The sequence below is a fragment of the Lactuca sativa genome, chromosome 1 (assembly GCF_002870075.4).
Source record: "Lactuca sativa cultivar Salinas chromosome 1, Lsat_Salinas_v11, whole genome shotgun sequence".
In the NCBI taxonomy this organism is placed as follows: domain Eukaryota; kingdom Viridiplantae; phylum Streptophyta; class Magnoliopsida; order Asterales; family Asteraceae; genus Lactuca; species Lactuca sativa.
The window spans coordinates 70,179,841-70,239,538 of record NC_056623.2 but is presented as its reverse complement, the minus strand read 5'-3'; the positions used below and the strand labels follow the sequence as shown (position 1 = coordinate 70,239,538).

The 59,698-nt window shown below is 36.6% G+C and overlaps 3 protein-coding genes and 1 pseudogene across 3 annotated transcripts; 3 read left to right on the top strand and 1 right to left on the bottom strand.

Annotated features, from left to right (window-relative positions):
- Window positions 1–12,853: 12,853 nt before the first annotated feature.
- LOC111916562 (uncharacterized) lies at window positions 12,854–14,409 on the top strand (annotated as a pseudogene).
- Window positions 14,410–19,576: 5,167 nt separating this feature from the next.
- Window positions 19,577–20,714, top strand: LOC111916609 (uncharacterized). Its single transcript, XM_023912277.3, has 4 exons — window positions 19,577–19,923; window positions 20,027–20,130; window positions 20,213–20,331; window positions 20,431–20,714. The coding sequence occupies exons 1-4, from the start codon at window positions 19,617–19,619 to the stop codon at window positions 20,510–20,512; spliced, it is 612 nt and encodes a 203-aa protein (XP_023768045.1). The 5' UTR covers window positions 19,577–19,616; the 3' UTR covers window positions 20,513–20,714.
- A 30,834-nt stretch (window positions 20,715–51,548) lies between these two features.
- LOC111916607 (uncharacterized) lies at window positions 51,549–52,776 on the top strand. Its single transcript, XM_023912276.3, has 4 exons — window positions 51,549–51,873; window positions 51,967–52,070; window positions 52,167–52,285; window positions 52,396–52,776. The coding sequence occupies exons 1-4, from the start codon at window positions 51,600–51,602 to the stop codon at window positions 52,490–52,492; spliced, it is 594 nt and encodes a 197-aa protein (XP_023768044.1). The 5' UTR covers window positions 51,549–51,599; the 3' UTR covers window positions 52,493–52,776.
- Window positions 52,777–52,956: 180 nt separating this feature from the next.
- Window positions 52,957–55,965, bottom strand: LOC111916606 (rhomboid-like protein 15). Its single transcript, XM_023912275.3, has 12 exons — window positions 55,806–55,965; window positions 55,094–55,259; window positions 54,701–55,004; window positions 54,589–54,621; window positions 54,414–54,505; window positions 54,251–54,324; window positions 54,069–54,163; window positions 53,914–53,983; window positions 53,645–53,820; window positions 53,372–53,462; window positions 53,184–53,258; window positions 52,957–53,100 (listed from the first exon to the last, which is right to left on the bottom strand). Exons 1-12 carry the CDS (start codon window positions 55,827–55,829, stop codon window positions 53,095–53,097), a joined length of 1,206 nt encoding a protein of 401 aa, XP_023768043.1. The 5' UTR covers window positions 55,830–55,965; the 3' UTR covers window positions 52,957–53,094.
- Between the last annotated feature and the right edge of the window lie 3,733 nt (window positions 55,966–59,698).

Below are 59,698 nucleotides of genomic sequence, written 5' to 3'. Positions count from 1 at the left end.
GTTAGACTCGCCTACTGTCTTCTGAAGGAAAGAGCGAGGGATTGGTTGGAAGAGATTGGCCATGCTCTTGGAGATGATGTCGCGTTGAACGCGATGACTTGGAGCGATTTCTCGGCCAGGTTCAGGGTGGAGTTTTCGCCGATTATTGAGGTGCAGCAGCTGGCACGAGAGTTTCAGGACTTGACGCAGACTACTGAGACTGTGGCGGAGATCACCGCTAAGTTCAGGGAGAGGGCTCTTCTTGTACCGCAGTATGTCGCGGATGAGGAGATGAAGAAGGCTCGGTACCATGAGATGTTGAGGGGTGACATCAGGGAGTTCGTGAGCAGATCCAACTGTAAGAGGCTGGAAGATATGATTTCTCGGGCTAGAAAGAGGGAAATTGATTTGGAGCAGATCCGGAAGAGGAAGCCGGATGAGGTTCAGGTAGCTACGAGTTCGGGCAAAAGGCCCAAGGGATCGGATTCGAGATCGAGGGATCATCAGGACCGCAGTCGGTGCGGAAAGTGTGGTAGGGCGCACGGGGGCGCGTGCAGGAGTGGTAGCGGTGGTGAGTCTGGTTGCTTCAAGTGCGGTCGGACTGGTCATTTTAGTAGGGATTGTACTGTTACCGCCGCGCAGGGATCAGACTTGATATGCTTTCATTGCAATCAGTGGGGCCACAAGAAGCCTCAGTGCCCCAGTTAGTCTTCGGCAGGACGGGTGATGGCACCCGCCCCTGCGACCTTGAGGATCACGGATGGCCGTCAGGGCCGGGTAGAGACACCTGCGGCAGGGAGCAGGGCTTTTCAGATGACGACCTTGGAGACGCGAGCAACGCCGGACGTTGCAGGTATGCAATTTCCCATTTTCAGTTCTTTTATTTGTGCATGATTTCATTGTTATGGTTCTGCATCATTAGCGGTAAAAGTATTTTATTTTGATTGGTTGATTGTGATCGAGTTATATGCCATCTGCATACCTTGGATATTCGTATGGTAGTTAGGGGATGTGCCCTATTGAAGAAGGTTTCGAAGGATGCAGTATCTGTAGCATGCTTAAGAGGGATTTGGTACGTTTCGCCAGTTCGGAGTGGTGCAATGATTGAGATGGATTGGCTACATCCCTAGCTATGGCGGGCTTGGGTTCCTCAGTAGATGGGTTATGGAATGATAGCCAAGATCGGGATCTCTTTGAGTATTGAGCAGCAAGGGGTAAGCAGGATCGAAGTGGGGGAGGATCCTCCGGGTGTGCCCTGAGGGGAGCACGCAGACCCAGAATGAGTATGTGACCCCCGAAAGGGAAGAGAGGTAGTTCAACGTTTGTTGGAGTGAGGATTTCAGGGATGGGAGTTTGAGAAACTCCACATCAGCTAGTGCGTGTGATGGTAATGGTTAGTTATGGTTGAGAATTCAGGTTGTGGATCGCCCGAAGGACTCGCGGGAGTCGGAATAAGGATCTTGAGAAGCTGATGGCACGTGGGTGCCTTCGTATTAGCAGTCAGTGGTGGAAGTGTTGTAAGACTACAGGGCAGCTGTAGCATTTACTAGAGGTCAGCAATGGATGGTGATGTAAGCCTATGGGTAAGCCGTAGCATTCCTTAGTAGCTCCGTTAGTGGAGTTAGGGCGAGGCCCTTATCTCCTAGTGATCAGGTAGGGATCTTGATTGGGTAAGTGGATGAGAATGATAGGGAGTTGCCTGTATAGCTCTAGGGAGGTGAGACCTTGGGAGAGGCCGCTCCAGGATATAGTTGGGTGAGACCCGTGGGCGAGGCCCGTATGAGATTAACAGTGCAGGTGAGACCTGGGAGCAGGGTTGCTCAGTAGTATGGTTGGGTGAGACCCGTGGGCTAGGCCCGAGCGAGAGTGACTAGACTAGTGAGACTAGAAGGATAGAGGCGGGTGGGACCCGTGGGCGAGGCCTGTGAGTTTTAGCGGCGCAGGTGGGACCTGGTAGGGACCTTAGTGTCTAGTTAGGGGATCGGGATCCCAGGTTTGTAGTGCCTGGATGGCAGGATTGATTGAACAGTTATAGGTGGTCGAGGTTTCTTTGGAAGTCGCTGAGAGCGACCAGTGATGGTGTTGGGACAAGCTACCGGTGGGAGCCGGTAATCCAGTCATTGATAGGTTGGTAGGGACCAGGGTGGTCTCAGTTCATCAGGGAGTCAGGCGAGGAATAGCAGAATTGCCAGTCGGTGGCAGTGCAAGTATGCAGCACATGGTGGAATTCAGTTAGTTGAGTCGAGGGGTGCTCGACACCAAGTGTTGGCAGAAAGGAGTGTCAGTGAGTACTGACGGTGATGACCCGTTCTGGGAATAGCGGGGGGGGGGGGGGTGATGGAGTTAGTGAAGGATAGGACCTTCACAGTGTCAGAGGAAAAGTCGGTTATGAGGCTTTGCCTTGGGAAGGCAAGGAAATTGCACAAGGAAAGTAGTGGAGAACCTCTGCGGGTTCAGTGCAGTACTCGGTGAGTACCAGAAGGATTATCGGTTGAGTAAGTTCTGTTTCTAAGTTGTTCAGGGTCAGGTTTGACCCGAGATTTACCCGCGAGGTTGATGTTAGTCAGAATGATCAGGTGGAAGACCAGCGCAGGTAGGCGGCTGGTGTTGGGTATTGGAGGCAGATCGCAGGTGGTGGGCCATGGTAAACTTCACGGACGAAGTTCAGTTTAAGTGGGGGAGAGTTGTAACACCCAAGATTTTGAAAGCCAAGAAAGTAAAGGAAACCCTAAATTTAGGAGGGACTCGTCGAGTCCAAGGAAGGACTCGGCGAGTCGGAGCGGGATCCGGGTCAGGGAGTAAGTGACCAACTCGGCGAGTCGGCCAAGTGGACTCGGCGAGTCTGGTATGTGCGAGGAAAACCCTAAATCCGGGGCTTGGAGCCTATTTAAACGTCTCAATCTTCTTCCTAGGGCTCCTTTACTGCCTCTCACACCCATAACGCCGCACCCTAAGCCCCCATTGTGTTCATTCAAGCTTTTAGCCATTTTTGAGTGATTTAGAAGAGGAAGAAGAAGTGGGAATCTTTGAAGCATCAAGGAGTGGCTTTGGATCTGAAGTTTGGGGAGCATTTCAGAGCATTGGAAGGTATCAATTCGTTTCCCTCCTTTAGATATTCCTTGGTTATGAGTTTTGGGGCTTTTAAGCCATGGTTAAGATCAATCTCGAGTTTGAAGTCCAAATCTGAGGTTGCTACCTCAGATCCATGCTTGTTTTGGTTTGGAATTCCGCAAAGTATCAGCCATTGGGTGGATTTTGGAGTCTCTTGGTCTTAAACCCTAGCTATGGGTGTATTTTGCCTAGATCTCCCTCTCTACACGTAAAGTTTGCAACTTTACGTGGGGAATAGGCTTGGGAAGGGTAGATCTACAGTTTGGAGTTCATGCATGACTCGGAAGTCCTCTGCATGTAAGTGGATCTTATTGAACTCGGCGAGTCCTTCGAGTGGACTCGACGAGTAGCTTGAAGATGAGGAGGAACTCGACGAGTGGGATGAACAGCTCGTCGAGTCGAATGAAGATAGGCATGAACTCGGCGAGTTGGATGAACAACTCGGCGAGTTGGATGAAGATTGCCGTGTGCTCGGCGAGTCTGTTCTTAGACTCGACGAGTTAGGTCGCGTGGTCCCAAACCCTTCGAGTTAAGTCTCGAGTCAGTGAGTCAAGCCAGGACTCAGTGAGTTGGACATGATAGGAATCGGGAATCAGTAGACTCGGCGAGTCAGTAGGATGACTCGACGAGTAGGGTTGACCTGGAAGGTTGACTTTGACCAGGACGTTGACTTTGACCAGAGTTGACTTGGTTGACTTTTGAGGGTCAGTTAGACTAAGTGTTATGTTGATATTGGTAGCTCGGGGAGCTAGCGGAGCAGCAGTTCGGAGCCAGTGGTCAGGTAGCGGTCAAAGGGGTTAGCAGCAGCAGTTCAGCAGTATCAGGTGAGTTTCCCTTTGTATGAATGGGTCTACGGCCACAATGCCGCCCCATGTAGTTATGAGTAGAAGACCCGGGGGTAAGCCCTAGGCACAGTATGCTAGTATGATATTCGGACGAGGTCCAATGATAGAGGGCGGGTGCCCAAGGAGCGGTTTATGTGATAGTTTATACTTGTTGTCTGTGTGATACTTGTATGTGCCTGGTAGGGAGGTGAGTGTGGGCGAGGTCCCGTATCCCACCAATAGCAGAGTGTGGATGGTGTTCCACATCTCAGTAGCAGAAGAGCAGGGGCGAGGCCCAAGTTAGGAAAGGAGTGAGGGTGGGCTGGGCCCGTATCTCACTATCAGCAGGAGTATGGACGAGGTTCCATGACTCATCAGTAGCAGGACACGGGCGGGGCCCAGAGATATGCGAGGCCTTAGAGCAAGAGTTGTTAGTATATGTTTAGCTTACGTGATGTTATGTGATATGTTTATGTGATATTATATGTTAGTGGGCGAGGCCCTGTGACAGGCGAGGCCTAAGTGAAACAGATCTGTATCCGAGCGGGGCTCGAAGCCAGGCGAGGCCTGGAGCGGCGGGGCCGTTGTAGCGGGCGAGGCCCCGGATAGCGGGCGTGGCCCAGTATGTGCAGTATGTGGTTATGCATGGTATGTGGTAAGGTGGGGAACTCACTAAGCTTCGTGCTTATGGTTTTCAGTTTTGTTTTCAGGTACTTCCGGTAGCGGAGGGAGGAGCTCGGGGTGATCGCATGGCACACACCATAGATTAGTCAGCCTGGGAATGTTTACTCTGATAATAAACATGTGTTTTGAAAACTTACACTCAGATTATGTTTTGGAATGATGCTTTTGTTTAAAGTAATGTTTTATTAAAAAGAAATTTTTGGCCTTAAATTTTGGGATGTTACACACTCTCTCTCTCTCTATACTCGCATGAAGAAATCCATGACATCTTCATCTAATTTTTGGAGTTCCCTCAATTCCAAAACCCTTTTCACTTCCCACCTATCTTTTATTCTATGTCTCATCCTCTCCCGAATTTCATCGATATGTCCTCATCGGTGTGGAATTAGGTCGTCATTCATCTCTAACAACCAAATACGTACAAATGATGTCTACCGGTGCAGAAGAATCTGACGAACCACCATTAGGCAGCGCTTTCAAATATAGCGCACACTAATATCCTCTTTCTCTTCCTGTTCTTTCACATTCCCTGCTTCTTCATCTCTTTCTTCTCCTTCAAACTCATGGTTGCAGTAATTAAGGTGATTTCACTAGCCAACGTACTTTATCGCTTTAATCCAGGTATCCCATCTACATATAATTGTTCGAAAATATACCACAACTTGGAGACTCGATAATTGATGGATGAAATTAGAAGCTTAGACGGGAATTTATGTTTCTTCGATTTAGGTCATCCTTTTCTCAATCATATAGTCGACAACTTTGTCAAGGCCACCGTAGAAGACATATTTCACCCCTACATAAGGTGAGTATCTTAAATTTGTAACATCCCGTGATTCCAGGTATTTTCAAATCCTTCCCTCGGTAATTAATATGTCATGTTGGTCTTTGAATTTGGTGGAATTTAGCCCTAAGAGGCCCTAGGGGCAAATTTGTAGTTTTGGTCAGAGGGGGGAGTACGTTAGGCGTACTAGGGCGTGCCCTAGTCTGTAGGTTGTACGCATATGTATGCAGGGCGTACGTATGTCCAGGTGCAACCCTAACTTTTAAGGTTTGTAGGGTATTTAAACCCCGTTAAGGATCGTTTACCCCCATCCTTTCAGCCTCTAAGTCATGAGATCGTTTTTGGCAAACCTTAGCGTCTCTTTTGTGTGTGCGTGTGTGTGAGCTAAGAGTGTGTTCTTGTGTGGTTGAAGAAGAAGAATTTGCATCAAGGTGTTAGGAGAGTGAAGCAAACTTGTAGATTTGGGATCATCTTGTCATTTAGAAGCTCCAGAATGTAAAAAGCTTCCGCCTTTGTGCTTGTATTGTGTGGATCTTGTTTTGTTAGCTTTTTGGTACTCTTCTTATCCCAAAAGTCCCAATATTGTGCATGCTATGTTTTGGATGTTTTAAGTTGTCCTTTCAGACCCTAGGAAAGATCCTAAGTGATAAAAATGAAGTCTCAATGGCTAGAAGTGTCTCATGCATTTGGTAGAAAGGTCTTAATGGATTAAGACCGTGTATTAAGGACTTTTTTGATGTCCAAAGTCTCTAAGTTTGATACTTTATGGTTCTGATACATTTGGTCGATGGATCTGGAATTTGTGCTTAAGCCATTAAGCACTTATTAGAGTTTTCAACTCTATAAGAGTACGCCCCGCGTATGCAATCAACACCCCCGTTTCCAGTCAATGCGAGGCTCGCATACGCCCTGCATAGTTTAGGAGTAGGCCCAACGTACGTCTTCTGATGGGCCTTTGCGAGTTGAGCTGCAGTTTTGGGCTAGCTCGTCTTGGGCCCTTGTTGGAGTTTTTAAGTATGAGTGTTGGGCCAGTTAGAAAGTTGGGCTAATTATGGGCCTTGTATATTTTGGACTTTTTGGATCAAGGTTGGACTTGGGATTTGGCCCAGTTAAAGAAGAGTTAATGGACAATTATGAGTTAAGAGATTTGAAGTGATAATCCAATTATTAATTGGAGGTTTATTTATTATGATATTTCGAGGTTTTCATGAGCTAGCGGCCAGAGGTTCTGTTTGATACGTTAGTGTGAGGTGAGTTTTCCTCACTGTACTTGTGGGTTGAAGGCACCAATGTTGGCTTAGGGGATTGATATTTTGTTATGCATGTTGCTATGTTGTTATGATCTGTTAGATCGGTATCCTGATAGATAGGATGATGATATGCTTAATGGTCTGTTAGATCTGTTTGACTGCATGTAGACCATTATATGATTATCTGTTATATGTGTACATATTTGATTGGAGGCTGAGGCTTTTCAGCTTTGTGCGTAAGCCAACAAATCGGGGCATTCCAACCCGATGGTTGAAGGTCGACGATATTCCATCCCGAGGATGATTGGACCCATAGTATGTTGGCATTCCAACCCAATGGTTGGGGGCCGGGGGTATTACAACCCGAAGGTTGACTGGACCCATAATATGTTGGCATTTCAACCCGATGGTTGAGGGCCTGGGGTATTCCAACCCGATGGTTGATTGGGCCCATAGTATGCTGTTATTATATTTATATTATTGTTTTCATTGGTTTTTTTGGGGAAGAACCGCTAAGCTTTGGGATTACAGTTTTGGTTATGTTTTAAGTACTTCAAATGATCGCAGGAATGCGAAGGATTGATCGTGCACCTCCTATTGTTTTGTGTTATGATTTCTGGGAAAACTCTGATGTGAAACTTGTTTTGAAAATAAATTGTAATGAAGAATGGTTTTGTGTTTATTTTAAAAGTTTAAAATTTTCAAAATTTTTATGAGTGTTATAAAATTCTTATGACACTTATATGAATTTTGTAACATCCCAAAATTTAAAACTAAAAATTTAGTTTTCATAATGACAAAACTAACAACCAAATATGTTTATAAAAACCACAAAGGAAAATCAGAGTATGTCAATCAATCATCCAAAATACATCAGAGTCAAATAAGGCGGGAAACACGGTGTGTGCGATACGATCATCCCGATCTCTTCCTTTTCGATCTGGAAGCACCTGAAACATAGACTGAAAACCGTGAGCACAAATCTTAGTGAGTTCCCTAAACTACCACATATCATACAAACAATGGGCCTTTCCCTACAATTATCGGGCCGTACTCGGTATCAAGCCCCGCCCGGAACAAATCTGTCAGTAACATGAAATGGTCCCCGCCCAATCATACTCGTCTGTAACACCCCGAATCATGGATGGGAAATTAAGAGTTATAATGCACTTTGGAGGAACTACTCGACGAGTTGGTTGGTCCCGACTCGTTGTGTAGGGGTTGAGCTAGCCATGAGGGTTATGAAGCCTACTCGTCAAGTCGAAGGGCTGGACTTGACGAGTTGAGTCTGTATTGAGAAAACCCTAATTTTAGGGCTTGCACCCTATTTAAAGGCTCTTAAGCCATCATTTCCGCCTCCCTGACCATTTAAACACACTGAGAGAAACCCTAGACGAGCTTTATTCGTTGTGAGGGAGAGAAAGCCTAAAGATCTATTGTTCAAGTGCATTTTTAGAAAAAAGGCTGAAGAGCAAGAAGGTTTAGAACGAGAAGAAGCTTTGGATCCAATGTTATTTCGGTGCTAGCTTTCAATTGGAGGTAAAAAGCTATCTCCTTGGTCATTCCTTTTGTTAGATCTCTTTCTAGAGAGTTTTAGGGCTTTATCCCATCCATCTTTTGGATGGATTTGTTGAGCTGGTCATGGAAGTTAAGACTACATATTTGAGCTATATGAGTCCCTATGAGCCCACAGATTCGAGCTTTATCAAGCTTTGGGAAAGTCTTCAAGCACAAAGGCCTTTATGGAGCTTGTTTTGGCATCTTGAACCCTATATGCCATGAATGAACGTAAATGTTGCAACATTACATGATGATTCAGCCTTAGGAGGCCAGATCCAGAGTATGAGACGTTATCCCTGTCCAAAATCATCTGAATGAGGAAATGGAGTGAATAGACTCGAAGAGTTGGTGAGCCGACTCGACAAGTCGGTTAGGGTTTACCCGATGGTTTGGACACACGACAGATTCGATGAGTTAATGAGACAACTCGATGAGTTACAAGGGTTTTACCCGTCGTTGGATTCAGAGTGGACTCGACGAGTTGATGAGACAACTCGACAAGTAGGTAGGGTTTTCCTGATCTTTTGGATGTTGCATGGACTCAACGAGTTGGCTAGCAACTCGGTGAGTAGAGCCAGGTTTTCGCAATTTACTAAGTTTTGAGGGACTCGACGAGTTCATGAGTTGTACTCGGCAAGTTGGGTCAACATGGACTGTTGACTTAGGTGTAGACTTCCGTTGACTTTTAGAGTTGGATTAGTTTTGACTGTTGACACCCGTTGACTTTAGGGTTTTGGTCAACTGGTGATGTTGGAGGCCATGGAAGGGCGGAGATTTGACAAGCAACTCGAGTGCGGGATACTTTGCTTTACTCTGTGAGGTGAGTCTTCCCACTATACTTACCTTGAGTGTTAATTTGTGTGACCGGAGGGTCTTGTGTGTTTATATTGAGTATTGTGATATTATGCATTATGTCTTTGTGAATTATGCAGTATAATATTATGTGCCTTATTGAGTTAGGACCGGAGGGTCCAAACCGAGTTGTGAGACCGGAGGGTCTTCACTGAGATACCGGACTGGAGGGTCTGACCCGAGCTGTGAGACCGGAGGGTCCTTATTGAGATATATCCATGAGAGGCTAATTATTTGTGTGCGGTATTTTGGGGAACTCACTAAGCTTCGTGCTTACCGTGTTGTATGATATGTGTTTCAGGTACTTATCAGGATCGCGGGAAGGCACCGACTTGATTGCACACACGAGAGGGAGTTATGTTTTGAGGATCCTAGATTTTTATTTAACGACTATGGATATATGTTTTGATAATTTGATACTTTAGGGTTTTTGTGAAATGTGTTAATGAGAATTATGAGATTTTAAAATGAAAATTTTGTTTGAGAATTTACGGTGTTACAAGTTGGTATCAGAGCCTTGGTTTAAGGGGAATCGGATATATTCTCGGTTATGTACGGACTCAAACTGAGGATTTGAGAATTTTTTTTGGAAAATAAATGATTTTTATAAAGCGAGTAAGAGTTTAAAGAGAAACGAGACGGAGCAGTGTGTACAATCAGCCAGAGCCCGAGCGGTGATTTCCCAAAATACCATTATTTGTTTGCATTATGAGATATTAGAGTTGCATGCTAGAGAATAGGCTAGGTATTTCATAAATTAAGGCTAGGGTTGTCTGATTTATGACGCCTTAGCCTAGGGAATACTACTGATTGATATTATATGCTATTTGCTTTGTGTATGTGTTGAGTAAGAGTATCTAGCAAAAATCTTTTAGAGAGAGCTTTGAGTAAAGGAGTGATCTAGGGGAGATACTTAGATGTGCATTTGAGGGATATACTAAGAGAGTATTAAGGTACCCACGAGAGGTAGGGTTGCCTGAGTTCGGTAATGCCTTTTAGAGTTGCGGATAGAGCGAGTGGAGTTGTGTGCTAGAGGGGTTTTATGTGTTGGCCGGCAGAGGTGATTCGATGCCCGAATGTTGTTTGCTTTGTGCTTTGTGGAACTCTTGATGATGGGAAACAACTACTAAGTGAATATGATGATATTCAGGAGGTAGATGGTTGACATCATGAGGAGTTCTTCAGCAGTTGATGGCAGAGAAGTGTGAGATCCTAGGAAGAGCCTAGGGAGATACCTTAGTCAGATGAGTACGCTTATGTAGGAGAGTATTCGCTAGAGAGCGACCATGTGTAATGGTCCTTCAATTATTCTAGTGTCTCATATTTTGGCCTGGTTGTTGTTTCTTTGTCTTTTGGGCAGTATATGATTTTTTCTACAAACTTTCTATACACGTGTTTGTCGACTGTTATATATATATATATATATATATATATATATATATATATATATATATATATATATATATATATTATCCACCGCCTCAATTTTCTACGTGTTATAATTTTGGTCTCCTCCACCTTATCTTTTCCGTTTCGTCTCCATCTATCACCGCTCCCTCAGCGAATGCTTTTATTCCATTTTGGATTTGTCCTCATCATCTTCAGCCTATACCGCCACTAGCAACCCACTCCAGGCGCATCGTCTGCGACACACCCCAACCTACTAAAAGCATCGACTTTCTCCCCCACTTGTCTCAGCGAATCAGATCCGTTATTCACATCATAAGTGAACCCAAAATCGCCCGTCTGGAATCACACCTCATCGGTTGTGCCGCCACCTATTGAGGACGCTTTTGCTTCCAATCAAACACTTACAGAGGGCTGTTACCTGCTCCTTCATTTTACGCATCTGGAATTTCATTTACATCCATCACTGAAGATCAAAGGGTTTCAATTGGATGGAGAGGAACAACGGTGGGAGGCTAAGTGAAAGTCTATTTTGGATGAAATTCATCCAATCCATTAACTGATTTTTTACCCTAATTATATATTTGAGATAATTGTTGGACTTTCAGTTATTTGTGTATTATAGCAACCTACATTCATTTCATGAATTTGAGCTTTCGTATTCACAAGGTATTTTCATAGTAATTACGTACTTTTCATTGTTAAAATTTAAAATTTTTTGTAATGATCTTATTCACCTAAAGTACTGTAGCCAGAAGAGGTAAAATCTACAGTGCCTTTGTTCGAGATGGATGTATACAAAATGGTTATGAGATCCAAAGCAATTAAGCAATTATTTTCTCTGTTTCTATATTATTAATGAACCTAAGAGTGCATGGTTTTGTGCTTTCTTGAGTTTGAAGATGCCAAATGTCCCTTAATTGCTTTGGAAGCCTTCAAGGTTTGCTCTTCTTAGTTTTGATGGAATCAAGAAAGGAATGGAATTGATAATACCATTAGAATGAAAAAAGAAAACATTGACTGTTTGAAGATACGAAATGTCCCTTAAGTTTTGCTTCAATTCTACATTGTTCTTCTCTAAAGGAAAGAATCTTCAAAGTAATGGTGTTTAGTCGACATACAACTTCTCAAAATGCTCTAAATCTCCTGTTGAAAGCTCCCCATGGTAAATCTAATGTCTGAACTTTTTGATTCAGGTTTTACTTTAAAAAATTTAATCATCTGTTCATCTCTCTTGAATGCAAAGCTTTCCACAACCATTCAACAAGCTATTTTTACCAAAAATAGACAATAATAATATCGTTGAAGATGAAAAGGGGAAGATATATTATCTCAAATATATTGTGCTTGAAGGTGATATCTTTCTCTTTTTATTTATGTGGTTTAATTTTTGTTCTTGATAAACACGCAATCTTCAAATTCATGAAATTAATGTAGGCTGCTAACAGAAAGTATGTTGCTATTTCTTGCATTTAGCATTTTAGCTTGTTATTAACAAACCTTGCACACTGACTGTTATGTTCACTTTATGGTTTTATTGTTCAATTTATGAGAAAGTTGCCACATCATTTCTTTGAGACTGCATTTACTAAGTCTGCTGCTAAATCCATAGATTTATTTACTTTTTTTTGCTATTTTATTGGGTTAAAATCCTTCATTTTTTATTTTCTTTTTTAAAATTTATAGACCATGAACCCCAGGTGTTATACAGAATGTATCTAATAATGTTACATAGCTACCTGTTCTACATAAAATACCCCTTGTTGCCCCTATATCTGCCAAAGTCTAATCTCATTCTATAATTGATTTTGGTCGAATGTATTTGTTGTAGTAAACTGAAGGGTATTTGCAACTATAAGTATATCACTAATAGGGACATCCTTTTGAAATAGTTTTGCAGTGCTTTATTGTATTTATATTATCTGTCAGAAGTTATGGAAGATCTTAATTTGTAAATTATTAACTATTTTAACAGGGCTGCAATATAATTGTGCAGGGGGAGAATAAAAGATTGATATTCTTTAACATGCTTATGTTGGATTGTTCAGGTCAGAATATCACTTAAAATTTCGTTTTATGCATGCTAATATTGTGATTGCAGTTCAAAATTTGGACTAGGTTTCACATAATTCGAATAAAAAGATTGATGTGTCAAATTTCTTCATAATTTAAGCTCACGTGTAACATTTTTCTTAACTGTATTTCTAATTTGAATGGAGATTACTATTTTGAAAATATTACTATAACATTTTTCTTAACTATATTTCTAATTTGAATGAAGATTACTATTTTGAAAATACTGTAATAGGGTAGATTTTTGTTATTAAAGAAATAATCATAAGTAGGTTTCTATAATAAGCTATCATATCTAGGTAGATTTTAAAACATATAATATCTAATAAGGATATTTTTTTATAAAGTATAATGCTATGATTAGGTAGATTTTCTATCTAAAAGAGCCTCTAATCTCTGCATGCATGTATTATTGTGCCTGAAAAATAGAGGCATTTGTCTAGCATCCAAGTCCTGATACCATACAATCCTTCATTGATTCCATTAGATGGATTACTATCTAAAATTTAAAATCTTTATTCATAAGAGTCATAAATTATATATATTTTTACTGGAATTTGTTTAGTTTGTAGGAAAAGGTAAAATAAATATATAAAACAGAAGAACAAAAACGCCGATTGGAATACAAATCCATTATTTTTTGTTATGATAATATGATTTAGACAAAACTTCAAAAATGGTCCCTATGGTTTCCGAAAATATCAAGTTTAATCCCTAAGTTCAAAAAACCTCACAAATGGTCCCTGTGGTTTCAAAACTTTTAACAAATGGTCCTTCTGGCTCACTCCGTTAGTTTTTGGCCGTTAAGTGGAGGGTATTTATGTCATTTCACTGCCACATGGACCATTTATGAAGATTTGTCTTATTAAAAAAACTAATTATTTAATATTAAAGGGTCCCACCTCTCCTCTCTCTCTCTCTCTCACACACACACATACAAATATGGGTATGGGTGTAATAATCATCGACGGGTCCACTGTATGAGCCTTCGTGAATGACGAAACTCAGTTCAAAACCAGCGTCGACGCCCAGTTCGATTCCCTCGATGTCAACAACAACGGCGTTCTATCCAGATCCGAGATGCGTAAGGCTTTTGAGTCCATGAGGTTGTTGGAAGCTCACTTCGGAGTTGACACCGCCTTGGCCCCAGAGGAGCTTACCCGTCTCTATAATTCTGTGTTTCTGAGCTTCGATGAAGACCAGAACGACACCATTGATCTGGAGGAGTTTAGGTCGGAAATGAAGAAGACCATGCTCGCCATTGCCGTTGGGTTGGGGTCTTCGTCGATTCAGATGGCGGTGGAAGATGATGATCAGAGTTTTTTGAAAAAAGCAGCCGATTTAGAAGCGGCCAAGATATCTGAGAGTTCTTAGATCTGACGGTGCACTATTAGCTGTGATTTTGTTGTTCGTACTCTTTTATTTTATATAATGGCATGTTAGTTGTGATCATTGACATGAAGAACAAGGCTTTCTCCTTTAATAAAACCTTGAACTTCTTCAAAACCTTGGCCACAATTCTTCTCTCATATCTCTGATCTCTCACTTTTTTTCTCATTCACCGAATCTCGAAAATCGCAGCAATATCACACCCATTTAGTTTCAATCACACCCCGTGAAGGGAATTAGGAATTTACCTGCACATGACTGGAATTGAGAAGTCGAGACTGGTTGAACAATTCCAATGGTTTCTTCCAACCTAGACTAGTGAATAAGGGTCTTCTGATTTTGTTGCTCTCTTCTTTGAAAGAAACCATGGATTGTGATTGATGGTGGTGACAGGGTAGAAGTAAGGTGAAGGTAACAAAACGGAGGTAGGAGATACTTATTTTACTATTGAACAATCGAAATAAAGGGGTTGATGAAGGGAAGGGATAATGATGGATTTGTGTGTTTTGATCAGAGTAAAGTCATGAAATCACTTACCTTGGCCGATGTCACCTGGTGGTGATGATGGTAGAAGGAGCAGATAACAGCTTCAATTCTAATGGAGAAGGTGGTTGGATGTTTTTGAGAGAGAGAGAGAGAGAAAGAGAGAGAGAGAGACCCTTTAATATTAAATAATTAGTTTTTTTAATAAGACAAATCTTCATAAATGGTCACTGTGGCAGTGAAATGACATAAATACCCTCCATTTAACGGCCAAAAACTAAAGGAGTGAGCCGGAAGGACCATTTGTTAAAATTTTTGAAACCACAGGGACCATCTGTGAGGTTTTTTGAACTTAGGGACTAAACTTGATATTTTCGGAAACCACGGGGACCATTTTTGAAGTTTTGTCTATGATTTATTTATCTCTTCTAGTTAATACATGGGTATTAAAGCCAATATGTTGTTTTTTTGTATGTTTCACAAAAAGCACCCCAATTGTTCTAAATTAATATCCGATTTATTTGTAAAGTGTATCACAATAAACCAAGAGCCATTTTAACCAATTTTTAATGTATTTAATCTATTGGTTTACCTAACAGGTGATTGAAACCACAAGTGATAAAAAAATCACAAAAGGTTTTTGTTGTATGTAATTTTAAATGTTTGAAACATCTAGAAAATTTGAATACTTCCTTTTGTATCTATGAAAATTGATGAAGAATTGCTTTTGTAGTCCTTTATCCTAATAATTTTCTTTATTCTACTCCATAGATGTTGAGTGCCTCTCCTCATCAGCTTTTTTGGAATTCGGTTTGTAACGTCCCAAAATTCGAGTCAAAAAATTTCATTTTTAATTATATAACTTAGAAAATCATTTAACAAAACATAATCGAGAATATAACAATCCATAACACCATAGTAATCATGTCTCCAAAAAAATGTATCATAAAGTAGTAGTAAAATCAAAGTACAATCCCATGAATCACAAAATGCGTAAAAATTGATGTGTGTGTGATATACTTCTACCGTGCCGACTCCTTTCCCTTCACTGAAGAGGTACCTGAAACAAAACTAAAAATTGCAAGCACAAAGCTTAGTGAGTTCCCCCATCATACCACATACTATACAAATCACATACCGCCAGACATATCTAGGTGCCCGGCCTACCCTGTTGAGCATACCGGGGTGCTCAACCTACCCCACTGCTAGGCATATCTGGGTGCCCGACCTACCTTCCGGTGCGTCTCAACCGGTTATGAGGACTATTTTACCCCTACCACTACCACATAATAACATAACATATTGTCTAGCATAGTTGGGTACTGAACTGCCCTTTTGGCCCTATCGACCGGTAACCGGGAACTATTCCCCCTACTACCACTATCATATAACGTCATATCATGCTAGCACATAAAACATAATAGATAATAGCAAACATAGATAATTATCACAAAGACAATCATTTATCAAGCAAATCCTAATGACGGGCCGACATTGTGGCCTTAGACCCATTTCTAATGGAAGGTAACTCACCTCGATGTCGTGTAGTATCTACACCGTCCTTGGCATGGGAATCAACTCGTCTCTACTCCTCAATCCCTACACAACAACCTTTCTCGATTACTAATACATACTCATAACCTTTTTACAAGGGTCAACCCAATCCAAGTCAAAGTCAAGGTTAAACCCTAGTCAAAGTCAACGTCTGATTGACTCGACTCACCGAGTTAGTCCGCCAACTCGTCAAGTCCCCATGTCCACCTTCTGCCATAATCTCGTCCTTACTCGTCGAGTCTAGCAAGAGCTCAACGAGTTCTTGTTCAACAGCACCTCTAACTATCTTCAACCGACTCGTCGAGTTCGTTCTTGAACTCACCGAGTTCATCTTCATCCGAATGAATGAGTCTAGTCTCTGACTCGCCAAGTTCTACTTGAACTCGTCGAGTCCATCTTCATGAGGTTGGGACATTGCCTTGAACTCGCCGAGTCCTATGATTTCCAGGTCCAAAACAAACCCCTAGCAGGCCGAGTGTTCCTTCCACACAACCAAAACTATTTCCAGAAGACGTTTTGGGGGAAAATGCGACCCGACTCGCCAAGTCACCCAAGTGACTCACCGAGTCCCTCTTTGTATAAAACCATACAGTCGATTATAATAGGTTTTAATGCATCAAAACCATAGATTTGACATCCTAGGGTCCATTTCATACGTAAAGCTACGAACTTGATGTCAATGCATGAGGTTTTTGGCCCCAAAATCCATAAAAAGGGGTTTATAAGATGCATGGGATTCCCATGGCCATAAAGTTGGCACCTTTATTCCATAGGAACCCTCAATGGTTCAAGATCTGAAGTGTAACTCCATGATACACACTAAATCCGAAAATGGCCTTAGAAATGCCCCAAAATGATACGATCTAAGCCCTAGAGGAGATCTATCAAATGAGAAGTCAAGGTTGAAGCTTTTTACCTTGAATAGGATGGAAATAAGTCAAAACTCTACTAGTCTTCTCTTGATCTTCCAAGCTTCCTTCTCTTCTTCAAACTTCAAACCACCACAAAACATACCAAAATTGCTCAAGATCACTTAAACAAGGTTAGGGTTTCAATCTAGGGCATCTATGAGTAGGGAAGGGCGATGGAGGATCGGTTGGGACAAGATAAAGTGTTTAAATAGGGTACAAACCCTAAATATTAGGGTTTTGTCCAGATAGCTCCTACTCGTCGAGTCGGTCTCCTGACTCGTCAAGTAGGTCACTAAACCTCCGGGTCCAAAGTCGATTCTACTCAACGAGTTGGGCCTCCAACTCGTCGAGTCCCAGGTCAAAACATGATAATTACTTGAATTAAAATACAAACCAGGAACTGGGTGCTACACGGTTGAAAGATTAGTGATGTTTGGTGGGTGTTTTTCACTACCTGATTATAGGAGGTAAAAACCTGTCAACATGGAGAATTTCATGCGGTGAATGGAAGTTATGCAATTTATCAGAATTTTAGGCATGGAAAAAAATCCCCTTAATTTACTTTGATGGGTAACTCACTTCCCCCCCCCCCCTCTCTCTCTCTCTCTCTCTCTCTCTCTCTCTCTTTCTCTTTATAATGTTTGGTGGGTGTTTTTCACTACCTGATTATAGGAGGTAAAAACGTATCAACATGGAGAATTTCATGCGGTGAATGGAAGTTATGCAATTTATCATAATTTTAGGCATGGAAAAAAATCCCCTTAATTTACTTTGATGGGTAACTCACTTCCCCCCCCCCCCCCCCCCCCCCCCATCTCTCTCTTAATTGCAATAAAACACTTAAATATTGTCAATTGAAAAGAATAATGTCGACAAAATAATACATATCTGACATCATTCTGTTTAATTGCATTTACAACAAAAAAATTATTTAAATACAAATATAACTTCAAAAATTAGTCCATTCCATTTTGTTATAATGTTTGTAGATTTGATATTGATATGAATCGAGTATTTTTGGGCCCAAATACTATTAAAGTAAAAGTCTTATAGTGTTTGTCTAGAAGGCCCAATAATGAGTAAAACAGGAAATTCACTTGGATCGGCTAGGATTATAATAAATATAGAGAAAGGTCACAATAAGGGATGTGTAGAAAATTGATAGTGTAATACTTTTTATTGGCTCTTAAGCTTTCGGCTTAGAGAGAGAGAGAGATTTCCTAGGCAATCTTTTTAGATTGTGTTAATCGTTTAATTAGTTATTCTATTTCATCATCTTCTTTCTTTTCAATCATTCTCTGTTTGATCCTATTTCATCAAACCCTAATTTTTGTTCTTCATCAAATATTATGAAATAAGCTCATGTTATACAATCTTGAAACCCACACACTTGGATAGATCGAATATAATTGATCTTGAAAACCACACACTTGGATGGACCAAATATAATTATTAGTTTTGATTTTCTTTTTGGCAGATTGCATACAATAACAACATACTTACATCTTTATAATGAATTACATATTGCTATTATGGGTAAAGGAAATCATAAACCACTTACTCTCTAAAAAAATGAACGTCACCTTTGGTAGCCCTTTTAACCGGTTCATTGGCAACATAGACGTGCTAAAGGGTAAAACTGGTAATTGATGGTAATTTTTTTTGACACAGGGACCTTTCATGCATACTCGTGCTGTTTTTATTTCCACGTAAAAGGGGCTGTAGCATAAACACGAGATTCGGAATCATAGTCAAATAGCGGATAGAAATTTGGACCAAAATACCCCTATTGTAGGATTAAATGCAAGAAACTTTCATTTCTTATTTTAAGCTTTGTACTTTCAATTTTTTTTTTCTAATTAACGAATTGTGCTTTGAAAAATCATTTCAATTATATATATATATATATATATATATATATATATATATATATATAGAGAGAGAGAGAGAGAGAGAGAGAGAGAGACTGTTTTCATCCTTAACTTTCTTCTTCTGTCATTTTCTTTTTTTTTATATTGGTCCTCATATATATATATATATATATATATATATATATATATATATTTTTTTTTTTTTTTTTTTTTTTGTTTTTTATTATCCTAACCAAACGACACTCAAATCAGAGACATACGACCCATGCGAAGCATGGACAACGTATCTAGTTTTTATTATAAAAGTTTAATTAATTTTATAATCGTGATTTCCACGGGTTTTAAACTAATTGTATCTATATATATACATCAAGAATTTACCGTAAACTAACTTTACGGTATATAACAAAACTACCCTTGTACTGTAAAATTACTAAACTGCGCTTCTCGTTGTCTAATACGTTCTCACAATCAAATCTGATTATGAAATATCAAATTGATTGTCCCGATTTGGTAAACAAATAATAAATATTGAATTTGTTAATTGCCACTGATCAACATATACCTGGTCAGTATTATTTATGAGTTTGTTTGTTTTGGCTTTCTTTTGATATTACTTCTCCGATTATTTGTAGATAAAACCTGAAATACAACCAACCTTTGCCCCTTCTTACAACCTGCCAAATATTACAAATTGACAAGATAAAATATCTTCATGTACGTCAGGCCATTATGCATGTGATATGTGAGAACTGCCCACGTAGACTAGAACGATGGCACGTGTACAGTTGTTTACCACGTACGCAATACATATCGTATATGATAAAACTCCCCCGGCCCTTTTAATTTGTAGCATAATCATATGCGATCAAAGCGAACGTAAAATGAAGGCGGAGAGAACAGGCGAGACAAGTGAGGACGGACAACGGCGGAATACAGCAGAGCAACCACCACCGTTAGTGGCTGAGGAGAGAAGGAAGAAGAGTCTAAGAGTCCTGGTAGCAGTTGACGAGAGCGATGTCAGTTTATACGCTCTAAAATGGACTCTCGAACACCTCTTCAAGACTCCGGTCGCCGCTGCAGCTGTAACTCCTGACACCCTTGAAACAATCCCGGATCCCGAACAGGGGATGGTCACCGTGGCTCATGTCATGGAACCTTTCGAGCGCTACACGTTCCCTGCTGAGCCATGTCCGTACTTTTCGTTATTTACGTTCTACCACTTCATCTTTATCTCTTAATCAGAATACACCCTTCAAAAATAAAAATACGTTTGATGTTTCTATACATACAGCAATGTATACATCCGTCGCTATGGTAGAATCTGTGAGAGCAGCACAACGGGAAACGGCTGCGGAACTCCTCTCTCGTGCATTTCAAATTTGCAAAGAATCGAAGGTAATTTAGCAACTAGTATATTGATGTATATTAATTTCGATCATTAGATGGATTGCAATAAACTAATTATATGTTTAATTAGATCAAAGCAGAAACCTTAATTTTGGAAGGGAATCCGAAAGAGATGATTTGTGAAGCTGTGGAAGAAATGCATTTTGATATTCTTGTTGTTGGTAGCCGTGGACTCGGCGCTATCAAAAGGTAACTCGATCAAAATTAATTACTTGATTCAGTTAATTAATATACATATTTTGGGTAATGACTAATGCATGGTTGATTAATTTATATATATATATGTAGAGCTTTGTTAGGGAGTCTAAGCGACTTCTGTGCACACCATGCAAATTGTCCGATATTGATAGTGAAGCCTCCCCGTAAGTAGCTACGAATACGATCGATTGTTTTAAGAGCTTGTTTTTTCTCCGCAACAGTATCAGTATATTGTATAGAAGCTTAATTTTGAGATGGTAGTTGTATTATAAGAAGTTTGAAGATATTCCTTGCACTAGTTTGTGTAATTCGTGTTCAATTATAATATTCATCGATGAGTATTAGCATTTTAATAATATCGTTAATATAATATTTATTAGCTGTGAAATAACCTGTATTCATATTAATATATCTCATATATAAAAATTTGTTGGGGGTTAATGAAGGTGTACATACTTTAAAAAATATAAAATATAATAAAAGAATCCTATTTATGTCGCATGACATCTTTTTAAAACACACTTATGCCACATGACATTTTTCTAGACCTAACCACACTTATGCCACATGATATTTTTCTAGACCTCTTCAATTTTGTTTCCCGCCAAAGTATCTATCTATAACCTAAATAAAAATCAAATTTGAAATCCAATTTATTATCTTAAATAATAATTTAGTTTTCTAATCAGTAACTTGGTCCCTGAATTTTTGGGATACATATCAATTGTTTGGGATTTATTTATGCAACAACTCATTCAATTCTCGTATTATTCTCGTATTCTACGAGAAATCAACAAGTCTTCTCCAAATTTGAAATCGATTACTACATATATTCCTCTAAAAACTCCAAATTTGAAATCGATTACTACATATATTCCTCTAAAAACTCCCTGTCTATTTCATATGCACCTCAACGATGTAATTCTTATAATTTTTAGTAGAATTCATGTTTGTTTTATGCACGTTATCGATTTGAAAACAATTTCAGTCGGTATGTTCTTTTATCTTTTTTATATTTTGATCTGATTTCACGATTACCGGTTTTTATTTATCCTATGCAAGGCAATTTCTCTCACTCACAAAATTATGCTATGAATTTAGAAGCGAAATAACAAGTTTCAAGGTTACAATCGGTAAACCTCAAACTAATTTGCGATTTTCTTACTATGCAATTGTCAAAAGAAAGGTCACATGGATTTATTTGCATAAAAATATTAATCAGATATATTTAAACATCAATCAACTTTATTGCTGATAAATATTGAAATCCTAATGATCTTCATGGATTTCCAGAGTGTTAATCATGGATCTGTTTTGCAAAAAAAATGGAACTCTCACTGTAAGTGTACATCATTAACAGATTCCTTTCTTTTTAATTTCCACGATCCCATATAACGCACCATATATTAGATTACTGTGAAATATGGATGAGAATGAGAAAGAGATTTTTATTTGCTTGGTTACCTATGAGCATGGAAAAGATTCAAGGCGTGCGTAAATCAATTACATGAAGGTATTCTTCAAAGAGGACATGTAAACTTTAGTTTTTTGCTATGGTTTATGCAATATCTTATGTTGATTTCGTATGTAGTTTTTAATATTAACATTTCGTGAATTTTAAGACCCCTTACTTGTCACGATTGAACTCTTGATGATTGATGTTTAATATCCATGAAATCATTGAAGAATCTAAAAGTAGGCATATCAGGTGTTGGAGGAAATGTCTCAAAGAAAGTTTGATGTAACTTGTGTATCTTCATCTCTTGGTTTCTTCAATAAATGGCTTTATTGATACATTTAAATGCTTTCATGAAAATGCCTCTTGAATTGTGTGAAAGTATAATCCCTAAAATCATTTACAAGCATAAGCTCGAGAGATTAAAGGCAGAATATTTAACTGTTCTTTAAAACCAAAAGCAATCAAAAACATCAAATATATATAAAGTCATGGACCATTTTATAATCTTGAGACAGTGCATGCCTTATTGGAATCAATGATCCTTATGAACTCCCTTTGAACTATGAGGTATATTCCTGTTTTATTTTGAAGCCTAATTTGGTCATTGTTGTATGTTTGTATGTGGATCACATAAAATTGAATGACACCTATGTTTTTTTTACTAATGAAGATTGGACAGAAGGATGGAATTTGTCCCACATCCATGGGGCTAAATCTGTCTCCACTAATTGACTTCCAATCTTAAATTAGAAGGGCTAAATTTTTGTCTCTGTTAATCATTATGAACTTCTTTTGTTTTATGCACAGATGAACACATTTCTTATCTTATAGTACTATTATCTTATCTTTTTTCATTTTGTTTTTTAAATTACTTTTGTGCATCTGCTACATATTAACGAATAGGGGGGATGAAGTGACTCATGTGTTGGTCATAAGTGGGGCAAGGACAATGGAGGGCAAGGAGGATGCGCTACAACTGTGTTAAGTCTGGCCTGATGTTAATTGTGTTTCAAAATAAGTAGCTAGACTACTTAATTTTTTGGGAAAGTGTTGCATTAACAAGTGTTGTTTTTTTACACATAATGGACCATCTGAATAAAGTAAATGATATTTTACCCTTTGTGTGAGATCCAAATGTCTAAATTACCCTATTTGAAAATCTTAGAAAGTCATTTTGTATTGATGTAACATTATAAACTGCTGGAAGTAATAATGTTCCAAATTACTATATTTCAAAATTATGGAAAATCATCTGTTTTGACTTTCAGTTTTTTTTCTTTATAAGTATTGCACTTTGAATAATCTACCCAGATATAACAACATACTTTTAATTGAACTTTTTTTGAACAATGTACTTTCGATCTAATTATATATGTGAAGTCCTTTTATAAACCTATGTACATATTTCCTTTCATTTTCAATTTATATAAATCACAATTTCAATCTTTTTTACATAAAAATCGATCAAAATGAGTTTTTCCTTTCACAGTAAGCTATGAGATATGTTAACTAAAGAACAAAATGAACTTGCTAAACTTAATTTCTTATCATATTATGGAGAATGTGATTTAGCCGTGTACAGATGAATTCATGATTGATCCTAAATACCCATTTGGTATTTCTTTGAGATATATTGCAGCGTAAATAAAATTATTAGATGAAATTCCATGTAAAAATGAACATTATAAAAACACAACCACCACCCAAACAAAAGATGATAAATATGATTTTAACTTTTACAATATATAAGATATGTTATAATAAGTACTAATAAAAAGTAGTCGGGTTCATTTCTCATTCCTCGTATCCATCACATTTATATTTGAACTTTCTCATTTCTTTGTTATAACATTTTTTTATTATTATGCTCATAAATTATAGGTTAAATGTTACTGTAATCATGGATCCCTCATGTTTCTTACATCTTAGGCCCCGTTTGTTTACCTCTTAATTGCAAAATTAAGAGGTAATGTCTTAAAATTTCAGATTCAGAGTGTTTGTTTGAGTATTAATTTTTACCTCTTAAACTAAAAGATGCCTCTTATTTTTTCAGATATCAAAAGAAGTCTGAAAAATAAAAAAAACGGGACGCTTCCTAATTTGCCCTAGATTAATCGACCGCCTCCTCTTCTGTCTTCACTTCGCTTCGCTGCTTGTCCGTGTATTCTTCTTATCGACGAAAACCCAATCGTCGACCAATCCTACCTCCGGCGCCATCATCGACAGGATCTCCATCTCTTGCGTCGCTGCCATCATCGATATATCTCCATCTCCTCCGACTGCAACAGGTATGCTTCCGCCTCATCTTCTTTCTGTTTCATTCTTCTTTCCCTCTCAATAATAATGGCAGCGAACTATGGTCATCGGATTAGAGATACTAATTACCAAAATTACTTGCAGCGATTGTAATAATAATAATGGAAGCAGCTATCTTGGAGTTTATTTCTACCGATTAATTCCTAACGTATAAAGTATAGCCGATTCTTCTACAGAATTTGTTTGCCGCCTTCAATCAAGGTATTTTTTTTGTCAAATATTTTTACTTTTCGTTCTATATTTCAATTTCGCTTGGTTGATTAATTTTAATATCTAGGGTTTAATGGCCCATATCTACGAAATTCCAGTACTTGTTCATAGGTTTAATTGAAATAATGATTTAAATAGTTTTGTTCAATCAAAAGCTATTTTTGACGTTAGGCTTGATTTTGATGTTCAATTTTGATGTCATATGATCCAATGTTGATGAAATTTTGAAGTTATATGTTCAATTTTGATGGTAGGCTTGATTGTGTTTAAGGAATATGATGAAATTTTGATGTAATATGTTCAATTTTAATGTCATATGATCGAATGTTGATGTTGGATTTTTAATATGCATTATTTTTGTTGTTGTTATCATGAAATATCCATATTTGTGTTTGATGTTATAGTGAAATCATATATATTCTTGCTTATATCATGAAATATCCATTAGTTTTATTGAATTTTACACTTGTTTTGTTGAAATAGTTGTTGACAATGTGCATTAGTTATGTTGTTGTTATCATGAAATATCCATATTTGTGTTTGATATTACAGTGAAATCATATATATTCTTGCTTATATCATGAAATTGTACACTTGTGTTGTTGAAATAGTTGTTGACAAGGTGCTTTTATGTTGCTTAAATTGTTGTTGAAAAAGTGTTTTTGCAATGTTTAACTTGTTGTTAAAACATGCATTTTTTTTTGTTGAATTGATCAAAGAAATGGGAGAAAAGAAGGATAGGATTAGCTGGAAGGTTGAAGGTGTAGAAAAAACGTTTATAGAAGCTTGTTTACGTGAAGTTACGGTCAATGGGCGGGAAGGGAGTAGTTTGAAAGCATTATCTTGGAGGAATGTAGCTGAAACATTAAAAATTGAATACAACTTTATTGCAGACCAAAAACAAATGAAGAACCGCTATGACTATCTAAAGTCAAAGTTTGGTGCTTTTTTGAAGTTAAAAAACAAAACCGGCAACGTGTACAATTCAACAACCAATACCTTCAACATTTCCAAAGAAGAATGGGAACTAGAATCGAAGGTATTTTTATAGTTATAAAAAACATATTATCATATTTAAGTAATAAAATATTTTTTCCAAACAGTCAAACAAACATGTGGATTCTTTGAGACGCACGCCACTATCCTACCCCGACCTTTGCACACAGTTGTTTGAAGGCGCAACTGCGACATGCATAAATAGTTGGGGGCCAACTTCTACCCTTCCTCGTCCTACTCAAGAGTCAAGCCACTATAGTTTGCATGACTTTGATGACATCGATTGCACTCAACAAGAAACTGTAGGTCTCAGTGACGAGTCATCCGCTCAATCAAAAAAACAAAAGACTACAGATACGGCAAAGAGTCAAAATAAGGGTAAAGATGCATCCAATTCAAGATTGCTTGAAATCGGTGAAGATATTGCCACAGTTGCTAAAATATTTGTGGAAAAGCATTCTTCTTCAAATTTGGATGCGTGTATGGAAAATTGGAGAAGTTAGGATGGGGAATATTTGATCCAAGATACACTACTGCTGTTGCTCTTTTTGGTGAAGGTGCGGATAAGAGGCAAGTGTGGTTAACCATTGATCCAGCTATTTGTGAGAATTGGGTCAAGACTGTTGGAGCACATTATGAAATGTTTCGCTAACTACTATAGCACATAATAAACGGCTCAGGATTATCAAACGAAGGTTTCAACACTCCACAGAAACAGTTCATAGATGCTTTCATGAGGTGCTAAATGCAATGATGATTTTTGCAAAAGAAGTTATAGTGCCAACGAATTCTAATGCAACTGTGAATTCCTCAGAGAGGCATCGTAAGCTAAAAGAAATCTTTCCTGGAGCAATAGGTGCGCTAGATGGAACTCTTGTACATGCAGTCGTGCTTGCTGATCAACAAACTCGCTATAGGGGAAGAGGAAAAGGTGAATGTTTTCAAAATGTTTTAGGAATTTGTGATTTTGATATGATGTTCACATTCGTATGGGCCGGTTGGGAGGGTATAACACATGATTCGCGAGTATTGAAAGAAGTTGCATGTAACCCGACTTCAGGCTTTTCGTTCCCTCCTCCAGGTTTTTAATTCTTTTTAAGATTATTCTAAAATACGATATTAAATTTCTATATATAATACTTCCTTTACTCATGTGTACAGATAAATATTACCTTTGCGATGCTGCATACACCAACACTCGTGGATTTATGACTCCTTATCGCAACACGAGGTATTGATTAGCCGACTATCGACGGCGACGTCCGTTAACTAAGGAAGAAAAATTCAATCATGCACATGCGCAACTCATAAATGTTATTGAACGTGCTTACAGTGTTTTGAAGGCGAGATTCTCAATCCTAAAGCGAATGGCTCCTTTTCCTTTTTCAGTGCAAAGAGATATAGTCGTTGCTTGTTTTGCAGTCCACAACTTCATAAGGAAATGCGATATTCATGATGAGTTATTTATGGCGTTCGAGGAGAACAATGCTCAACCACAAGGGGGACAAAATGATGGCGAAAACGTACACGATATGGAATGGGGTTCACAAGGAAATGAATACATGGATAATTTACGTGACCAGATTGCGAATCAATTGGGGTGAAATTAAATTTGTAGGATTTTATTTGGATTTTAGTATGATATTGTGGATTTAAAAATATTTATGTTTGATTTGGATTTGTGTTTAATTTTGATTTATGCTAAATTTGGATTTTATATGGTGTTTATATATTTTTTGATACATAATTAAGTACTTTTATTAGATTATTTTCTAAATAAACAGTTGAATTTAATAAAAAATAAAACAGAAGGGTAAAATGGTCATTTTAATAATTCAGCAGAACAATTCAGAGGTCCCAACCAAACAACATGTTAAACATTCAACTCTTAAAATTTCAGACCCTCTTAGAAATTCAGACCTCTTAAAAATTCAGATCTTAAAAATTCAGATCCTGCCAAACAGCCCCTTAGCCCTATTATATGTTATCTTCATTGATGATCTTAAAATTTATAAAAAAAAAAAAAAAAATCAAACCCTCGCCTAAATCCAAGCCTGTAATCTTCCCACCCCGATTAATCTCTAAGAGACGTCCAAGATAAGTAGATAACATGCAACAAAACAAAATTACAAATATTTTAAGGAAGTTTGCCAAAAACATTTAATCATGACAAAGTCTAAATATCAACATGGTTTATTAGAAAATTTATGTCATGGGTAAACAATATTTCTTATATTTTTAAATCAAAACAAGATAGTATTGTCATATTTGTTAGGGTTAAATAAAAAACAGATCATTTTTTTTAAAAGAGTCTTTATTGGCATGGGTCAATCAAAAATTTGTCCAACCTCTCAAGAGTCTGACTTTAGTTTTCACTAAGTTGTTATCAAATTATCATTTGATCAATATTTTATTACAAACAACATTCATTTGATGAAATCAAAGAGGCATAACATAGTCAGTGCATGTTTGATCTCATATTATCATTGACTCTGATATGCTCGCAACCAACCACCCTCTCCCTCATCGTTAATATGCTCCTACAATTGACCACCATCATTTTGAGTTGTAATTTATTTTTTCATTTTGTATTCATGTATATTTCTTAAATTACCTTAATTTTCGATTTTAAATAAAACAAATGTATTACCATGTAAGATTGTCTTTGTTTTTTTTTTCAGTCTAATAAATTTTATATTACATTTTATAACAGGATGATTTTATTATTAATCTTGAGTTAAAGAATATTAATGAAATTTTGAAACCATTTTACATATTAATTAAAAATAATGATTATAGACTTATGAACAAAACACCAAATGTTGTATAAAAATAACTATTTACAAATTTTTTGTTATGTATTAGGATTTTTATAATCTTTATGTTATTTTACGTTGTCAACCGTGTAATACACGGGTTATAACCTAGTATTTTAAATAAAATATGTATGCCGTAATTTATGCATTTTAGGCCCAAAAAAATATCATTTAAAGTTGAAACTTATAATTTAGACATTTTAGGCCCAAAAAAATGACTGAAACTTATAATTTAGATATTTTAGGTCTGAAAAAAAAGTCAGACGAAACTTAATAAAAGCCTTTTAGATATAAAATTATTAATTATATATTTGAAGACGAAACTTAATAAGTCATTTCTAATTCTAAACTTTTAGATATAAAATTATAATTATATATCTATACTTTTAGATATAAAATTATAAATTATATATCAAGGGCATTGAAAAAATAGAATAAAATAAAATGCGTCAAATGAAATCAAATAAATTTTGTATTAAATGTCAATTTTAGTGTAATTGTGTTCTTTTGACCCTAAGTAAGAAAATTAGTTGCAAAGTTGGACCTTACGCCAAACGTAATTGGGGCGTACACTTAACGTAGCTCATTAAAAAGGGTCGTGTGTGCATGTGAGTAGGTTGGGCTTAGCGTAACTCATTAAAAAGGGCCGTGTGTGCATGCGAGTATGTTGGGCGTACTCATGATTACGTAGGGCGTACTTGGCAGGTGAGCAAATGTAACACCCGTTGTCATTTTATTCTCAACCCTTGAAGTTAATATAATTTTGCATTTTGGCCACTTACTCTGGGCGTACTAGCCTTGTACGTCGGGCGTAGTAAGTCTTCGAGGAAGTCAAGGAGGAGGAGAGAGTACGTTGGGCGTACTCGTGCAGATGCCAAACCCTAAAATTTAAGGTGTGACCCCGATTTAATCATCTTATTCCTCCCTTGGACATCATCTTATCCAGCCTCCATTCCTCCCTTGGACATCATCTGGCTACGCCCCTCGTAGCCAGATGCGATCCCGATTTTCCTGATTTGCACTCTACGCCCAACGTAGAGTTCAGTATGCCGAGCGTACTGACCAGGGTTGACTTTCGTTGACTTTTATGGAATCTGACCATTTTGAGTATTAAGTGGATGGTGAGGGGTTTGTGAGGGGTAAAATGGTCTTTTACTCTAAGTGTGTGGACTAGACTTGTCTTGGGCCGTAGTAGTGTATGTGAATACCTTAATTAGGTGGAGTCTAGTTCCAACAGTTCGGGTGTGAGTTCTATCCGTAATCAGTATCTGGTGAATGTCCTCACTTACTCTTACATGTGTGGTAGAATAGTTGTATATGTAAGTGAAGACCAGTTGGGACTAAATGTTATTACTGTGGTTGCGTTGCTTATATGTGTTGAGAGTTTGGGTAGTCTCTAGGGTCGCTGATAATCCACAGGGAGTGTCGTTTTCCCATTGAGACTTCAGGTAGTCTCCAGGATTGCTGATAACTCATAGTTGTTTTATATGGTTTGATCTATGTGATATTTTAGGGAACTCACTAAGCTTTGTGCTTACAGTTGTTGATTAAATGTGTTCCAGGTACTTCTGCGGACTGCGGGAAGGCGAAGGCTTAGTTGTACACATTTGTCGGGAGATTTTGTTTGTACATTTTGCGACACTCTAATATTTTAATGTGGAATTTTTTATGAAAACTGCATTTCTATAGTTTTAAAAATGAAAATTTTGGTTTGAAAACTTGGATGTTACAATTTTGTATCAGAGCTCTGGTTGAGGGATTTAGATGAAACCTAGGGGAATTCCAAACTCAAACTGAGGGTCTGAGGATTTTAATAAAAACAATTCATAAAGAAACGAAGAATTCCAAAGGAGAAAAACCCGGTGAAGCAGTGTGTACAATCAACCAGAGCTCGAGCAGTAGTTTCCCAAAATATCTCTATTGTTTTATGAGTAGTGTATAGCTGATGTATTATAAACTGATAAAACTGCATGCTAGTGATATGCTAAGGACCCTATAGGAAAGTGTGATAGGGATTGCCTGAATTGTGATGCCTTTAGCCTAGGAGATTGCTTTCATAAGATTGCATCTATCATTGCTAATTGCTTAGTGTATGTCGCATAATTGTACATAGTTAGGGTTTTATAGCCTTAGAATGTATGATTTAGCCTTTCTTATTGTTCCTTGTTTGGTTGTGAACTTGAGGTGGAATCATTTATTCGATTGTCTATCAAATCTTGAACTGTGTACGATTGGCATGCGCGAAGCAAATGGCGAGGATAACGGAGGTCTTGTGAGGCGAAACACTGCTGAGGAACAGTCTGGAATGAGTACCTTGATATTTAGTAGTGATTCAGAGGAACTAGCAGGGCGGGTGTATAGATGCTCTTAAGGAATAGATTCCTTGTGACTTAGGGTCATGAGAGGATGACTTGAGACAAATACGATGTAACGACCAAAATTCCAACCAATTTAAAATTTTCAAAAACAACCCGGTTCCATTAAAATTATTACAAAAAGGTTTTCAATACAATTTATTTAAAGTATTCCCAGAATCTCATCACAACATAAACACGAGGAGCGGTACGATCACGCCTTCGCCTTGCCACCGTCTCCTGAAGAACCTGAAAAACATTAAACCACAACTGTAAGCCCGAAAGCTTAATGAGATATCCCCAAAATACCAACCACATATACCATACACGCATAACATGCCATAACATATCCGATCACAGAACAGCCATGCACTTCGGGTCTACTGTGTGACTGGTCCGCCGCACCGACCAACAGTCCACCTGGTCCACCCTCCGAATCTAACCACATACATCGAGTCTGCAGTGTGATTGGTCCGCCCGTACCGCGCCTTCAATCCACCTAGTCCACTCTCTGAGTTTACAGTATGACTGGTTCGCCCGCACCGGGCCTTCAGTCGGCCTGGTCCACTCTCCGAGTCTCGGCATGTCTGGTCTGCCCTCTTGGGGCCTACAGCCTATCCGAACCGCTCGTTGGGCCTTCGGGACAACCGGTCCGCCCTGGGTATCTTGGCCTATAGCACAAAGCAGGACTCGCCTCAACCCAACTCCAGTCCAACAACCATGTGCACATAAACATACAATCATATAATAATTCACAGTCAACAAACCGATCAAACAGATCACATAGCATATCATCATCCTAACCAGGATACCGACCTAACCGGTCACTAGCATAACATCACCCTACATCTCAGGATACCGATCTCAATCAAGTCTCTAACGTATACCATCCTAGCTACCAGGATGCAACATATCAAAGCAATAACATACAACAAATACCCGGATCTCAATCCGATAAAGGGTCGGCCTTGGTGCGTTAGACCCTGTTGATATAGTGAGGATATCTCACCTCCAAACTGCCGACTGAACAGATAACTCAAGCTGCTCCGATCACTGATACGATCTCCACCACTGGACAACCACCAAGGCACTGAACTCAAAACAATATCCAACAATTACCAAAATGCCCCTGGAAATCACTGGTCAACCCTTGGTCAAAGTCAAAGTCAAAGTCAACCCCTGACTGACTCTACTCGCCGAGTCAACCTGATGACTCGCTGAGTCTCCATGCTCAGAATTCCCCAATCCGCGACTCAACTCGCCGAGTCACCCCGAGACTCACCGAGTCCAACAACTCTGAGTCCACTCACACACAACTCACTGAGTCATCCCTTGACTCACCGATTCTCGACTCAACCAGAAAGGATTGGGACTCTTCGACAAGACTCGACGAGTCCAAGAACAGACTCGTCGAGTCTAAGTCTATCTTCAACCTACTCGTCGAGTTGTTCTTCCAACTCGTCGAGTTCCAGGCCATCTTCATCCAACTCGCCGAGTTGTTCTTCCAACTCGTCGAGTTCCAGCCCATCTTCAAGCAACTCGCCGAGTCCACCCATGTGACTCGCCGAGTACCACCGGGTCTGAATCCATACAGAGGCTTTCCAAGCCATGCAGATGATCCAAACCATAGATCTACCCTCCCTAAGGCCATCCATCACGTAAAGTGGCAAACTTTACGTGAATCCAAGGAGATCTAGGCATTTTCACTCTAGGGTTTGGGCTTGGGACAAGATAGCTCCATCAATCACTCACAAACAGGGACTTTTATGCATTCTAACCCTTCTCCATTCCAGATCTGAGGTAGCAACCTCATATCCAACCTCTAAACTCCAATACACCAAAGGATATGATCTCTAACACCCCCAAAATGATGAATCTAGATAATAGCAGCTCAAACAATGAAATAATACCTCAAAAGGAAGCCCCAAGAGAAGGTTAATCCGAATCTTTACAAAGCCCTTTGACCCAAGTCTCTTCCCCTTCAATATTTCTTTAACAATCACTTCTCCAAGCTCCAAATGCACTCTAATCCCTCACAATCACGTCTTAGAGCTTTCTGGACTTCTACAGAGGGTAAAGAGGCTGGGGAGAGGGTATAATGTCCTTTAAATAGGGCTCATCCCCCAGATTTAGGGTTTTCTCCACTCAGCGCCTACTTGCCGAGTCCATCCGCTGACTCGCCGAGTCGGCCACTTAACACGGGACCAAGTCGCTGTTGGGTTTTGAGCATTCTAACACTTCCTAAGTGTACATGCAACCCTAAATACCTTGGATCTATGTTTTCTCTATTATACATGCAAATAAGAACTTCCAAGGTATTATCCTAATCTAGCATATAAAACAATGGATATAGTAGGATAGAATACATACCTTTTTGGTGTAGTAAGTCTTCATGAAGCTTGAGTGCTTAGTGCCCCAAGTGTGACACCTCAAATGGAATCACAATCATCAAAACACTTGGAATGACTTGAGAGAATTCTACACTCATCAAAATCGGCTAGCCCTTTCTTCACTATCTCTAGTGGCCGATTTTTCCTCAATAATAAGATGCTTATATAGTTACACAATTAGGGTAAACTCTTAATTGTCATGGCTTTCCATTTCCTTGGATCCATGGGTACAAATACACCATGGAGCATCCATGGACCATCCTATGGGTTTTAGCCCAACTTGATTATCCATGGAGCATTAGCCCACTATACAAGTATGGATGATTTACACAATCAACCCATATATTTAATTAGTCTTCTTTTGATCACTTAATTAATCCTAGATTAATTCTTGATCAATACTAATTAAATAATCTTATTATTCTTATTATTAATATACTAGAACTTATAATATACTAATAACCATAAGTGTCTTATTTCTCTCATTCAAGTGCATGATGGTATGCAACCCAAATGGACCATGCCGGGTCGGGTCAAGTCTTACCAAATATAGTTATGGACTTAGACATTAATCCAACAGTCTCCCACTTGGATAAGTCTAAAACTATTATTGCGTATGACTTCAGGAACCAACCGGCAATCGTAGCTCTCAAAAGCTTCTGTCGAACTCTGACCTTGTCGATGAACTCTGACCTTTGTCAGTGACTTGTCCATTAGATAAGGGATCATATATTCCTCCATTCTAGATATCATATGGACTGAGACATGGATTATAATCATTCTCTCTGTCCATTTGTTGTTTCCCGATTTCCGATTTATGACAACTGACTAATTGAACAAATCAAATCAGTCCTGGCCCGGCCGAGCACTTCCATTTGTCATCATCAAATCATCGAGGGGCCCACAGATATCGCTTTTATCCCGAAGGTAAAAGGAACGGATAAACTTCGACTCATATGGCTTGTTCTACTACTTGTTGAATCATACACAAAAGCACGTTTTATAGCACAGAGTTACCAAATGCGGTTTCGTGCAATCAATGTACTATCAACTCATAGTAACAACTCATATCTCTAGGTTTGAAGAATATAAGATATTATCGTCTCATGATCACTCGTGATAAAATCCATGAAGTGATTCCAATGAGCGCGGGTTGAATCCAATACTCAGAACTTATGAGCACTCATGATTGTTGTAGCCTTGTCCAACACCTTAGACCTCTACAACCCATTATGACAGTCTTAATTCATATCTACTTCCAACATATGACCGACTGTGGATGGTTTGAATAACTTAGTCATTCCGGAAGAATAACCCAGTTTATTCGGGAAGTCAAAACATGCAAAGTGAAACACAATAATAATAGAATCCAATATGGTATCAACCCTTTGAACATAAATAAAACACCTTTTATTTATCACCATATGATTACACATTATTCATTGTACACTGTTTCAGCTATCAACTTTATTCTTGAATTTAAAACAATAGTTGTCCCATGCTCCAAGCATGTACACTATGTTTTCTTAAACACTAGTCATGCCACACACCAAGTATGCATACTATGTTTGTCTATGATCTTTACTTTGTGAACTAGATCAATTGAACATAACTTCAATGATTCTCTTTTCACACTCCCAAATCCTTACTGCAAATGCGAGAATTCCAAATTCATGCCATTTACAGAAATCTGTTAGATTCTAAACTTATATGCATTGATCCTCTTGTAACGATTATGCACAAAGTCAGAAAGACTTGACAACAATCATTACAGAGTATTCCAAAGGAGATCAGCTCCTTGGAAACATCCTTCTTGCATTAAGTTTCCTAATCTTAAACAGATTGAAAATTCTAACTTTGAAACATTTCCAGATTCCATTTTGACTATCACTTCTGAACAAGAGTTGCCTCCTTACAGATTATGTCAATATGGTCCTTCCAGAATTATCACTATACTTCCAACTGTCCTTGAGCAACCAATCTTTGGTAAACCTTAGATTGTCCTCGACAATTGTTTAATCCTTTTAGTCATATCCAGTTCTAAACCTTTTCCCTTCTTAATGCCCCAGGCATTTGGAAAATTTTAGAACGGATGATTATAGCACATGTAATCGATCCTATATCCGAAGCATATGGGACACGATTCATGATGTCTCACATAAAGACTAAACCAGTCTTTTGCTATAACATTTCCATTTCAATTTGCCAAGTTCTCATAATTCAGATTATGAAAAGGGATGCCGTAATCATAATCGAATTTTAGAACGCAAATAATGGACCCATATACAGAATTTCCTTATGTTGAGCCATTCCAACATGAAATTCATATATTTCCTTGACTAAATGATTAAAACCTCAAATCTAAACCTTATAGATTTGATATGAAGTATAATTTCCTCTCCCTTAATTATAGCAAAACAACTCTTTCCCAATTGAAACTTTTGTTTTCTATAATTAACATTGCTAACTTGCAATACTTATCATAATTATCATGCTCCCACTAACATGATGATTAATAGCATAACACTTATGCTCCCACTAGCTTTGACATGTACTCAGAAATCAGCTGGACTTCTAGAAATCAATACTTCATTGACTTTCTTACCAAAGTTCAGATTTCTGATGCTAGATTGTTTTGATAAAGCTGTATCAAAATCATACACCTTCCCTTAGATAGCACACTTGTGTATCTAAACAATTATGAAGAGGGATGCCGTAATCATAATGTTTAGACCTTTTTGCCACTTCTCACAAGTCCATGTTAGTGTGCCGGTTAACCACACGCGCTCCACTAACGACTTTGAGAATGCAAATATCACAATTGCTATCTAGCTAAAATCTACTTAGTGAAAGTGTTTCCTCACCATCATTTTCATGAATCAGAGAGAAACCTTATGACACTTAGATTTACTGGTGTATGTGTTCTTATCCATGTGAATTGTCAAAAACCATAGTCACAAGACAAGGATAATGACAAATCCAAACTCATATGGATTGAACTCAATCTTAACTTCTTGCCACCTGGCAGCTCAAGGGCCTGCCATTGCTTCCAAGTTGTTGTGCAACAAATTGAGAACTCTAAGAACTCATATGCAAAACCAACTTTAACTGGAATGGGCACAGACTATGTCAACACGATAGGTTATAAACCTCAAGTCGTGTGCTAGTGAAGAACTTCAGGTTTTACTCTTGATTAGTTCTTGAGACTTTCAAGACCTTTAAGACTCCCACTGTCCTCTTGACCTATAAGACTCCCTTGTCAAATATCCAAGAGATAGTGCGGATTCTAATCAAGACAAACACTTCACACAATTGGCCTAAGTTGGTCTTTGTTTTATCCAAAACATCACAACTTACCAATTTCAAATGTACAAGAGTAGAAAACTTTTACTCTTACATTTGACAAGTGTTTTAAACCTTCTTTAAGACATGTCACTCAAGTTACAATCTTGGAGTATGACTCTAAGACTTGTATTGGAACGAAGTATGACTCATCTTCTTGATTTAACCACTTCAACAATTCAAGATCCCTCTTCTTAGTCATAAGAATGCACTAAGATTTCCTTAGAGAACTAATTGTGCTATGGTTTCTTAATCATTAAGATGATCACAAAAGCTGATACTAAAGTACTCTCCCATCTTTTCAGATTTGAGAAACTTTTATCCTTCTGCCTAAATTGATTCTTCTTATCGATCTTTTGTGGTGGACTTAATTAGTGCACAAGAATGTGTACTCGATCCCTAAGTCCTTTACTTGACTCACACATCCATGTGAACAAGTAATTAGTCTTAATTTTCCAAAACTTGAAAATTCTCATTCATCATGCTATACAACTTGCATGATTCCAAGTTCCGGTCCAATTGAAACTTGGGTGATGAGAATCTTTCCTTATTTGGTAAATCTAGACATTACCACAAATGAAAGACTCAATTTCATATTTCCACTCTTGCTCTTAATGGAATTATATAAGCAACAATTTTTTCCTCAAATGCCATTGTAAGGATATTTTAAAATAAATAAAATCAAAAATTTTCCTTTTATTTTAAAACTTTGCGGAAAAACTTATCCTTACAATCCATATGAAAAACTTGTTGTTATCTATTCCTTAAGCAATATCTCATAACTCCTAAGAAGTAGCTCAAGAATCCGATCTTCAAACTATGCGATAGAAATCCATCTACGCCATCAGATTCAGCATATTCTTTCTTTAAGTTTCTTCACTTTTTCTTTGATTCTTAAAACATCACCATGTGACCCAGTCACATCATGTATCAAGAATCTCAGAATAGAAACTTAACAGAGTTAGATAGTGGAATTTACCTGAAGTAGAGTCAAACTTATTGACTTTAACATCCTTAGGTAAATTTGGCAGCTTCGCAACCAATGCCCTTTCTTTGGCAATACAAACATATGGACCCTTTGATAATGGTACACAGGACTATCACAGACTTAGCTTTTCTCTTTACCATTTGGTCAACCGAGTTGACTATAGCCGATCCCTTTCCATTGGGAAGAGAATGCTTTACTGGATATCCAATGTCATCATTGTCAATGTCCATAAAGTTTTAGGAAGTTGATCTTAGCAAATAGATAAGATCATTAAGGGTCTTGTCATAGTCTGTTTCATAAGTGTCCCAAAGGAACTCACTATGTGACTTAGAAAGTGATTGAGCCACCAACTTTCTCAAGACTTTGACACCCAACTCTCCCGGCTTGTCAATATGTGACTACATCTCCAAGATGTGATCACACCTAGACCTTGCCTTGCCAATAGGGCTTGAGTGACCTTAAACTTTTCAAGAACTTGTGGGTTAGGGAGAATAGTTGGAGGAGGAGAAAGAAGTATGATATCCATGGGACATCATCTTCATTAGGAAACCTTGTTTCAAGAGATTTGGGAAGATCATAGGTGTCTAAACCAGACATCTTTTGGGAGATATTCAAGATAGTTGATTTAAAGTCCTTAATATAACACCCAATATGAAATATTAAGGCTAGAACCCAACAAACTATTTTATAACTTAGAAGAGGTATGCCGTAATCCAAGCTATAGAATATTTGAAGGTAGGTGAATGACGATTCACCAATTTCCACCAAGATAAACGAAATGTATAATTAGGTTTTAATTGGTTTTGAAACTCCTAGATCTTTGAGATTCATTGAACTTTTCAAAGGCATGTTTCAATCTCGAGTGTGCCCTTCAGGTTTTGTGACTGGGATGCCGAGGATCACAAAACAAGGTGTGAAGTAACCATGCAAATCACTTGGTACCCTTAATAAATTACCCCTCAATCGATGTGCCGGTTAACCACACACGCTCCATCGATACTATGATAAATATTAAGTCACCCTTTACCTACCTTGTTAAGTCCAAGTTAGTGTGTCGGTTAACCACACACGCTCCACTAACGACTTAAACAAAATGCAAAGTGTAATTTCATGGATTAGCACCTTATTCACATTTTTCCTAAGTAACTAAGATTGGGTATTATTAAGAGTTTAGTTACTTAGTATTATCATTAATACTTTTAATGAAGGGAGAATTCTAGTCCTGTCAAACCCGTTCGGCTAACGACCCTCCACCAGTCAAGCAAGCGGTGGGTGAGAGTGGACACCCATTAAGTTGCCATTTTATAGGCAACAACCTTATACCCACCTTATAGACCGGCTTCGTGAATGAGGCGTACTAGCGGTAAGACTGACTTTACTCTTATACATATATATATTATTAACTTATAATATTATAAAGTATAAGGGTTGAATTTTAACTTTTAAAATTCTAAGGGCTAACTTGGAATTAAAGTATTCATAAGTGAAAACTTTACAAATTCCAAAACTTGAGGGCAAGTTTTGAAACTATTCAAAACTAATTAATTCCATAACTTATGTGTTTAAAGTAGTTTTAATCCAAAAACTCTTCAAGTTCCATAACTTGAGGACAAGTTATGGAAGACTTTAAACTAATAAAAGAATTAACTTTTCTTTATTTTATAACTTATGGAATTAATTAAGGTTACACCTTTTTTTATTTTATTTTTATTTTATTAAATGAAGAGACTCTTGGTCCTCCATAACTTGAGGACAAGTTATGGAGTCATAAAACCATTTAATTAGAACTAGACTCTTCATTTTGTAACCTTTGCCAATTTTTATGAGTTTTATGATTCTTAAATGTGACTTTTCATATAACTTGAGGACAAGTTACAAAAACACATTTTAGAATCAATTCTTAGATTAATTTGGATTAAAACCAACTATCACATAATTTTCATCATTAATCCAAATTCACTCATAAAACAAGATAACACAAAAAACTTTTGGTGATCCATAACTTATTCTTAAGTTATGTAATCCTTTAAAACATTAACACCAAATTTTGTAACTCCAAAAAAACTTTGAATCATTTTTTTTTTAAAACCTTTTCAAATCCATAACTTATGGAGGTTTCAAAAAAAAAAAAAAAAAACTTTTTAGATCAAACTTTTAAAACTAATAAAATAATCATATTATTTTATCTTTTATTAAATTTGACCTAATTCAACTCATAAAGCAAATTATTCAAATTTTACAAATAATTAGTTTTTCACAAGAACAAGTAATTATTTTAAAATTTGACAAACTTCATGTTTTTTTTTTCCAACTTTGAAAATAAAATATTTGCATCAATATAACAGAAAACAACCCGTGGCTCTGATACCACTGTTGGGTTTTGAGCATTCTAACACTTCCTAAGTGTACATGCAACCCTAAATACCTTGGATCTATGTTTTCTCTATTATACATGCAAATAAGAACTTCCAAGGTATTATCCTAATCTAGCATATAAAACAATGGATATAGTAGGATAGAATACATACCTTTTTGGTGTAGTAAGTCTTCATGAAGCTTGAGTGCTTAGTGCCCCAAGTGTGACACCTCAAATGGAATCACAATCATCAAAACACTTGGAATGACTTGAGAGAATTCTACACTCATCAAAATCGGCTAGCCCTTTCTTCACTATCTCTAGTGGCCGATTTTTCCTCAATAATAAGATGCTTATATAGTTACACAATTAGGGTAAACTCTTAATTGTCATGGCTTTCCATTTCCTTGGATCCATGGGTACAAATACACCATGGAGCATCCATGGACCATCCTATGGGTTTTAGCCCAACTTGATTATCCATGGAGCATTAGCCCACTATACAAGTATGGATGATTTACACAATCAACCCATATATTTAATTAGTCTTCTTTTGATCACTTAATTAATCCTAGATTAATTCTTGATCAATACTAATTAAATAATCTTATTATTCTTATTATTAATATACTAGAACTTATAATATACTAATAACCATAAGTGTCTTATTTCTCTCATTCAAGTGCATGATGGTATGCAACCCAAATGGACCATGTCGGGTCGGGTCAAGTCTTACCAAATATAGTTATGGACTTAGACATTAATCCAACAGTCGCGACCCTACTCGCCGAGTCCACTCGTGGACTCGCCGAGTCGCTCTTTCCCAATTTACTCTTTTAGCCCTTCAACTTTACTCTTGATATTCCGGGATGTTACATACAAGTTGGTGTAGAAGGTAGTATTGGGCCCATACTTCTAAAAGCACTGGATTCGTACACGGCTCAAGGAGAAACCTTAGGAAATAAGGAACTTGCAGGAGTGTATAAGTGTTTGTTTTTTTAGCTTTAGCATAATTGCTGATGATTTTATTGTGTGTTTCAATATGGTGGTTACCGGAGGTTCAGGCTCCAGCGACCCCGATAGGCCGAGTGCCAATGATGATGCGATTCGTAGGATTGTTGTTGCCAAGGTGGCCACAACAATTAGAGAAGCTATACTAGAGATGTTTGGGTCTATTATGACCACACTAATTGAGACTTTCAATGAGCGCTATGTCGCCGTCACTGAGACTGCTGTTGTCGCAGCCACTAGAGTTTGATGGGACCCAAGACCCGATTGTTGCAATGAGATGGATTTTTGATGTTGAGGGTTGTTTTTACACTTGATCATATCTGGAGAATCTGAGGGTTCGATTCACACTGAACCTGCTTCGCTTGGGTGCAAAGGATTGGTGGAAATTTGTGACAGTTGATTATACTCTTGCAAAGCGTTCTGCAGTGACCCGAGAGAGATTTACTGAGATGTTCAGAGATGAGTTTGTACCAGTGGTTGAGAGAGAGAGAGAGAGAGGTTGGCCTAGGAGTTCCTGTCTCTCAAACAAAAACAGATACATTGACTGAGATCACCAGGATGCTTCATGAGAGGGCTCGGTTTTTCCCCGAGCATGTATCGACTGAGCATGCACGTGTGAGTCAGTGACAAAAAATAGGTTTTCGGACGATTGAAAATCAACATTACTGTCACAAAGAATAGAAGAGTCAGAAAATTCAAACCGTAATTCAGCAATTGAAGAAATCCCCATTTGTGATCTTTCCTTTTCCTTTCCCGCAAAGTACACATGCTCTCCATTGAAATTTTGAATGTCATACAGAAGAGAGATGTCCCCTATTATGTGCCTGGAACAACCACTATCAACATACCGAAGTCAGATGATATTCCTCCATAGCTGCTCCGACACAGAGTACAGGATTAATTGGTTTTAGGAACCCAGCTCATTTTGAAATTGGGTTGACCTTTTCCATCAACGCATGATACACGTTCCCAAGTCATATCCTGTTTATCAAACACAGAAAATGAAGAGATGTTAGAATTTTTAGGTGATTTGGAAGTGGAAACTTTTGGTACCCATCTGTAGTCAGGTTTAACCATTTTCTTGTTTAATCGGATAGATGCTTCAACACTTGTTTTGGAGCTTGAGACCGATCGCCGAGATGAATTTGACCTTACCGATCTTGGTTTGACTAAACTATTACTCAAATCAGATCTCTTGTCAGACATGACCTTTTTGTTCTTGAGAGTCTGATTTCTGGTCTTGGCAGTATTCCAGTCACCATCATGTGATATCTGTGAGTTTCTCTTGAAAAATATTCCTTGTGATACGTTCCTCTTACCTTGGGCATAATATGGGATATATGCACGATTTGAACAATTTCTGGTAACATGACTAGGAATTCCACCGTTAAAACAAGTTTGTCTTTTAAGAGGAATACATTCAGAACTTGGTCCCCATCCAACTGAATTTCTACAAGAACAAGCACATTGTTTCACAACTTTATGTGGCCTAAGATTATTATTAGTGTTATCACAAGCCTTTGATGCAACAAAAGATAAAGAGTTAGTTTTTGAAGATTTTTCATTAAAACTAGCATTATCTTTGTTTTTCTCGCACCCGCCTTGCACTGTTACTTTATCTGCACATGAAGTAGAAGCAGCAGTATCGTTTGTCTCAATAGTCTCAATTTTATCAGATTGTTCAGTCTTAACTGAAATAGTGACAGTAGGCTGACCATGTTGAACATATTTTTCTGTCGCTGTGGTTTCAGAAGCTGGAGTATAGTTATCATTGAAGGGAGGTGGTACACTGTGATACCGTAGACCCTCACCCTCTTTGTCTTTCCACTTTAATTGTTTTTCTATCATTGATTCAACAATCTCACTTGAGACATCGAATTTCTTAAAATTAAAGTCAGCATCCTTAAATTTAGCCTTTAATGCATCAAGTTCGGCAGTTAAGTTTGCAATTTTCTCTTTGGAAAAACGATAGCGAACACATTTGGTGCTATATTTTTCCTTAATCTTGCGTAAATCTTTAGTTTGTGCTTCTAGTTTTTCTTTAAGCGGTTTATTTTACTTTCTTAATTTCATATATCTCATTTTTAAGGTCAAAAACTTCTCTAACTAATCATTCATTTTGTTCACGGTATTTATTTATTTTACCTTCACAGAATTGAGAACATGAGGCTTCACTAACCTTTGACTGAAAACCAGGATAAATAACCTTTGACCAAAAACCTTGAACGTCAACTAGTTTGACCGAAATCGTTGAAAGACAATTGTTTGACCGAAAACAGTTGGCCGAGAACTATATGTCTTGACCGAAAACTCTTCCTTTTTACCGAGAACTTTTACCAGGAGGCGAAAACGCTGAGACCAAGCCGAAATCGAGGTTTTGATCGAATTTCCTTATCCAATGAATCTCAAATTTGGTAACTTGCCAAGAAAATGATTTCCAACGCAATATCCTCAAAAATTAGTGAAGAACACTAAGAAAATGATGAACATGAAGAACAACAAATTCTTTTTCCCATCACAACCTAAAAACACCACAAATAAGTTATTGTTTCGAAAGCAATTGATACTAAAACAGCCTTAAGTCGGTTTTAAGGCTTTGATACCACTTGTAAGTCCTTGAACTCGAATCTATCAAGGTATCAATACAATAGTTTGAATTAATGTTAAAACTTAATCAAACAATGATGCAAAACAATATATCAAGAACACGTTTCAAATGAATGCACACAATTCTATTGTATAATTGTCAAGTACATTCAATCACTCTTTAGCCGTGAATGACTCTTGTTCACAAAAAATGCATTAGCCTTAAAAGACTATACACAGACTATATATATATATATATATATATATATATATATATATATATATATATATACATACTAAACCGACAACCTAAAGTCCAAACATAAAAGTCCCACCGAAAACACACTAAGCCCACCGAGAACCATATAATACATTCAAAACAAAGCATAAACCACTAAATATAGCCCAACATGCTAAATGGAGTAGGTGGAGTTCAGGGGAGTACGTTGTGCGTGCCTATCTGGTACGTTGCACGTACTGGCCCTAAAGGTAGTACGCTGGGCGTACCAGCTGAGTATGCGAGGCGTACTCTGCCTGTTTGACTTTTATTGAAATGTTGACTTGTTGACCATGGATCATTGACCAGAAGTTTGACTAGGTTTGAACTTTGGTTATTTTGGGCCTTTTAGCATATTGGGCCTTCTCAGGTTTGGGCCCAATTTGCATATTTAGGCCTTAATGGGCCTTGTGGTGTCATTTAAGGGATTGGACTTATGATGCTAGTGGGCTCGTCTTTGGATTTTGGCAAGTAAGGAAAAGGGTAAAATGGACTTTTACACTGAAGGTTTGGTTATTAGACTAGAATCCTTGATTAGGTCAGGAACCGATTGTTGATGAAATATATTTGGTGAAGTGAGTGCAAGGATTCCGACAACAACGGCTCGAGTATTCAGTTATCTTGGATTAAGGTGAGTTTTCTCACTACGTCCATGAGTTGAAGTCACCAATGTCGGCCCATTACTTGTTATGTGGAATGCTAGTTGCTGATATGATACTTGCATGAAAGACCACGGGAGTAGGCTGTGGCATTTATATGAAAGACCATGGGGGTAGCCTATGGCACTTGGATGTCAGACCATGGGGGTAGTCCATGGCATTTCAAGGAAAGAACATGGGGGTAGCCCATGACACTTGGATGTCGAACCATCGGGGTAGCCCATGTCACTTGGATGTCAGACCATGGGGGTGGCCCATGACATTTCAAGGGAAAGACCATAGAGATAGCCCATGGCAAATGTATGTATTGGTATGTGATATTTTGGGGGACTCACTAAGCTTTGTGTTTACGGTTTTTAGTTTATGTTTCAGATACTTCTGTTTTCAAATAGAAGAGTTCGGGATGATTGCAGAGCACACTCCACCTCGTTCTGCATTTTCTGGACCTAGTCTGATATGATGTGATGATTGATACATTTGTTTTATTTGGATTTTTATGATGAGGTTTCGGTAATACTAGTTTTATTAATTTAAAAATGAAAATTTTGGGTCTTATTCGTGGGACATTACACAAGAAGTCTAGGGTTTAAACTTTAGCACGTCTAAAATATTGCTAGTGTTCCTTGACCTCATACGTGGGTCTTCGGGCGGGTGAATATGGCAAATGAAGTTAAGTGAACGCTTAAGGATGAATGTTCGGGATGATTGCAGAGCACACTCCACCTCGTTCTGCATTTTTTGGACCTAGTCTGATATGATGTGATGATTGATACATTTGTTTTATTTGGATTTTTATGATGAGGTTTCGGTAATACTAGTTTTATTAATTTAAAAATGAAAATTTTGGGTCTTATTCGTGGGACATTACACAAGAAGTCTAGGGTTTAAACTTTAGCACGTCTAAAATATCGCTAGTGTTCTTTGACCTCATACGTGGGTCTTCGGGCGGGTGAATATGGCAAATGAAGTTAAGTGAACGCTTAAGGATGAATATTCCATTGCTAAGTTTGTCTCAGACTAAAATGTGTCCGACGTTAAATACATCGTTAACGTATAATTTGACGTGTTTTTTTAAAAAAAAAAAATCGAAAATGAACTTAAGTGAACATTTAAGGATGGATATTCCATTGCTAAGTTTGTCTCAGACTAAAATATGTTTGACGCTAAATGTCTCGTTAACGTATAACTTGATGTGTTTTTTTAATCGAAAATGAATTAAAGTGAACGTTTTAAAGATGGATATTACATTGCTAAGTTTGTCTCAGACTAAAATGTGTTTGACGCTAAATGCCTCGTTAACGTATAATTCGACGTGTTTTTTTTTTTTTTTTTTTTTTTTTTTTTTTTTTTTTTTTAAATCGAAAATGAACTTAAATGAAAGTTTAAGGATGGATATTTCATTGCTAAGTTTGTCTGAGACTAAAATATGTTCAAAACTAAATGCCTCATTAACGTATAATTTGACGTGTTTTTTTATGGCAATTGAACTTAAGTGAACGTTTAAGGATGAATATTTCATTGCTAAGTTTGTCTCAGACTAAAATGTGTTTGATGCTAAATATCTCATTAACGTGTAATTTGATGTGTTTATATATTTATTTATTATAGAATTAGTCTGTTGCTGATTGTTGCCGATGGATATGTTTCTAATGTTGGATAGTTATATAATAACTATTGCAATTTTACTTAGAGTTTAACAATGTTACTAATGCACGAACCAACATTTGTGATTTTTTTAACATCATGCACATATATACACTCTAATCCTTTTCTTAATTCTACACTTATTTTCATGGCAAAACTTGAAATCTCAACCATTTGGAAAGTTACACATTTTTCCTATTCACTTTGATACTGCTAGGCCAAACATTTGCGGTGCTTAATGATATGTATATGATGTCAGACAAAAAGTATACTGTGCTCGTAAAATGTTTGTGGTGCTCGAGCCAATGTATGTAGCGCTTGAGCAAAAATTATGTGGCCCATTTAGTTGATGATATTCTTTGGACTTGGTTCACAACAATTTTTTAGGTCTGCTTGTCGTTATAAATAGATCTTTTACTAAAATCTCTTATTAGTTTCTCCGATTATCCGATCATTTTGATAGAATCACATTAAATTGTTATGTTATTTATTTTTCTTAGGATCTTTAACATGTGTTGCTGTTTATCGATTATTGCTCCAAACAAAATCAGACAATTACGACAAAATGACATTGAAGATTTTGCATGGACGAAATAAAGCAAACTTTTTTCTAATCAACAATAATAATAATAATAAAGTTATGGTCCAATAGCCTCCTTTTTATCTCCAAATCTTTAACAAATTTGTAGAAGTTGACACGCCACTTATATAAATAAACGATGTCATAAATAAATAAATAAAACTATAACTGAACTTGAAAATAAAATAAAATGAAATACATAAAATTGTCTTGTTATGGAAAATGAACATTACGCGGATAGGTAGGCAACTCGATATTTATAAATTGTAATAATAAAACATGATGAGTTTGTCTCATATAATAATTTGTATATGTATGTGGAAATATTTGCAAGTAACACGTATCTGCTTTTTTTTGTATTAAGTATTTTTTTTTAAACGTAATTTATCATATTTTTATGATAGTTATCAACTTATCATTGTACAATGAGTGAAATGACATCAGACAACAAGTTGCACCGTTAAATCTTTTTATATGATAAAACTAATTTTTTTGAATACTACATCTGTAACTCTAAGAAATTTAATATTGATATGCATGATATGTTTTACTTTATTAAGAAGCTTCACCATATCTAATTAAAAAACAAAGTAGTCCTAAACACACAGTGAATCTCATTCGTGGCTTTTTTTTATTACATTTTAAGAATCATAAATAACTTTTTTTAATAACAAATATAATTTATTCCTAAACTACTTTTTAAATCCATTTATCCACGACGGAAATTAAACTCTCAACATCAAAGAGCGAAGACAACACCTGATATCGTTGGGATAGAGACCATTTGGTAAATAATAATTTATTTGACACCACTTTGAAGTGCATAAAACCCGATAGGTTCTGGTTAACAAATTCTAAAGCGGATTGGATCCAAACAGGTTTTTGAGCACAAATATCCACCCTATAGGAACCAGTTAGTATGGTTTCAAAACTAACTTGAAAAAACATATGTTATCTTCAGTTTTTCGTATTTTACAAAACTTACTTTCGATGTTGAAAATTTCATGGTTGATCAGAAACGAACCAAAAAGCAAAACTAGATAGTATAAGAGAAACCTGTAAAATGAAATTTCCAGTCATTTATGACCGTTTAGGGGTTCAAAACGGAATTTTCTAACTTTTATTTTTTTTAAAAAAAAAATGTTTTTGGGCATCTGACCATGATAGTATAAGTGGTGAAACCGGCCTTGAGAAAGAATGGATGAATACAACATTTTTTACTATATGAAAATCAGTCCCAATAGTAAAAATTCTTAAACTGGTATAGATTGTTGATTCAGCTTCAAATGAGATCCGTTTCAAATAAACCAACTCCTAAATTGTATCGGATTGGTTTTCAAACCCATTTAAAATCATAAACACATTTTTTGTGTACATCTACACCCGTTACACTACATGTTGATCATGCTACTTGATATTAACTTCATGGACAAAGTAATTAATCTCATGATCGACCCAAACATATATTAAGCATAAGGGCAAACAAAAACAGTCTTTCAAATACTTCAACCTTTTCGTTTATACTAAAAACAGATGAACGAAATATCATTATGAATGCCAAAAATCATTTATTCTCCAAAAAAAATTACTATACATGCAATATAAAAATCATTAGTTTATGAAAACAATACTTTTTGGATTATTTTTTCGAGATGCAAAGTTAGTAACAATGGCATCATGATTAATATAGTACAATATGTAAATATGTCGTTATCGACTGGTTAAACCATTCAACATTTCTCGAGACAGTGATGACATCTAGTAAATTTTTAGGAACTTCAACTTTAAAAAACTTATCTCTATAGATGTAAAATGGTTAATAAAAGTCTATATGCAATGAAAACATTTAGATAATAACCCTGAACCAAAGAGTTTTTAACTCAACAGTATTAGGTGTTGCCCTTAATCTTTCAGGGGTTTAAGTCTTATCGTGAACATAACTAGAATTAAGGAGTAATTTACGAATACATTAAGAAAGAAAGAAAAAAAAAACTCTGAATTTTAAAAACCTATAATTTTAACAACATAAATTATCTCATTAAATATTACGATAAATTCATTTACAACAATTCTAATTTAAAAAACAATAATTTGAATCTATATTCAACCAATTGTCATGAGATTTTTTTTTTTTTTTTTTGAAAACTTCACACAACATTTTAACCAAGAAATATTTATATACTTTGTTTATCTTTTATGAGTTTCTCTTTTCAATTTAAATCCCTAGTAAAAACTTTGATATTTGAATTTTGTTTATTTTTATGGTTTTTATTTCAATTTATAACCAATAAACAGTGTATATGTGTAGATACCCTGAAAACTTTGCGTCATCAAGGTCGTCTATGTTGCATTCACTTTAGAGTCAACACTAATTAACCTTGGTGTTAACTATATCTATATGATATAGTATCGTTTTAACTGAAACTAACTTTCTTGTACATTTACTATGAATAATTGATTATGCATCTACCTAACCAGATACCGAGATAGCAAAGTAGGTATTCCCTTTGTGAACTTTCTCATGATCATGTTCAAACTTCAAAGGATGAATCTTTTTAAGTTAAGATGTGATCTTAGTTGCTTGAAACTTAGTTCCAAGTTATAAGACGAAGGAAGTATTATGTTTTTATTGAACTTGAGTTTTTTAAAGGAAAATTTCATTGTTGACAAACCAAAATTTTAATTCATATGCGAAATCCTAAAAAAAATTATACGATATCAAGAATTATAGTGCGTAATAAAGATTAAAAAGATAGCTTTGATCCAATTCATGTCGTTTTGATTAAAAGGCAGCCCCTTTATATCTAAGCTTTTGATTCAAGGCTATGTTTATATCCACGACTCCACGTACATCTCATGAAAGTTGACACCTATTGTTTGTATAAAAAAAAAATCAAACCTAACATTAAAGGTAATAATTTTAGTTGATTCTTATTTTAAGGAGAATGGTTTTTAAATCAATAGTTAAAAGGTGTTATTATTGGTAAATGGTTTCTAATTTGACAACTTCATCTTTCATTTGAACACGATCATATACCATAAACCCAAAGTAGACATATTAAACGGGTTGAGTAACCGATGAGTTTTTAGTGCAAGTAAACAACACAAAATTGTTGTGAATGGTAACAAATAAATTCTTTTTACTAATCCAGGATGACTTCTAGGTTCCAACAAGTAACAAACGAAATTCAACCCATTTTAGAGAGTGGATCCAAATTTGGCATACATTATCAAACCATTAAAAATTTGAATTGAAATTTTACTAAAAGTAATTAGCTAATGAATCATATGAGTTTTGGAAATCTTGGAATCTACCTCTTTCCTAGTTAAAACAGGAAATATTTCAACTACTAAATTCAAACACCCGAATTGGCTTTGACAGGTCCTGCGGACCCCACCCGTTGAGAGCTTTGTATTTCCACTTAACTCCTAGATATCCAAAGTTAGGTTTAATATGTTCATGCATTATGGAGTGATTACAAAAGGTTTTTATGACTGTTTTTCTAGTTTTTAATAATTAATGTGTTAAGTAAGGTTAACAAAATTAATAGTACAATATAATATCTTTTCAACCAAATATTCGATAAAATTATATGGATTTGGATACACCCAATTTCAATAAATTTATTGATTCGATTAAAATATTTTTTTGAATAGCTGATTACTGGTTAGAAATTAATATCCCCAAGTTAGTGAAATTCATATATGCTCGGATTAGAACCCAGTATCTGCAATTTAAGAGGCGAAACATCTACCAAGTGGGATAGTCTAGGGGTGTTGAACGGGTAATTTTTTCAGGTTTCGGGTAATTCGGGTTTTTCATGTTAGAAAAATTACCCGTTACCCTACCCAAACTAAATTCGGGTAATTCGGGTTTGGGTAATTTGGGTATCGGGTCGGGTTTGGGTAATTCGGGTATTACCCGAAATATATGATTTTTTTTTAATTTCACCTAAAAATAAATTTAATGAAATAAATAAGTCATGCTTTATTAGTCTTGTTTATATAAACAAACGAGGCATAAACGAAGTTACTCAAGCTTTGAACATTGAGATTTTCTACTCAATAATACATGAGATATCAAGTAATTTTTTAACGACTTAATCTAATCTAATAAGATGTTAAAAAAACAAATACCTAAAGATCTTAATTTAAAAGTTTAAAATGTTTAAGATAAATGTAGTCATAAGTTTTGCCATGTTCTAAAGTTTCGTCAAGATAATGAGTTTGTTAGTTGTAATAAAAACTATAATCTAGAAAACAGTTAAGTTTTAAAGAACGTGATGATATATAAAAATTACTTTTAATATTGTTAGTGTCTTATTGTCATAATAAATATATTTATGTTTTACAATAATGATATTTAGTTTAAGTGTGATCAAATACCTGCTATATAGTACAAGCTCTACAAAAAAAAATGAATTTTTAAAATAATTTGGGTAATTCGGTATACCCGAAACCCAAAAAATGTACCCTTTACCCGACCCGAAAAAAAATCGGATAACCTGATTACCCGGAAAAATTTACCCGATACCCGAAAAATTCGAGCGGGTAATTCGGGTATCGGGTATTTTCGACAGGGCTAGGATAGTCCATATTGGGGATTTGATTAAAATATAACCTAACTAATTCATCTGTAACTAATTTAACTGAAATTCCCACGTCCAAATCGTTTAGAATTTAACATAAGTTAGTAAATTTCCAAAAAGGAGCACATAATATGATCCAAAAACCATTTTCGATATCATATAATAATACAATAATACAAGATTACTATGGCCCCAAAACTTTTGCTGCTCCCGCTTTTTCTTATAAATAATTGATAAAAATATAACTTTTTGTCTTTTAACTTTAATCAAGTTGCAAAGAGGAGTGAAGACACACATCATCATCAACAACAACATACAACATGAACATCAACAAAAACTTAACCTAAAATTTTAAAAATCAATATGCATGGGTTATCTTAGATGAATCCCACTCACACTCACATAATAGTGTCGACCTACCACACGTACATAAATCCAAAAAATTGTTTGTAGTCCGTAATTGACCTTCCACGTAGGCCTGAGACGAATTTACATGAACAGCTCAGTTACAAGTTATCATTTTCAAGACTATTGGTCCTCTTGTTACAAGAATATATATGTTTATTAATAATTAAAAATAATTATATAAAGTTAGTATTAGATTATCTATATATATAGACGTAGTACCCCTTCCAAATTTTTAACATTGAAACGAAGGAGTTTGTTTTAGATTTCAAAAGAGAGTAATGATGGAGACGACAAATGGAACGGAGGAGACAGCGGTGGAGAAAGAGATGAAAACGGTGGATGCAGGGGAGGAGACGGCAACAATGAAGATCTGGATAGCCGTTGATGAAAGCGCCGGGAGTTTCTATGCTCTCGAATGGGCTCTTCGACATCTCTTCCTCCACCACGATTACGATGCCACAGACGCCGACAAACTTTCGTCTTTCACAGTCACGGTGGTTCACGTCCAACCTCCCTTTCAACCGTCTTACACCGCCCTCCCTGTTGGGCCTAGTAAGTAGACTGTAGTTCTAACTAAGTGCATGGGAATTAGTAAATTATTATAAATATTTATAAAATAATATAATCTTTTTTACTTGACAACAGTTTTGTTTGCAACATCTGGGATGAAGGAATCGGTGATGAAAGCGGAGGAAGAAAGTGCCGCTAAAGTTCTTGCTCGTGCTTCGGAATTGTGCGACAAACATAAGGTTACTCGTGTTTTTATAATGTTTTTTTTTACACCACAATAACATTTAAGATATGCATATTTTCTTATATAGAAAGTTGTTTTATAAAATTAACAGATAAAAGCAGAGTATGTGGTGTTAAAGGGAAAACCAAAGGAAATACTTGTTGAAGCTGTAGAACAAATGGACGTTGATCTTCTTGTTGTTGGTAGCAGAGGCCTTGGCCAAATCAAGAGGTATTTTCTTTTATATAGATCGAAAAATTCAATTATCAGTTAAATATCTAAGATATATCTTTTAATAAAATAAAAATGTGATAACAAGTGGCAATTGATATATTTTACAGGGCTGTACTGGGAAGCATCAGCGATTACTGTGCACATCATGCCAAGTGTCCCGTACTGATTGTTCGTCCTCAAAAGGATAAGGCCTCGCAAAACTAAATTGTTGTTCGTCAAGTGTCGTGTATAAGACTATAACTAAGCTGTTGTAAGAGCATATATTATATGTAATATTTGGTCTTTAAGCAACAAGTTTGTTGTTTATTGTTTATTGTGCTATATATAAGTTTATATTGTAAACCACGTATAGTGATGTGGTGATAAATGTGTCTGTGTTTGTGACCTTGTTGTTGTCCGGTTGTGTATCTTATGAACGAGTCGGTGACTGAAACATTGGATTATAATTATGTTAATTAATGTAAAATTTTCATCTTTTATGTTTACAATTTCGAGTTAATCATCATCACATACAATCATGAAGTTGAATATTACCTTTGTTCATGGCAATATAAAAAGCGTTGTTTTTTTTTTCTAATTGAATGTTGTGTTTTTCTTCCTTAAAAATGATGTCTAAAACTATTTACTCCATATTTATGCATATTAGACACACGTGTACACTTATGTAGTTAAGATAAAACAGAATCTAATTAAAGATATACGAAAGGAAGATACAGTTATGAGTTAGTGAGACGGTCTTAGTATTTCATCATATTCATATTTCATCAACAACCAACCACTCTTTACAACTAACTAATTACTCATCCCTATCCCTGCACAATTAATTAAAGATTAATTAAAGATTAAATTAAATCAAATTAAATTTAATCTCACAATTTTCTCCATTAGTGGTTACCTGTTGGGTCATGAGTATTTCAACTGCTACATTCAGATCACCATCTGCAGCTGCTATAGCCACTTCCACCTGTGTCTGTATGCAAACACACATATTTCAACAAACACTTTGAGGAAGAAGAAGAAGAAGAAGATTTTACTTTTACTGTTTTACATAACAAAAAGGAGGATCATTGTTTTTACTTTTACCTTATCAAAACCCATTGCCACAAGCTTTTGGATCTCTTCATCCGATACAACACTTACTGCTGCTGTGGTATCTGTATTTATCCCTTCCTGCCTAAAATACAAACTAACTTTTAAAATACCAACCAACTTTACTCTTATTACCAATATGCCAATGTGCCTTAGTTTTTCTTTTCCCATAATACCAAACTTCTTACCCATAATAACAATGTCTTTACACATTAATAAATAGCAATATCAATTTTTTACATCACACGTTATAATAACTAATAATACCTTCTATCATTTCTTGCAATTGCTTCCTGAGTTGAAGGATGAACAGGGCTATTGCCACTTTCCAAGAGTCTTGTTTGTAGGCTTGAGTCAGGAGAAGCATTGCTGGAGACTGTTTCTGTTTGAGTTGCACCTAGTGTCCTTCCACGTCCAGGAAACCTACTATTTTCTTCTGCTGACTGCATAAATTTGTTTTTTTTTTTTTTTAAACAAAAAAAACGAGGAGATATAAAAATGAAGCATTTCTACAACACTCAGATTTGACTGCTTACCTGGGGAGCCACCTCTCTCCTTGGCATCCATGAAGACAAGTTTGCCCACATGTTCCCAGAAAGTGTTTCACTGCAAATTTTATAAATATATAAAAATATCAGAAATCAGAGAGAGAACTGAAAATATAGAAAATAAGGGGGCAAAAACAAAATACCTGGATGCTGTGTTACGAGTAGTATGTGTGGGGATGTATCCAGAAGGATCGCCACCTGTGCACATTATATATTTTGGTCTACGAACACAAGTTGACTGCAAAAAAAATATATAATTCAAATATGGGATTTTACAGGTTTTCATTTTATTATGAACAAGTGAAGGTAAATACTAAAAACGTACAAGCCAATGAGAGGATTCTATGCCCGAATAGAAAGAGCTTCCCGGTATTAGAAAGTTGAACAAACCATAAGTGTCTGAAATTAAGAAATGTGCGTTGCTGTAAAGAGTGAGTAAAGATTGAAGAAAACGTGTGAAAAAGGAAGGAAAGGAAAAGGAATCCTACATGCAAATCCAGATAAAATCCCGCATAAGTGTCCAAGCAATGAGATGTTTGTCATAAGAAGCTGGAACATCACCAGTAATAACCATGGATACCTGAAACATGTTGCAAAGTGTTAAATTATGCAACAAGTGAGAACAAATGAAGAGCTTGAATGATACTAGAGGCAAAAACTTACAACTTAGCAGGTACGTTAAAAAGTCCAAACACGCTGCAAGAGAGGAGAAATAATTAATCTTCCATAAAGTTCAAAAACATTACAGTTTAGAGTCTTTTATGAAGAAACTAACTTTCTAAATTGGACTCCACTTAGGCTTGTTTCTATAACAATCATAGAGAATAGAACACCAGAGAAGCCAATCGCACATTCGTCCATGAAATGGTAGTAGGTGACAATGGGGTTGTAGGCAGCTATTAATGTAATTAGAATATGAAAAATAGCACTGCTTGTAGCCAACAAAACAATCATGTACAACAAACGGATCGATCCCATAACTCTTTCCAACTCTGAGCCTAAAGGAACCAGGGCCAACATATTGAATACAAGATGAAGTAGTGAACCATGAAAGAATATAGATGTGAAAACCCTATACACTGCAAAAAAGTAGAAAACAAAGAGAAAGAGGTTATACAGTTTCCAATTTTGGTAGAATGTGCATAGAAATTAGAAACATAATACATACCTTGGGCCTTTGAAAGAACAGCAGAGGGCCAGAAGCACACTTCTGAGAAAGAGTCATATCCAACCAAAAGGCAAACCAAGTAAATCACACCACAAACTGCAACCACCATAGAAGTAAGGAATGGTATTCCTTCCCACCATTGCTTAAATCTTGTAGGCAATCCTGCCTGTTGAGACCAGAACTTAATTCAGTACCAAAGAGAACACTGAATCAAACTTAGATTTAAGTAAGAAATGATTCCGCTTATATGATTGGTTTCACAGATAAGATCAGAATTTTACATATCTCCTTACTATATAGTTAGAGAATTATACATCAATTAACGGGAAATCATAAGAACAAACAAGAATCGCACAATCTGACGAAGTTAAAATTTTCTCGCCAACCAGATTAAACCGACTAATCAGTTTAACGAACAGACGAGAAACTAGAAAATTGGCAACTTCATTTCCCTACACATTATCTTCGCGTTTGAAACTTGTCTTGTGAACACTTGAAAAACCTACTAGAAGTTCCTAATTTTGAAATTAGCATCCGATTAATAATAAACCAGTTCGCAACAACTAATTGCCCTTGCAATTTCTGCTGGAGAAGAACGATTCACCAACACATACAAGCCAATAGAGTAAAATCGAAATCAAAATCGAAATCCGTCTACTTAATATTAACTGATGCAGCAAAAATGACGAGTACAAGGTGTTCGATGTCTTACCTCAGTAACAATGTTTGATCTCATCGTTCGCTGCAAATTGCTTCGAGAATCGGCAGTGTGTTTTGAACGTTAATTCTTGATTTCCACTCACCGACTTTTCTCGACGTTCGTCTCCTTTTGAATCCAGTGCGATAATCCAAACGAACCTTGGAGAACAAAATATTTGGGCTTTATTAATTACACGGGCCATTTAGATCGATAAACAAATAATGAAAGGGTTTTAATATTAACATCTTATGATTTTCAAACAAAAAATAATTCCGATCATATTAACATGTATCTAAAAGAAAATCTATATTAGGATTTTAAGAATCCAATTAGGATCTTAAGTTCTTAGCTGATCCTAAGTATTTAGTTAAAGTGTTAAACTCGTGACCAATTTTTCTAAAATTAATAAAATAGCCATGAACATCATGAAAAAAAGCTTATATAGACATATACCTAGTGAATTTGTATTTTCTAAAAAAATTAAACCGATAGGTTATCTACCATCTTTCTTATGCAATGGATATGGAAATCGATTTTTAAGGGAGGTCACCAAAGACTCGTGATATTCCAAACTATTCGTGAGTGCCAATTTTACGTCTAATTAAGTTTCGATTGATAATCATGGTAGTCTTTATTTGGGCAAACCATAGGAATAAATGAGGATATTCATATTCTAAGATTATCAAAGAGAATGACATCGAATCAAGATACGACTACATTTTAGGAGACTCTACGACTTAACATTCAAAGAAGCAAAAGTACCACCCTTGGTGATAAGACAAAACAATGTGAAAACAATGAGTCATACTTAGTTACGTGATCGAACCAATTTTTCGAGACAGTTTTGTTCTAAACGACATGGAATCAAAATTAGAATTCTCACTATCACATCTACCGTCTTTACGATATGGAGTGGAAAGCTTAGAGGCCAAACAATGCAATTTGTTTCATATCATTACTTTGGACTTCATTTTCTGCTTTAAGCATTTATGAGGCATCTATCTCTACCCTAGATATCATTTCCTACATTTGAGGTTCAGGGCTTGAGGCAGTCAATGGTTAGGTGTATGTCACATATCTTGATTACCATATCTAACGACATGAGAGAGTTCATGTATTTAATAGACAGTATTGAAGCTGATCATTTTCCAACTCTAACATTAGAGGTGTGACTTACACTAACTGGCACGTCTTCGATTTGAAACGTCATCCAGTTGTTTGATTATTACTATGATGTTGGTATGGTGCAATTCAGGAAAACACTTATATATTTTTAACGTGCCCTGAACTTGCATCACTCCTTAAGTTTATAAAATATTAGATTTATAATTACACTATATTAATGATACATGTATCATTTTTGGTGTATTAATGGTACATGTATCATTTTAGGTGTATTAATTGTAAACATAAATTTAAACATATTAAAATCGAATAACAATTCATCGCTACAAATATTCTTTTACTTATTTAAGTCAAATGTAGGATAATAACTTGATGCTTAGCTATCATCGGTCTTACTTGAATAATTAGACTTTTGACATAAAGAGAAATCAAATAAAGTGTTTAGGAATCTCATTATTGAATCTCCTTGAATTACCCGGAAAGCTATAAAACGCATACAATTAACATTTAGGGATATCATTATTAACCTGCCTTAAAATGATATCCTATAATCTATTAAGGTCCAAAGAACCCCTCCTTACTCTTATATAAGTATTAAGATCTCATTGATAACACCCAACTAAGAGTTTGAGAAAAAGTTGCAAAATCCTAGAATGGATCATCATTTAACACGATTGTGTATATTTGTGCTTAAGGATCCACACGACTATTCAATTGTAAGGAAGACTACCCAACCCCCCTTCCCCCCGTTCGCCGTCGCTTAACTTATCAAATTCAGTTTCTAACTCATATGGAGTGACCTTCAATGATTTATGGTCTATCTAAGGTGTTCAAATGTTTTCTTTAACATACATATTAGTACATAATACAAATCACAGTTCAGTAATAATAATACTCTAATGGTTATACCTTATTTCAATCATCACATTCTTATATATCAACAAATGGACAACTTCAATAGTTATTTCAAAATGGATGAGCATAAAGCATTATAATCATTGTCATGACCTTCAAATCATCAATAAGTTCATCTAATCTCAAATGAAAGATTTCATGTAACGTCCCGATTTTTCAAAATAAAATTTTTATTTTCAAAATAGAATTAACACTCATTTTTATAAAGATATATTCAAGGCAAAAATCATTTGTCTATAAACCATAATTCAAAATTAAAGTTATAAAGAAAAGCAATGTGAAATCTCAGATCATAAATTTGTTGATGTGTATGTGTGTATAGTCCCGTCTTCGTCTTATCACGATTACCTAAAGTACCCGATACATTTAAACCACATCTGTAAGCCAAAACTTATCGAGTTCCCTAAGATACCATATACAACACAAAATCCATACATGACAGTAATAGATTTGTTAAAACCCAACATGTTTGTTGTAACTGAACATGTATGTTTCAACCTAACAAGTCTATTTCAACCGAACGGGTTTGTTTCGACCCAACATGTATGTTTCAACCGAAGGGTTCTGTTTCAACCAAATAGTTATGTTTCAACCCTACAAGCCTGTTTCAACCGAACAAAGCATGTAAGCATACAAGCAACCAGAAAGAGTCACGAAGACAACAAGCACATAAAGACACCTAGTGTCCTACATTATAGTGATAAGACTCACCTGAAACACAAGCTCAAAGATCAACACTCAACACCTCGCTAATCAAGGAGACAAAGAAGGCTCGATATCACGAGATGCTGAGAAGTGACATCAGGGAGTTTGTGAGTAGGTCCAGTTGCAAGACGTTGGAGGATATGATTGCTCGGGCCAGCGAGAGGGAGATCGATCTGGAGCACCTCAGGAAGAGGAAGTCAGAGGAGGTTCAGGTAGCCGCAGGTTCAGGCAAGAGACCCAAGGGGTCGGACGTGAGATCGAGGGATTATCAGGGCTATGGTCGTTATGGCAAGTATGGAAGGACCCACGAGGGTGCATGCAGGAGTGATAGTGGTGGTTATTATGGCTGCTTCAAGTGCGGCCAAACTGGTCATTTCAGCAGGGACTGTATTGCTACCACCATTCAGGGACTAGACCTGATATGTTTCGACTGCAGTCAGAGGGGCCACAAGAAGGCCCAATGTCCGAGTTTTCTTACAACAGGACAGGTGATGGCACCTGCCCCTGCGACTATGAGGATCACCGACAACCGTCAGGGCCGAGCAGAGGCGCCTGCAGTGGGGACCAGGGCTTTTCAGTTGTCTACAATGGAGACTCGAGCATCACGGGATGTTGCAGGTATGTATCTTTTGCTCTTCTGTCAACTTTTATTCATGATTATATTGTTATGGTACTGCATTACCTGCTTTCGATTAATTCATATGCCATCTGCATACCATGAATGTTAGAGTAATAGTAGTATGAAGATGTTTCCCTTTAGAGCAGGTTCTCAGGATGCAGTCACTGTAACAAGTGTGAGTATGGATCGAGAGGCATTTTGTTAGTCTCAAGAGTGGTTCAGGTTTGGTATTGGTTAGTTTTGGAGCGGAAAAAGATCTTTGAGATCTCTTTCCTTTTTTTTATTCTCTACTCTAATATCAATATTGTAATCTTTTTTTCTATTACTCTAGATCATATATAGTGTAGTTGGGTATTTTCATTCCCTAAGTCAATTTTTTTTTAGCCACACGTAAGCGTTGACCTCTTGCCAATTGATTCTGAGTAGCTTTATCGAGATCAGAAGCAAATTGTGCAAAAGCTTCTAATTCTGCGAATTGTGCCAGTTCCAATTTTAATTTACCGGCTACTTGTTTCATAGCTTTAATTTGAGCTGCAGACCC

Bases quoted from the DNA above. Each gene is read 5' to 3' on its own strand.
- LOC111916609 (XM_023912277.3), top strand. From the start codon at position 19,617: ATGAAGGCGGAGAGAACAGGCGAGACAAGTGAGGACGGACAACGGCGG. The intron at 19,924-20,026 runs GTCCGTACTTTT...CTATACATACAG, and splicing joins CACGTTCCCTGCTGAGCCAT to CAATGTATACATCCGTCGCT. The intron at 20,131-20,212 runs GTAATTTAGCAA...ATGTTTAATTAG, and splicing joins AAATTTGCAAAGAATCGAAG to ATCAAAGCAGAAACCTTAAT.
- LOC111916607 (XM_023912276.3), top strand. From the start codon at position 51,600: ATGATGGAGACGACAAATGGAACGGAGGAGACAGCGGTGGAGAAAGAG. The intron at 51,874-51,966 runs GTAAGTAGACTG...ACTTGACAACAG, and splicing joins CGCCCTCCCTGTTGGGCCTA to TTTTGTTTGCAACATCTGGG. The intron at 52,071-52,166 runs GTTACTCGTGTT...TAAAATTAACAG, and splicing joins AATTGTGCGACAAACATAAG to ATAAAAGCAGAGTATGTGGT.
- LOC111916606 (XM_023912275.3), bottom strand. From the start codon at position 55,829: ATGAGATCAAACATTGTTACTGAG. The intron at 54,164-54,250 runs GTACGTTTTTAG...TTTTTTTTGCAG, and splicing joins TAGAATCCTCTCATTGGCTT to TCAACTTGTGTTCGTAGACC. The intron at 53,463-53,644 runs GTATTATTAGTT...TTTGTATTTTAG, and splicing joins ATTGCAAGAAATGATAGAAG to GCAGGAAGGGATAAATACAG.